The 72089-nt window shown below is 34.9% G+C and overlaps 2 protein-coding genes across 2 annotated transcripts; one reads left to right on the forward strand and one right to left on the reverse strand.

The window, feature by feature from the left end:
• The first annotated feature begins 6720 nt into the window (after positions 1–6720).
• LOC133038397 (uncharacterized) lies at positions 6721–9579 on the forward strand. Its single transcript, XM_061116532.1, has 7 exons — positions 6721–6904; positions 7180–7349; positions 7789–7887; positions 7972–7996; positions 8130–8888; positions 8979–9076; positions 9148–9579. The coding sequence occupies exons 1-7, from the start codon at positions 6721–6723 to the stop codon at positions 9577–9579; spliced, it is 1767 nt and encodes a 588-aa protein (XP_060972515.1).
• Positions 9580–43091: 33512 nt separating this feature from the next.
• Positions 43092–45434, reverse strand: LOC115704639 (uncharacterized). Its single transcript, XM_061116534.1, has one exon. The coding sequence runs from the start codon at positions 45432–45434 to the stop codon at positions 43092–43094; it is 2343 nt and encodes a 780-aa protein (XP_060972517.1).
• Between the last annotated feature and the right edge of the window lie 26655 nt (positions 45435–72089).

Here is a 72089-nt window from a genome sequence, read left to right on the forward strand (position 1 = left end):
ATGGATTTGAGCATGGCAACAGGACTAAAAGTTTCCTCATAGTCCACACCTTCTCTTTGGGTATAACCCTTGGCTACAAGTGTAGCTTTAAAAGTTTTGACTTCGCCTCCAGCTCCTCTTTTCTTCTTGTAAACCCACTTGCATCCTATCGGATGATAGTCGTCAGGTGCGTCTACATATTCCCAGACTATGTTCTTTTTCATGGAATCCATTTCTGAATCCATGCCGGCTGACCATCGTTTCCGTTGCAGACTATCCATTGCCTGTTTATAGGTTAATGGATCGTCATCAATACCGTCACCTACGAACATATTGATTTTACCATCCAAGCCATAATGAGCAGGTTTTGTTGAAACCCTCCCACTACGACGAGGTACGGTTGTCTTCTGAACAGAAACTTTAGTAGTAGATTTCTCAGTTTGTTCAATTGAGCGAGTGGGATTGTCTTCTTCACGAGTGGAAGAGGACGGAACATTGGAAGGACTTATATCTGACAGCATTTCCTCCAACACTACTTTACTTTGTGATTTGAAATTCTTAATATAGTCATCTTCAAGGAAAGTGGCATTTGTAGAAACAAACACTTTATCATCCTTACGACTATAAAATAGTCCACCCCTAGTCTCTTTAGAATTACCGACAAACATGCAAACTTCAGTACGTGACTCAAGTTTGTCATCTTTCTTTCTTAAGACATGAGCAGGGCACCCCCAGATTCTGTAATGGCGTAAACTAGGTGTACGACCATTCCAAAGTTCTAAAGGTGTCTTAGGGATTGATTTAGATGGAACAACATTTAAAATGTCAGTTGCCATCTGAATTGCATATCCCCAGAAGGACGTAGGTAGAGTTGAAAAACTAAGCATAGACCTAACCATTTCCAAAAGCGTGCGATTCCGTCTTTCTACAACTCCATTTTGCTGTGGAGTGCTAGGGGCGGTTAATTGGGATTCAATTCCAAGTTCAATTAAATGATCTTTGAACTGCATATCCATATATTCTCCACCCATATCAGTTCGCAAGATCTTTAATGATTTACCTAATTGGTTTTGGGCCAAAGCATGAAATTCTTGAAACTTTGCAAATGTTTCAGATTTCTTATGCATAAGGTAAATATGTCCATATCTAGAGTAATCGTCAATGAAAGTGACAAAGTACTCATAACCACCTCGGGCTTTGACATTCAAAGGTCCGCAGACATCGGAATGCACTAACCCTAGAGGGATTTTGGCACGCTCTCCCTTTGCAGAGAAAGAACGTTTAGTCATTTTTCCTTCCAGGCAGGACTCGCATACTGGCAATTCACCTAAGACGACATTTTTCAATGGACCGTCTTTGGTTAGCCTATTGAGTCTATCAAAGCCTATATGACCTAAACGTAAATGCCATAGATATGTTTCATTATCATCAACGGTCTTTTGCTTTTTGTGGTTTCTAGGTTTAGCTACTTTAAAAAGTTCGTTATGTAGGGCAAATGGTTTTTCTGGTCTAAGAACATAAAGCCCATGTTCCATGGATGCAACACAAATCTGAATGTCATTTCGAGAATGGTAGAACCAGAATCCGAAAAATCTAATTTGTATTGTTGCAATTGTAAGCATGAAACATAAACCAAGTTTCTACTGAAATTTGGAATGTATAAGACATTGTCTAATTCCAAAATTCTGTTTTGAAACTTGAGTTTGGCTTTTCCTCTAGCTCTAACTGAAACCATTTCGCCATTACCAACTTTAAGTTTCAACTCTCCGGATTTCAAATAATTCCAATTCTCAAGCAATTGCAATGAACAACTTACATGGTTTGTAGACCCAGAATCAAGAATCCAAATGGATTTATCATTCTCTAACACACATGATTCGAAGACTAAAGCATTACTGCTTATTCGTTTGTTAATTGTTGTTCTTGCTAGTTTATTTTGTTGTGAAGTATAACTTGAGGAAGTAGAATCACTTTCTCTTATCTTCTCAACTAAGCTTGAAGTAGTAGGATTTATGGAGTTATGAACTATTTGGTCTTCAGAGTGAACAATTCCCAGCTTACCTGCTTTCTGGAATTTAAAGTCCATCATGAGCATATGTGAAGTATTACTCTGACAAGGAGTTTATAACTTCAAGTTCAATTGCTAAGATATTAACTAGGAGTGGAATGAGAAGGGGATTATAGACACTACAACACATCAATAAAACAGAAGTAAGGTTTTGGTTCAAAATTCATACACAGGTTCAGAAAATAACAAGTAATGACATATGTTATAGAAATACTAAATCTAACATAGTTTATTTTCCAAGGTTTCCAACATAATGAAACACAGTGTCCCGGTAGGCGAGATTCAAAGATAACATTAGTTGAATAGAGTTGTCAGCTCATCAAAAATTAAACATTTTAGCAACCTTTTATTCGATCAAAATGAGAATCCAACGTTGTCCCGGTAGGCGAGAGTCAAGGTTATTCTCATTTTATGAGCTTCTACCATTGTTTCATGTTCTATGAGTTTATCTCTAAGTAGTCACCGTAGGGGAGAGTCTAAATAGAGACGAAAACTCACAAAACACTTATCAAATGAAATCTTACGGTGTTAAAAGTGTTCAACGAATAACCATCCATAGGGGGACGAAGTCTAGCGTCTCGAGGTTATATTGAAAAAGTTTAACTATTGTAAGACCAACAATGGAGATCGAATATCTTTTGATTAAAAGCTCATTATTTAAAAAATAAATATATGTATTTTGTATAATCATAATATTCGATATTATAATAATGAAAAATTACAAATTAAAGTTGGTTTAAATAAAAAATCAACTTTAATTAATTTTCAATTATTATTTAATTTGAAAAATAAATTCAAATAAATATCGAACTAGTACCATATTATAATAATGAAAGATTACAAATCAAAGTTGATAAAAAGTCAACTTTAATTAATTTTTAATTATTAATTAAATTCGAAAAATAAATTCGAATAATAAATGGAACAAGTTCCATAAAATAATAATGAAAAATTACAAATCAAAGTTGGTTTAAATAAAAAATCAACTTTAATTAATTTTCAATTATTATTTAAATTCGAAAAATAAATTCGAATATTTAAATGGAACAAATTTGAAAATATCTCGCTTAAGTTGTTTTAGAAGAATCTAAAAAAAATCAACTTAAATATCTTTCAAATCAGATTTAATTAAATTTAAAATTAAGTTGTAACCACTTAATTTGAAGATATTCCATTTTAAGTTAATATTTGAAAAGATATTAACCTAAAAAATATCTAGAATATTCCATTTTAAGTTAATATTCGAAAAGATATTAACTTAAAAAATATCTGAAGAATCTTAATAACCAATGCCTAAAATTCCTCAACTTAATTTTTGAAATTTTGAATCCAGAAGATATTCAGATTTAAGTTGGTTAGCTGTAGATAACTAAATATCAACTTAAATAGGAATATTTAATGAAAAATTTAAATTAAGCTTCAGAAAGAATCTAGGTGGTTATAATTCTATATTTAATTAAATGCAAGAAAATACATATAGTTTAGCTTAGAATAAAAAATTCTTTAAACTATAATTTTCTTAAATTAATTTCAAAATAAATGAAATTAATTATGTTGCTAATCAATTTTAATTAGGTTAAACTAGTGTAATTAACCTAGTACAGTCATTCAAATCAGGCAAATGGGCCTTCACAATTGGGGTGGTTCATGTGAGGGGGTGTTGGGTTCAGTATGTCGTACCCACTTCTATGGCTCCCAACTCTCACACAAGGCCCAAAAGAGAGGAATTTAACCTTAATAAGAACAACTGTTATTAATTGAATAGGCCCAAAAACTAAATGGGCCTAAATAAATTCTATCAAGAACTATGATAATTTATTTTAGCAATAACAACCTATATGCATCTATAATAAAATTAAACACATAGGCTCACACAGGCACACTTTAGATGGGTCCTATCATGTTGCTAGGTCATACACTGATGAAAGAAGATTGTAAATATACCTGTTACAAATTATTATCTTGACCAAGGGAGCCATCAGATCATTAGATCTAGCAAAAGGTAACCATGGCTATTTGCAATCAAGTAATAATAGGTTTTGAAAACTTACACATAAGCTAAAACATATACTCCTGCAACAAGGTTAGTTGGATAGTTGGATGTAGGATTTATTTAATTTAAAATTAAATAAATAATTTCGAAAATAATTAATTAAATAAAATAAATTTTTTGAAAATTTAAAAAAAATTTGAAAAATTAAAAAAAATTTCGAAATTTAATTAAATATTTAAATTTAAAATTAAACCTACAATTTTGAAAAATTAGGTTTCAACCAACCTAAATATCATTTCAAAAATTTACTAACTACTTTTAAATTTTAAATGTTATTTTATAAATAAAAATTAAATAAAAAATTAGAAAAGATAAATGAATATCTTTTTCAAATTTTAAATGTAATTTAAATAAATAAAATAACAAAATTTAAAAAATTAGCAAAATATCTTTTATCATTTAAAAATTACATGATTATAGTTATCTTATTTTAAATTTAAAATAAGATAAGATATATTCAAATTTTAAAATAAGATAGATTTTTAAGCAAAAAGATAGATACTAATTCTATTCAAATTCAAATTACACTAATATCTTGAATTAAATTTTAAAAATATTAAATTAATTCAAAATGATAATTAGAATTGAATTAGGAATAGTAATAGTATAACACCTTTTGTAATTTTGCAATTTTAACATCTTTTGTATCTGATTTTCTCAAAAATGCCAATTTCCTAATTCAACCATTTAAATGCCAATTCTAACTATTTAATAACTATAAATAATTATTAAATAATATTGTCATTTATCATATTTATTAATTGAACCATACAAAGTATCATAATTAACAAATATGCCCCTATTAACTCTTTCTTTACAATTTCGCCCTTACTTAGTGAAAATTTCACAAATAGACATAGTCTCATTTGTGAATTATAATTGATTAATCAAAACCAATTACATGAGTCTTACAAACAATATTATCTCAACTAGTTGGGGGACCATGGGTCTATATAACCGAGCTTTCAATAAGTAGATCAAGAATTTAGCATTAAAATTCACTAACTTATTAATTCTTCGTTGAATCCACGCATAGAACTTAGAATTGCACTCTCAGTATATAGAATATTCTATATGTTCCACCATATAGACACATCATTAGTTATCCATTGTTATAATCCTAATGTGATCAATGATCCTCTATATGAATGATCTACACTGTAAAGGGATTAAATTACCGTAACACCCTACTGTGTATTTTATCCTTAAGACACTTGACCCCGTATAAATGATATTTCAGCTTATGTGAAATGAGATCTCCACCATTTACTTTCGTTTGGTCAAGCTCGAAGGAGATCATCCTTTGCTTACTATTCGCCAGACAGAAGCTATAGATTCCATGTTTATGCTAGCGCTCCCACTCAATTGCACTACCGTGTTCCCAAAATGTACGTATCACCCTGACCTAAAAGTAGGCTTAACTAACAAATCAAAGAACACAAATAGCCTTTCAAGATTGAGCCTAATCATAACAGGATTAAGATCATTTGATCTAGGATCAACTTGGCGATATTGACTTGAATAGATTTTACGGTAAGTTTAATTAAATCTAAGTCAAAGTTCAATATCGGTCGCTTCCGATGCATACTCCATGCATCCAACCTGAGCTTTACTTTAACCAATGTTCTGGAAAGAACATAGTATTTCTCCAAATACAAGTAAACTCTTGTTGTAGATTATCATATCAGTAAAACCCTGTGTCTGATAAATCTAGGAAACTTTATTCACATAGTCATGTTTACTTTCCAATGTGATGACAGCACAATAAACATGATCAAGTATGTGAAAAGGGTTTAAGATGAATTTATAAATCAAATAGACAAGCAATTGATTAAGTGAACCAAAACATACACAAATGAATGAAAAATATTTCTGTTTCTTTATTGATGTTGAATAAAATAGATTACATTGAAATGGAGTTTTATTTAGGGAATAAAACCTAACAAGAACCACATAAGAGGATTGAGAATTCTTGGAGAAGGGCAAAGACAAGCGTAAGTCACCAGTGTTGCGGCCACGATCTTGCAATCCCCGAGGGAAAAGTTCCAGAGGTCGAAGCCCAAGAAGACGCAGTCCACGGAGACAGTGAAGTCCGAAATTGGCCAAGTCCCCTCCAAAGAAGGAATCCTCACCGAAAAGAAAATGTGGACCGCGCTTCGTGAACTATACTGAGCTCGCAGTACCACGAGACCATATCTACGCTATCGAAGAGAAGAATAGGGTCTTCAAGAAGCCACCCCCGATCAGGGGAAACCGCGATAAGAGAGACCCCAAAAAATTTTGTAAGTATCATAAAGATATTGGTCACACTACTTTGGAGTGTTGGGTTTTGCAGGACGAGATTGAAAAGCTGACCAGGAGGGAGAAGTTCAACAAATATAAAAGGAACGAGGAAAGTCATCCCCGGGCAGATGACAAAGAGGAAAATCAAAACACGAGTGGCTTGAGAATGCCTCGCAATATATTGACCATCATAGGCGGGCCTCATATCGTAGGTGACTCCAGATAGTCGCAGGAGCGATATTCAAAGGAAGCCAAGGAGAAGCCTCTCACCAACGTGAACAATCTCAGTGAGCGACCAGAGAAGTTGTTCAAAAGAGAATGCGATGACATCACGTTCATGGAAAGTGATGCGAGATGGGTCCATCACCCGCATTCTGGCGCATTGGTCATTGTCGCCAATATTGGCAGAGATAACGTCCACCGTATACTCGTGGACAACGGAAGTTCAGTGAATCTCTTGAACTTCCAAGCCTTTAAACAAATGGGGTTGCATGAGAAGGATCTGGGACCTGTTACGTCGAGTATATACGGTTTTACCGTCGACGTCATTGCATTGAAAGGGATGATCAAGCTCCCGATTACCTTGGGAACCGCCCTATAGTAGCCAAGTCGATGGCTGACTTCGCGGTAATCGACCAATATTCAGCATACAATGCCGTGATTGGTCGGCCAATTTTGAAAGAGATGAAGATCGTGACGTCGATCTATCATCTCACAATGAAGTTCCCTACTCCCGCTGGAGTAGGTTCTGTGCGAGGAGTCCAGTCAGGCTCGTGAGAATGCTACAATGCAGCAGTTAAGCTTGCAGAGAAGAAATCGGTTAATGTCATCTATCTGTTAGAGGCACCACTTCCTCGCCAGGAGGTCCTTAGGATAGAAGAAGTGCCGCATAAAGACGGACCCGATTTGGATCCTAGGATCCTCGATTATGCCGCAACCACCCAAGCCGCGAAAGAAACTATTAAGGTACCTATCGATCCCGTAGATAATAGTAAAGTTTTGAAAATCGGCTCTAAACTGACTTTTCAGCAGCGAGAAAAACTAACGACATTTCTCAAACAAAATCTTGATGTTTTCGCTTGGAAACATTCAAATATGGTCGGAATATCTCCACAAGTCATGTGTCATCGCTTGAACATTGACCCCGAAGTGCGAGGTGTCTGACAGAAGCGCCGCAAAATGGACCCTGCAAGGTACCGAGCGCTAAAAGAAGAAGTCGACCGCCTCCTAGCATGCGGTTTTATACGGGAGTCATTCTACCCCGATTGGTTAGCAAATCCCGTACTCGTGCCCAAGCCTAACGGCTCATGGCGCACATGCGTTGACTTTACAGATTTAAATAAAGCCTGTCCCAAAGACAGCTTCCCACTTCCTAGCATTGACCAACTTGTTGATGCCACTGCAGGTCATGAACTTCTCAGCTTCATGGACGCATACTTGGGATACAATCAAATCTCGATGTATGAACCAGATCAGGAACATACCTCGTTCATTACAGATTGAGGTATGTATTGTTATAAAGTAATGCCTTTTGGTTTGATAAACGTATGTGCGATGTATCAGAGATTGGTAAATATGATGTTCGCAGATTTGCTCAGGAATACGATGGAAGTGTATGTTGATTATATGCTCGTAAAATCTCGACAGGCAAAAGGCCATGTCAACCATTTATAAGCGATGTTTGAGATACTGAGACGATATAAAATGCGGCTAAATCCACTAAAGTGCGTTTCGGAGTCGGTTCAGGGAAATGCCTCAGATTCATGGTTAATCAGCGAGGAATAGAGGCAAATCCTGCGAAGATCAATGCATTAGTTGAAATGCGATCACCGACTAAGCCAAAAGAAGTCCAAAGTCTCACAGGTAAAGTCGCCGCTCTAAACCGTTTTATATCGCGATCCTCTGATAAATGCAAGGAGTTTTTTCAGATTCTAAAAGGCAATAAAAAGTTCCAATGGACCGAGAAATGTGAAGAGGCTTTTCAAGCATTAAAAACGCATTTGGGGCAGCCCCCAATCCTATCAAAACCCATGTCCGATGAAGTCTTATCCATTTACCTGGCGGTGTTAGAATATGCGATTAGTTCGGTATTAATCCTCGAAGATCAAGGACAGCAGTACCTGGTGTACTATGTCAGTAAACGCCTGTTGGACGCTGAGACCCGCTATCCTCAAATGGAAAAATTAGCGTTCGCCCTGGTATTATCGTCGAGAAAGCTGCGACCTAATTTTCAGGCCCATAGCATTGAAGTTTTAACAAACTACCCTTTGAGGCAAGTCTTAGCAAAACCAGAGACATCAGGGAGATTGTTGAAATGGTCGGTAGAGTTAAGCCAGTTCGACATCGAATACAAACCGAGAACTGCGATTAAGGGGCAAGCCTTGGCGGATTTCATTGTCGAGTTTCCAAGTACTAAAGTGGCACTCATAAATGACAAGATCGACACTGCTATACCAAATGGACAAGGATGGACGTTGTACGTCGATGGGGCTTCTAATAGCGAAGGTTCCAGCGGTGGAGTCATACTAATTAGTCCCAACAATTTTAAGGTACACGCTGCTTTACATTTTGAATTTTCTGCATCTAACAATGAAGCCGAGTATGAGGCTTTAATCGTAGGATTGAAGCTCGCTCTCGAGATGAGAATCGAATACTTACAGGCTTTCAGCGACTCCCAAATCGTCGTATGTCAGGTGAATGGAGAATATCTGGCCAGAGGCGGGTGCTTGGTTAAGTATCTCGCATAGTATGCGAGCTGTTGCAGAAATTCAAGAAAGTAGTTGTGTCCCGAGTACCGCGTGCTCATAACTCACACGCAGACGCATTGGCCTGCTTGGCCTCGACTGGAGAAGCTGAATTACTCGATGTAATTCGTGTTGACGTATTGGCTTACCCGACAGTAAGTCCAGAAGAAGTAATGGAAAAAGATATTGCCCAAGAAGTCACCTGGATGACTCCAATAATCGCCTATTTGGAGAAGAGTAACTTGCCCGATGACAAAATGGAAGCGAGAAAACTACGGCAGCGGGCTGCCCTATATGTCATCTATGATGGAAGATTATATCGTAGAAGCTTCAGTCAGCCGCTACTCAAATGTATTGACGGGGAAGATTGTGACTACATACTCCGTTTGGTGCACGGGGGTATCTGTGGGAATCATACTGGTGGTAATTCCCTTGCCCTAAAAATCATGTGACAGGGGTATTACTGGCCTACCATGCGACAAGAGGCTTTCAACTTCGCAAAGAAATGCGACAAATGTCAGCGAATAGCCACGTATGCCCATCAACCTCCGAGCCACTTGCATTCCATCACAAGCCCCTGCCCTTTGCAGTGTGGGGCATCGACTTGATAGGTGAACTACCAAGAGGAAAAGGCGGAGTCAAGTACGCTGTAGTCGCAGTCGACTATTTTACAAAGTGGCCCACTTGTTGAAACAATAGATGCCGTTGTGGAGACCTACATTCTTTATGTTATAGAAATAGCTAAACTCTTCCGTTGAGGGTGCCCTGTGCACATACTCCATATACATCGCGTAAAATCCTAAGGCTATGCGATAGCTATTAGGGGTTAATTGGAAAGGGGACACATCATACTGCTTGAGAATAGCGGAGATGAATGGATGGAAGGGGACTGACACTCCGCATCGGAGAATGGGGATAGAGACTACGACGTCTTCTGAGGGTATGATCGCAGGGTTGATAAAAGGAAGGTGTGGTATTTGAGTAGGACGAGGAGGCATGGTGCCGAGATGCAGTAAATTTAACCTCAAAAAAGTGGTCCGATAAGATTTCGTGACCCACGAGACTAAGTCTTCGCAGGAGAATGGCTCATTTAATTGCGTGTTGTCAACCGAATCGGACTCACTCCCTTCGGCATCTACATCTTCGTCAAATCCACGATCAGGAACCTCCCAATATTCACCCATCTCCTCGACTTCGACGTCAGGAGCATGCGTGGAGTGAATAAGATGGTCACGGACTGACACCGTAGACTCGCTGTCTCGAATCTCGATAGTTTCTGGTTCAGCGAGCTCCTGCACCATCCTCTCGATGTCTGCAGAGGACAACGGACCCAACTCTGTGTCTCCGGCAGTAGGGACCTCCTCTTCTAAGATCGAGGTCGGGATGAAGCTATCTTCCTGATCACCATCGAACGCGTTGCCTCCTGAGCCAAGCATTTGGCTATCCGATAGATCGCTCATCTAAAAGATAGAAGATCTTTTCAGCGTGGTGAATGTGCGAAAACAAAGTAAGTGACCTCACCCACATGTAAAATGTAAAATCGTCTTAGAAGGCTGATCCGAATTCTGGCGAAAACAAATCAGCCCACCGTGACATGAAATCGCAGGTGTGCGAATAGAAGGATATCTCAAAAAACGGCTGGGTGTATCCCAGTAACCTAAGCGACATGCCTTTTCAAGTATGACCCTGAAGTGACTAGGAAACACCCACCGTTTCGAGGATCCTGACCAATATGTGTCACGCATATCCAGCTAGCGATGTACCTCAAAAAACGGCTGGGGGTTTCCCAGTGACCCAAGGGGCATGCGTTTTCGAGCATGACCTTGAAGTTATTGGGAAACACCCACCGTTTCGAGCAAATCTACTAGCCAAAGAATACGCTTATATTGGAACACTGGCGTATGTCGCAAATGGCTGGGCGTATCGCAGTACCTCAAGGAACATACGATCGCACGTATGAGCATTGGAATATTGCGACACGCCCACCATTTGAAAGACTTAACCAATGTCCCCCATAACAAAATATACAGAGAATATAAAATCCTAGGTTCTAAACAATGACTAGAAGTGATAAAGTCTCTGGGAAACCTAAGGCAAGCAGGCATGCGAGTATTCGAAGTGTTCATTTGAATACCCGCGTGTATTCAAGAAATAAACAAATGGGAAAGGGGCGATTATTCAAACATTCTTCCTAAAGTTCACGGCTATGCAAATTTCAGGTCTATTTTCTTTTGGGATTACCCAGTTCTACACAGAAAAATATAGCCCTATGTATGTTTCTTACGAGCATGTATTTTCAAACCCCTCAAAATACAAAAACCCAGAAAATGCAGTTTTCCCTTTTAAGCAGAAACAAAAAATGCAAATAAATTCGAAACTAACCTTTACTTTTGATGATTTTCCCTGCGGTTGGTTTCGATCACTTCTGAAACTGAAGAGATTCAAGAGGAAGAAGTAGGAATCTGGACAAAGTATGGGAATTTCTTTGAATCTCAGTGAAAGAGGGAAAAGGGAGTTAAGAACAAGAGGGAAAATGAGGAAGTTATTTCGTATAAAACAGTTTAAATACTCACATCCCTCATAAATTGGGATTATGACACGTGGCAGCAAGAATGCCTAAGGTCGCCCTATCTAACGACCAGTCATGGCCAAGCCTACACAAAAACCGAAGGGTTTCGTGACGTGGCACCATAAAGTGATAAAGTAAAATGATTACAGCCGTCATTTCTTCGAAACCCTTGATGGGACAACCAAAGGTCACCTCCTCGTGACAACCTTTCACCTGTCTCTCGTGTATAGTTTCCCTCATGACCGCATCTGTCACATCGCAACACTAGGGGCACGTGTTCTAGTGAGATTTCTCTCACCTAGAAACTCGAGACCAGACTCCTGTTTGGAGGACACGTGTATTTAGTTTTCCAAGAAAAGCTGAGATATCCATGAGAGACTCCTCGAGTTTAAACCTCGCCTAAGCTAGAATCAGCGAGATGATGCGAATATAACCAAAGTCTAATCGTATTCGTGTGACTCGCATTATGTGGAACCAAAGAACAGATCTAACTCGCATGTACCAGGATATGTGCGTGTATCCTTTCCATCCTCTTGCGAGAACATAGAGATCGACTCTCTATAATGCGAGCTGGTCACGATGACCCAACAGCCTCGATAAACCAATATAGACTCGTGCGTCTAGGTTTTATCAGCTTGTTATACGATGTCCGTAAATGCGACTATCTAAGAACGCAGGCATCCTAGACTTAACTAAATGTTAGGTATATCCTAAGCCCGCGAGCTTACACTAGAATATGAACAGCCAACTCAAACAATAGAAGTCGCATACGTTGCTGTATTTAGTAAATAGAAACTGTTATTCATTTATTAATGTTTACGTTTTAGCTTAATTACTGTAAATCAATGTATAAACAGATTGACAATGAATGCAATCCTTGAGTAATTAACTGGACACTTGCTTTGTATATAAAGGAGTGATCCACCATGAAATGAGACCCTACGAAACTCTTGTAACAGTGGACTAAGCAGACCGTGATTTGACTGAACCACTATACACCTTTATCTTCTTGATATTTCCAGTTTTTACTAAGTACTTACGTTCCCAGTTCGAGTACTCGCCGTTTTAGGTCGAATACTCGCATCTGTTCTTCATATAATTTCTTCTTATTATTAGTATTATTATTCATTTTTGGTGTTGCAAATTTTGCTCGACAACAGAGTTGAACCGTTATAACTCCCAGACCAAACCTTTTCGACGAGAAAGGAGTCAAATCGCTATAACATCTTGATCAAACCTTTTTGACGAAGAAGGGATCAAACAACTATAATTATTCATTTAAAACCTATCTGGCAGGAGAGGAAAATCAAAAGTTATAACTCGTGTATAAAATTGAATACTAATGGTTCTCACGAGCTAGGAAAGTACTAAACGAGGCATCACGACGCCTTGATAAAAGTACTTGAACCTAGAAAATGAATAAATAATATAACTATTCATACGAGCAAATTAAAAATATAAAAAGTATTAAAATCATTAAAGTTTATTTAAGTTTTCTTAAAGCAGATTGTAATTCCTATAACGAGGCAGAATGGACAACTGCTCAAAAATCAAAAAGTTTAGTAGATTACTAACTACTTAAATAGGAAGATTACGAGTAATGAAAAAATCCAAAAGTATTGTACATTTGATCAAAATATGATTGTTTACATTGTGAATAAAAATACAAGCAAATGCAATTATATTAAGTTCGAATGAAAATAGTACAAGGCATTTAAGATAAGAAAAAAACCTAAGTCGGGTTACAAACTTGTCTTTACAAAAGTGCCACTAGGGGCAAACCATTAAGTCATCTTCCTAAACATGGATGCGAGAAGAAAGACCGACTACACATAGCTTGGAGAAAGACCGACTACATGTATTTTGAGAAAGACTGTCTGCACGTAGAGAGCCTTGATCTTTGCACAGACCTCATTCTCCTCATCATCAGAAGATCCCATTTCTTGAAGCCAAGACCTATTTCTTAGCTTTAGGAAACTCCTCTATACCAGAAAGAGGCTGGCACAAAGGTCCTCTGGTCCAGGCTTAGGGTTGGCTGGATTCTCTGATAGAAACCCACGCCAACTTATCTCTTGGGTCCATCCGAAACCATGCCAACCTTCTTCCAGGATTCCTCGTCAACCAGAGGAGGACCTCTAAGATCGCTCACAAGATCTATGTCTATTCCTGTGGAGACGAAGAAAAAAGATCAATGGAGCAAAAAAGAAAACATACAAAATGGTATGTATAAACAAACTTAAACCACCATTCACAAGGGATGATACTCACCTGCAAAGATCACTTGTGAAGATCTCCCATAGCGGGCTGTGGGATTCCCCTGATTTGGATTGTTCAGAAGCTCCTCAACCTTGGAATCCATTGTTTCCGGTTCCAATTGAGGCTTGAAGTCCTTGGGAATAAATGAAAAATGGTTGGTGCATCTTGGTATTATGAGTTTGGGGGGGTGAACTTCTGAACTCAGAAGGGACATTGTAGCAAGAAAGAGATGATCAAATCTCAAGATGGATCTCACCAGAGAGCCAGGAGTTTGTGAAAAATGACAAGCTTGAGCCACCCTTTTATACACAAAGTCCAGTGACAAGAAAGCTAAGGATTGAGAAATCCAACGGTTGGAATGAAAAATATGAAGGGACGATTCATAATGACCCTTGAAACTGTACAACCGCTAAAATCAAAGGATGTATTTTTTCCAAGAAGGGATTCTGATGAAAATGCCCTCTGTAATTATTAAAAAGTTCTTTTTACTAAAAAAGAACTTTTTAAGGGGCAATTGTTATATTCAAATTTCGACTGCCATCTCAGTGGAGGACACGTGACAAGATAAAGGGAATATGGATCGGTTCAATCGCTTTTTATGGAATACCTCATTAATTACGTAAGAATCAGAGTATATTTTTAATCAATAGACTGTAAGGTCTTAGGCAAGGAACTAATATACAAACTAGTACTTAGCATATAAGCGAGAAACCATATGTCGCTGAATGCGAATTGCGAGGCATCAAGGACAGTACACATTGGAAGACGAAAACAACATATATTAATTACGAAAGTCCTTAGTGTACAAACTAAGTGTTACAGATGGATCGACTCAAGACCAAGTAAGCAAGGTGCCCGTCTCGTTAGTGGAAGACCTCATGTAACTTCATCTCGTTAGCATTAGTGAGGCTCACAACCTTGGCAAGTCGAGAAGCTAACATTCAAATGAGCTTCGAAGAACTCTTTGTAAATAAGAACTGCGATTGACACAAGACATGCATCGTCGACCTCGGAAGGAAAAATGGCCCCAGCTCGCTATTGAGATCACTGGAACTAAGCTTCTGTCGAGACAACTCCTGAAATAATAATTAAAGACATGTTTAAAACACGATCATTTTGACCCAGTAAAAGAGGAAAAATCACAGCTATATGATTTTCAAATCATAAACCGCATTTAAATTACACGATATGCAATCCAATCCCATGATTTTAGGGATGATTGTTGTAAACATATTACAGTCAACTTTGTAATTAACTGTCCACTATGTAATTATAAATGGTGACAAAGAAGATCAAAAAAGGGACAAAAAAACTCATACAAGAGAGGCCCTAAAATAATCAAAAATCTGAATAAGATTGACTCGTGGACTATGCAGAATTTTAACTGTAAAACCACGTAAAAAATTCTGTGTTCATATTTTTATTTTTACAGCTTTTATATTTTCTCTGTGAAATCACTGCTGTGAGGCTCAAATTTAGTTAACGAAAGTCTGCGTTAACAACTAAGTTTTATTGCAGTGTCTATTGATATAATTAATTCCAGTGATTTGCCCTCTTTGTGTTGTTCGTAATTAGTTTTGGTCAAATTACCATTTTACCCTTATAATTACTTATATATCCTTTAGTACCGTTAATTCACTAGTAAAAGTATAATTTAGATCCAATCTAAATTTGTGCACAACTTTTCATTTCTAAAATTAAGTCTTAAATGGAACCAACATTCGATCTGTGAGGAAAGTTTAGATTCCATAATTGTTGATCATGTTCTCAGCCATCCATATTATTAAATTCTCAAAACAAAAATTGTAAGAATCATCTCTACTGGAAAAATATTAATGAGTGAATCAAATAAATTAATAACATGAATAGGAATTCATGATTACTCATGATTCAGACTGATCTACTATTGATCATCATTATGATATCAATTAGGTCTTTATAATAAACGACATGTTTGATAAAAGTAGCTTAAATACATATCGATCCATGTCATATTTAATCTCTATTATATATAGAACCTTCACTTAGATGTCATACTACATCAACAATCTAAATTGAGATTGCTTACACCAAATAACAGGCATAAGTGAACTATACTAGCAACAATTGATTAAAGATTCCATAACTTTAATATGTTGCTGCTATTTTATTCATGGCTAAGTGATCTTAATTCTTCTTACAATAAAGTCACAACCTCATTTATAAATAAGAATTTTTTTGATATTTATATGTAAATTATTTAATATTCAAGCATATATGTAAATGTTCAACTTATATTTATAAATAAAAATATCTTTACAAAATTTTCAAGGCATAAACCCTAATAATAGGTAGCTATGTTGGATGAATATGGCATCATTGATGCGAAATATATATTTTGTTGATAGAGACAAAACTCATTTATCAATGGGAGGAGACTTTCTTAAGAGGGACGTTCTATGGTCATGCCAACCACGCAAAGGTGTGAGTTGATAAATTCACAATTGAAGATATTAATACTACATAATTACTCACTGCGAGACTTTGTGTCTCAAATTGACCATGCCATCAGCACAATCTGGTACAATGAACATGCCAATGATTTCAAAAGTATGGATGTGTCTCATTAACTTATGACCAAACATTTGCTACCTTATTACAAAAAGGCTGCTCAATTTTTTACTATAAATATCTATTATAAGGTAGATGCTCAAATTGATGAACAACAACCATATTTAATATCTAATTGAGAGGATCATGCCACTCAATGCATTTACTCTTTAATAATATTCGAACATGGTCCATCAAGACGTAGAATTCAACACACAAAATAGACCAATGAGTTTAATTATTCGTGTTTGTTGTGTTGAGAGTAAAGGTATACCATGTAAGCATATATGGTGTGTAATTCAAAATCTGGACGAAAAAAATATACCCGAATCTCTCACTCTTAATCAGTGGCGAAAGGATGTCAAGACTTCTGCCACAGTAGAATCCCTAACACAACAACTGGACGACAAAAGCTAACCCTAAAATTAAGGTGATCAAATTTTATGTGACACTATTTTTATTTTCATATAATAACATTATTATATGTCTTTATAATCTTACATGGATTGATGAATGGTGGTTGGTAATTAATAGTTTTAAGATAGGAACAATTATATATAGCTAACTAATCTAAATGTTTTGTGTACTACATAATGATAATTGAGTAACACGTATAGTGCACTTAGCTCGTATTCAAACTTTAATTAATGAGCTATTATGCATCACACAATGTAGATGCTTTCAAAATGGAAAAGAGTTAGATTCCTAGGTCGGTAAGCATATTCAAAGAGAAATAAGAAATCGTTGAAGGTGAACAGACTTGCACAAAGAAAGCATCAAGGACTCATCATGACAATCCTTATATTATACAAGATCCAATTAAGGTGCAAATAAAAGGATCCAGTACACCAATCAAATTAAAAAAAAAGCATCAAAAGGAAGAGGACCTATTTCAAATGATATGCTACAACCAAGTGGGCGATGCACAGTGTGTGGTGTGAAGAAATGAAGGTGACATGGATGCTAAGTTGCCTATGATTTGGCAATCCTTCTGCTCCAATATACTGGGAAAATATCCCTGAAAGGATATTCACTAAAGTACAAATTCTGTTATACCTTTTTGTATATTGTTAGCATTGTTTTCAGCAATATTCCTTTTATGTAATCTGCTGCCATCTGTCCTTATATCCAATGGCTATCATTTGTGAAAAACCTTAAATAGCAATGAATTTGCTCATGCTCATTGAGCGGAGATTTATCATTTACATCCTCTGTATTTACTCTTGTTTTCTCACTTGGTATCAGAGCAAGGTTGAGCTTGCGTCATGGCTACTGATAAATCTCACACTCCAGGAAAGACACCGGGACAAGCCTCACAAGTCAATCCAGGATTTGTGTCTGCAGGATCGTTCTCTGCAAGTTCTGCATCAATAGCTACTCCTTTTAGCAACAATCTAAGTCAGCCATTCACCATGAAGATCGACAGAAGTAATTTTCCTTTGTGGAAAACAATGGTTCTAACCATTCTTAGAGGGTATCGTCTGGAGGGTTTTCTCAATGGTTTGAAACCATAAACCCCTGAGTTTATTCCTTCGAAAAAAACCGAAGTAGAAACCCCGGTTCCAAATCCAGAGTATGAACTTTGGATAACACATGATCAACTCTTAATGGGTTGGCTCTTTGGATAAATGACAGAAGGCATTGCCTCAGAAGTCATTGGCTGCAGATCTGCAGCAAGTCTCTGGACAACTCTTGAAGATCTTTATGGAGCTCATTCAAGAGCAAATATGGAGGATCTGAGAACCAAACTTCCAACAGTGAGAAAAGGGTCTCAATCCATGACAGACTATTTGAAACAAAAAAGGCTTTGGGCTGATACTTTAGCTCTTGCAGGGGAGCCTTATCTAGATAATCTCCTTAGAGGTAATGTTCTATCTGGTCTTGGTGCTGAGTATCTAACAATTGTTGTTCCTCTTGAAGCTAGGTCTACTCTCTCGTGGCAAGAACTTTCCAGCACCCTTTTCAGTTTCGACAGCAAAATGGAAAGGCTTACATCTCTCTCCACCAACTCTAAGCAGCTGGAAAATCCTACTGCTAACATGGCACAAAAGCCATATGCTCTAGGTTTCAATTTGAACCATGGTCGAGGGAGATTTGGGAGTAACCTAAATCATGGTCGAGGGAACCATCAACCCTCTGGTGCATCAAGAGGAAGTGGCTCAAGAGGTAGAGGAAGAGGAAGCAGGCACAATAACTCCAAACCCACATGTCAAGTATGTGGAAAATATAGGCACTCTGCTGTTATGTGCTACAATAGATATGATGAGAATTACACTGGCCAGCCACCTAACAGTGACACTTCTCATGACAAACAACAGCAGTATGCTATGATTGCTACTCCAGAAACACTACACGATGAAGGATGGTATGCTGACAGTGGTGCCAGCAACCATCTAACATCAGAAGCAGGGAAGATGAGCAGCAAGAGTGACTATGGTGGTAAGGAGAAAGTGACCATAGGTGATGGAAGCAAACTGTCTATTTCTAAAATTGGTCATAGCACACTCAAAACTCTCACTGATTCACCTTTGATTCTTAAAGATGTTTTACATGTGCCTTCTATTGCTAAAAATCTGCTAAGTGTCTCAAGATTAACAGATGACAATAATGTTTCAATTGAATTCTTTGCGGGTTTTTGTGTTGTGAAGGATCAAGCCGGGAAGGTGATCCTGTGAGGAGCTCTTAAGGATGGTCTCTACAGTTTGGGAACAATCACTACTCCACCTAGTTACTGCCCCAGTCAACTCTATCCTTGTTCTTTTTCTGTTCAAGTTCAGTCACCTAGGAATGTTGCCTCAGCTTCCCTAAAGGATACCTGGCACAGGAGGCTAGGTCATCCATCTTTACCTGTTTTAAATTAAGTTTTAAAGATGTCTAATGTAATGAATTTTGTCCATGAAAATCTTTGTTTCTGTGATGCCTGCCAACTTGGTAAATCCCATGCATTACCTTTCAATATCTCTCACAGTAGAGCCAAAACCATGCTTGAAATTATACATACTGACCTCTGGGGTCCAATATCATTAGCATCACACACAAACTACAAATATTACATTCACTTCATAGATGATCATAGTAGGTTCACATGGTTGTTTCCTTTAAAGCAAAAGTCTGATGCCCTTGCTGCATTTATTCAGTTTAAAGCCCTTGTTGGAAACAAATTTGAAAGAAAAATCAAAATGCTTAGGTGTGATTGGGGAGGAGAATATGATGCATTCTCTGACCTAGTCATCAAAAATAGGATTGAGTTTCAACACTCTTGTCCTAGAACATCAGCTCAAAATGGTAGGGTTGAGAGAAAACATAGGCATATAGTTGAAATGGGATTGACACTCTTGGCTCAAACACATATGCCTTTGAAATACTGGTCTGATGCATTTCAAACTTCGGTTTTCCTCATTAACAGGCTGCCAACTGCTGTTTTGAATGGCAAATCACCTTATGAGCTGGTAAACTCTAAAACACCAGATTACAAACTCTTGAAAATATTTGGAGCAGCCTGTTTTCCTTGTATTCGACCGTACCAGCAACATAAGTTTCAATTCCACTCCATTAAGTGTGTCAATTTAGGCTATAGTGAGGTCTTCAAAGGCTACAAATGCCTTAGTCCACATGGGAGAATTTATATCTCTAGGCATGTGATTTTTAATGAGAGTGAATTTCCATTTGAACAGGGCTTCTTGAATAATCATAAACCAGAAAACATAATCACCCTGAACACACCACACTCTTGGTTCACCTTGCCATCCATGATTCAGAACACACCTCTCAGCCCCCAAAGAACTCAAACTAAACACCATGCTGAAGATCTTATCACAGAATCTCCTATCCTGCCATTTGTTAACAACCAGGTTAGTAATGATTTTAATTCAGATGCTACACCTGCTGTTACTTCTACTGGTGCAAATGTGAGTGCAGGGAATGATTTGTCTCTGTCACAAGATCCTGGACAAATAGTTGAACAACAAGTTGCACCAGTTGTTCATCCTATGGTGACTAGAGCCAGAGCAGGTATCTTCAAGCAAAAGATTTACTTTGGTCAGGCCAACTTCGATCAATCCATCCATGAGCCCTTGACACTTGAAGCTGCCCTGCAACATAAAGGATGGAATAAAGCTATGAAGGATGAGATCTGGGCTTTGGAGAAAAAAAAGACATGGGTGCTTGTTCCTTTTTCAAACCTGTACAACATTGTGGGCTGCAAATGGGTTCATAAAATTAAACTCAATGCAGATGGCTCCCTACAAAGGCTGAAATCTAGACTTGTTGCCAAAGGTTTTCATCAAAGGCCAGGTGTAGACTTTAATGAGACTTTCAGCCCTGTGGTGAAAGCACCAACAGTTAGAGTTGTCTTAACTCTAGCTGTAACTAAAGATTAGGAAATTAGGCAGCTTGACATAAATAATGCCTTCCTCAATGGTACACTTGAGGAGGATGTTTACATGATGCAACCACCTGGTTTTGAATCACCACAACATCCAACTCATGTCTGCAAACTAAACAAGGCAATATACGGCTTGAAACAAGCACCAAGGGCTTGGTTTGATCGTTTCAAAAATACTCTACTGTAGTGGCATTTTGAAAACTCAAAGGTTGACACTTCCTTCTTTATTCTAAAGAAGCCACATTATGTCATCATGTTACTGATCTATGTGGATGATATAATCATCACAGGTAACAATTCCAAAGAACTCAATCTGTTTATTGACAAGCTGAATCAAGTTTTCTCTCTCAAAGACCTTGGATCTCTCAATTACTTTCTTGGGATTGAAATGTTTAGAGACACGACTGGAATTTACCTTTCCCAGGGTAAATATATAGCTAAACTGCTACATAAGGCTGAAATGATTAATGTCAAACCAAGTCCTACTCTCATGGTAACAGGAAAACCTCTGTCCTTGACTGATGGAGAAATCCTCAACTCACCTACAGCCTACAGAAGCATAATTGGGGCCCTACAATATCTCAGCCATACTAGACCAGATGTCTCCTTCGCTGTGAACAAGTTATGCCAGTTTCTCAAGGCCCCAACCACAGCTCATTGGAATGCTAAAAAAAGGTCCTTAGATACTTGAAAGGAACCATGCATCATGGCATTCACATTATTCCAGGGACTCACTTAAACCTGACTGGTTTCTCTGATGCCGATTGGGCTTGTTGGCCAAATGACAGAAAATCGATTGGAGGGTACTGTGTGTTTATGGGAGAAACCTTGATATCTTGGTCCTCTAAGAAACAACATGTGGTTGCACAGTCAAGTACAGAGTCAGAGTATAGAGCTCTTGCTAAGCTAGCATCAGAATTGTCTTGGCTGCAGGAATTGCTCAAAGAAATGAAAGTTCTTCTCACTGCTTCACCAGTAATCTGGTGTGACAATATGAGTGTAAGTGCACTAGCCTCTAATCCTGTGTACCATGCAAGAACCAAACACATAGAGTTGGATGTTCACTTCATCAGAGACAAGGTGATGAACAGGAAGCTAGAAATTCGTTATATACCTTCTCATAACCAGGTAGCAAATTGTCTAACCAAGGGATTGTCACCTTCCAGATTTCAGTTTCTGATTGACAAACTCCAAGTGAAAGAGTCACCCTGTCGTTTGAGGGGTGGTATGAAGAAATGAAGGTGACATGGATGCTGAGTTGGCCTATGATTTGGCAATCCTTCTGCTCCAATATACTTGAAAAATCTCCCTGAAAGGATATTCACTAAAGTACAAATTCTTTTATACCTTTTTGTATATTGTTAGCATTGTTTTCAACAATATTCCTTTTATGTAATCTGCTGCCATCTGTCCTTATATCCAATGGTTGTAATCATTTGTAAGAACCTTAAATAGCAATGAATTTACTCATGCTAATTGAGCTGAGATTTATCATTTACATCCTCTGTATTTACTCTTGTTTTCTAACTTGTGGAGGACGAGATCATAATAAGCGTAATTGTGTCGGAAGGGCATCAATGTCACCAACACACAAGGCTAGGGCATCGTCCTGAATAAATGAGAATGCATATACTCCAACTCCTTCAAGTTCAAACTACTTCAATTTAAATATCGATTCTATGCAACACTCATTCCATTCCGATTCATAGGCCTATAATTTTTCATAGATATTTTAGGCTCATTAATTAGAGTTCATTTTATGCTACACTGATGTTAAGCTAATGAACACATCAACATTTATTCTTTTACGTGAGTTGTGCAATTTGTTGCTTTTAAATCAACTTCTACGCAACTTAACTATTTGGTTAATCATATTTAAATCTTATATGAGCAATTAGGGTAAATACTATTTTGGATCCTCTGTTTTACAAAAGTTACCAATTGGACCCTGTGTTTTGTTAAATGACAAAATGGATCCTGTATTTTTTAAAATAGTACAAATAGGACCCTGAATTGATTTTTTGTCAAAATAAAGTTTAATTATAATCCGATCTAAAAGTGCTATGACAAAACTGTTTACATTTTTTGTATCTGTTCGTATTAAGCATTGTCTTCAAATTGGTTGTATTAAAAAAAAAAGTTGTCAAAAATTAAGCTCAGGGTCCTATTTTTACTATTTTAGAAAATACAGGGTCCATTTTGTCATTTAACAAAATACAGGGTCCAATCTGTAACTTTTGCAAAACACAGGGTCCAAAATGGTATTTACCCGAGCAATTATGGTATATATTTCTTACTGAAAACTTTTTGTACTGAGTGATCATTATAGTTAGGTCACACCATCCTAGTGGAATAAAATATAGAATCTCTAAAAATATTTTTTATTTATTTTATAATTAATATTGTAAATATTTTTCTTATTATGATTTATTTATAATAAGGAAAACGAAAAAAAAAAAAAAGAATTTCAAAAAGTATATTTAACTTAACATTCCGTCAAGTAGTGTGCATATATATATTTATTGTGTGAACACTTATTGCTCTTGGTAATCATTTTTTACATAAAAATAGTTAAAATTACTCATAATAGCTTTGTACGAAAAAATTTATTCACCCATAAAATGTTATATTATAGTCATACTCCTACAAAAAAATAATATTAAATGACTAAGTTTGGGCATCATTTTATCCCGTCAGCAAAAACTGGCTAGAGAGGGTAACATTTTGCTTGCCACACCAAATCTGTACCACTTTTAAGAAATTAAAACTTATATTTTACAAAACTGGCTCCACTCCCATAATATTAGTTAAAAATATTTATGATGAAAAGTAGGTACATAGTAGGCAACCTATCGAATAATGGAAAGAAGAAATTGTGTTCATTGTTTGATGAAAGTGAGTTTGAATAATTCAAAGATATAGCAAGAGTTCTCTATCTCTATCATCAGCATTAATATTATTATAGGGAATGATTTGGTAATTAAGCATCCATATTCAACTAATGACTGAGCCAAGTACTTCTTCTAGAAACCCAGAGACAGTCTCTCTTACTATTGAATTTAAATACTTCAAAAATCACCCCCTTAATTAAATACAGCTACCTGATCCTAATAATAAATAAATGCATTTTTTGAAAACTAACATGGATGAATATTATTTTAATATTTTTCAATTTTTGTATGTAAAGATAGTCCAACACCTTCATTTGCATGAGGATCACCACACCCAAAACTCTAATTAGTGACATTTTTAAAATGTCACTGTTATTAATATTTTTAGTGACATTTTATATTTTAGTAGCATTTTTATAAAATGTAAGCTATGGTAATGTGACTAAAAATTCAAATGTCACTAATTAGTTTTCTAGTCACATTTGAAAATGTCACCTAAATATGAATTGTGGCAATTTCAAATGTCACCATAATATTTATTATTTACATATTTAATGTTTAAAAAATAATATAGTGACATTTTGAAAATGTAAAAAATTATACTAGTGACATTTTTCTAAAAGGCCACTAAAAATTATATATAATGTATTAGTTATTTTTAAGGGAAAAAATCATAAAAATACAAAAAAGAAAAAAAAAATTACAAAAATACTATAGGCCCGCCCATTAAACATTTATACAGTCCACCTACAAATATTTACAAAAATACCACATGCACTAAGCCTTCAACTGCACAGAGCGAACGTTGAAGATGAACATACCTCGATCGTTTCAAAACCGCAAAACAACCAAAATGAAACCAAAACAAGGAAAATACAACCATTAATTTTGACGAAATCAACTGGAAAAGAAGACCTGCAATAATCTAAATAGAAAATGACGAAAAAAAATCAGAAAAACTGTGAAGAAACTGAAATTACACATTTGTTTTCTGTTTTATTCGATCAAAACAACTCCCCCTAATATCGAAATCCAAATTCATGAAATGTAGATCTGTAACAAACAGATTTGGAGCTCCCATCAAATCCAAAACAATGTATGATGTGAAAAATTTTAAAAAAAATCTCATGAATAATACATCTACGTTATATACAGTTGCATTTTAATTGATTACTAGTTTCCAATATAAAAATATTTTTTAAAAAACACAATAAGAAGAGTAAAATCGAATTAAGGTGCAACCAGTTACGTATAAGTCTGTTTATTTTTTGTTTTTGTTACCTTATAGCTGAATTATCGTTTTATGATAGTTTATATATTATGCAGGAATTTAATTTGACGGGGACTAAGAAATAGTAGTTATACATAGTAAGTTTTGTGCAAATAGTGCATAGTAGTTTTATAATGAAATAACATATGCAAGTAGCAAAACTATAATAAAACTACAAAACAACTGTATACAAACTAAAATACAGGAAAAATTCTTTGAACATAAATATCCATGATAAATCTCATTGTTACCCATTGATGATATAAAAATGGACAGGAAACAACTAGATAAAAAACATATTAAAAAAAATACATACAGAAGGTGCTTACACTATTACAAAACTATAAAAAAAACTATTAAAAAAATGAGAAATCAATAAACACAAAACCCACAAAAGTTGAATTTGAAAAAATTTCAACAATGGGGGAAAACCAAAAAGAAACCGAAAACAAACCTGAGATAAAAGACCACCATCAACTTGATTATTTTTTTGAGCATCATCTTGAGAAATTTTTTCCTGGGCAGCCACCTTCGATTTCTTCTTTGGAGGAGCTCGCCCACGTTTCGACAATGGAGGAGCAAAATCAGAGTCATCCTCCTGATCAACAACAGGTCGTTTACCCTTGTTTCTATTAGCTAAAGATTTCAACCCAATTTTAGAGCTTTTCTTTTGAACAAGGGAAGGAGTTGATGAAGAACAAGTTACAGCCATATTTATATATGGATTAAGAGAAAAATAAAAAGAGAGAAAACGGTTATGGAATTCGGTTAATGGGAGTTGAAAAAAAATTTGAAGAACAAAAAAAAAAATGAAAAACAGAGTTGGGATTGTGGAGGGGGAAGTGTTCAACTATGGAGGTTGATATTTTTTAAAAAAAAAAATTGAAAAGAAATATAAAATAATAGGAAAAAGAAGAGAAAAAAGAGGGAAATGATGTATAGAGTGATTGATGTAATGATATGTGTCACTCACGTGTCAAAAAGCATGATATGTGTGTACATCTGGTAAAAATGTAAAAAACTTAAGCAAAAGTGTATAAAAGTTACTTTTACCGTGTTGTAGTACATATGTAATAAAGTTAGCCTTTTGTATTTTTAGTGTAAAAATTTCTATTTTTAATTAAAATAATAGGAAAAAATAATTTTCTTTATATATAAATCATCGTAATTTTCTAATTTTTACTTATATTTTTATTCCTTATTTAATTTATATATGTATTAAAAAAAAAACTCTAAACATAAAAGTCAATAATATATAAAAAAACTCTAAACATAAATGGAGAATAGATATAATTTTATATTAACATTCTTATACTAAAATAAGTTTGTTACATAAATATTTCAACAATATAAAAATATAATACATAATAATTTTGTATTCTTACAACAAACATGAACAATAATAACAAAAATTGTATACAAACTATCTATACAACATCAATAAAAATAAAGAAATATTTACAATTGAATCTATTTTTCTATGTTAGTAAAGTCACATCATTGAATCAGGAAGTTGTTTATCTGATTTTCGTGAAATCTGGATAATTTTTAGCACAATAAATAACAAATAAATAATCATCCATACACATATATAATGAAAACTTTGAAATTGTATTTAATTGTTACCAGAAATGTTATTGGCCATGCAATAGATGCTCCAACAACTTCACCAATTGTCTTGCATTGTCCATATGGTCTAATTAATTCCTCGTCGGGGTTGATACAAACTTGAACAACAACTTCAGAATAATGATCTCTGAGCTCTTTTCCTCCAACTTCTTTTGATGAATCTTTACTAACAACTAGACCAATAGCAATTGTTTCAGGATCAGCAGTAACACTCTTAAGATTAACCATTTCACCAACCTACATAATAAATTATGACATAAAAATACACAAAAATTAATAAATTCATTAATAAAAAACATTAATATTTAAGTAACAACTAAACTATATAATAATATTAATATTTACCTCAACAATTGGAATCTCATATGCTGAAGATGAAAACCACAACTAACGTCGAGATTCCTTGTTATGTGACATACAAGGCTTTTTGGCCTACATATATAACAACATATCGGTAACATAATTTATTGGTTAATAATTTTTTTGAATCATTTAAAAAATTAAAACGTAACCAGTTGTGAAGAAGTGGCATTGTCATTGTAATTAAGAGCCTGCACATAATATGTTCAGTTTTAAGTACTGAAAAATATGGAATAATAATAAAAACTAAAGAGATTTTATTAAAAAAAAAATAGAGAGATTAAAGCTCTAACCATGTCAGGTATACTAGATGTGTCATTTGTATTGTAATTTTGCTTGTTGGCTTGAACTTGAGATGTTAATTCTTTCAATTCAGCTTCTAGAGTCTGTATATACTTCTTTTAGTTTTTTTTCTTGGTGGATTTGTTTTCCCATACGTCAGATGGGCAAACACCAAAACCGTACATAAGGACTGATACGTATTTTTCTTTACCCATTACTTCAGAGAAAGTGTCATTCATACCCTTTTCCTAATTTGATACATCTTCATTCAACTCTTGTTTCTCTTGTAATTGTACCTATCATTAATATAAATTAAGAAGTAATAAAAAACATGCTAGGCATAAATTAAAAAATATTCGATCATACCATTACTTCTTTCATTGTATCAGTTACACTCTTATCTTTTTTGTATAGTAGACGTTAAACATAGCAGCACGTGTTGGTGTACTTCCACCATTCTCTTTCTACAAATGAATATTTAGTTGTAGTTAAATATTAATCAAAGTATGCATACTTACGAAGCAATGTTCAATCTATATGCTAAAATAATTTTTTAGTTTACCTGCACTGCTCTAATTTGTGCAAAACTTTTTGTGCCAGTTGTATGGTTGTATTTCTTTTGACTACGACTAGCTTTGTTTGTAGTACTTATTTTCTAAAACAATATATAAAATTGCATTTAATAAATATTAAATTAGTGAAATATGAAAAAAATAATATACTTAATTAAATATTAAAAGAGAAAATACCTTTGCATCGTCTGTTGCCCAATATTTTATTAGTTCCTCCCATTGCCCAGCATATACTCTTTTGTCCTTATATTTTTTTTGCTCCTCAAAAGATAAAGTTTCCGAATAATAAGTTCTCTTAAGATAAGCTTTCCAATTTTTAAGTTCCTTACCACAAGACCGCATAGTCCAATTTTCTGCCAGAGGAGGAATATCAAATTTTTCCTAGAAGTTTTAAAGCATGCATTAGCAATCTTAAATATACTAAATAGAAATTTCAAAATTAATTAATTCAACTACTGATCTAAAATGCTAAAAAAATTATTTGAAAAACAATAATTTTTTACCTGTATGATTTTCCACATTCTATCTTTGTATTTGTCAGGTACCTTATGCCAACTTTTGTAGTTAATTGGAGCATTTTTTCCATCTCGTACTAATGTCCCAATAAAATTTGTAAGCTTACTTGCGTATTTATCATGTGGTTGCCTAAATTCATTAGATGTGATTTGCATCTTTGTACCATCATGATTACCCCAAATGTCACGCATTTGTGTTGGACCTCTACCATTCTTTTTACCATTATTATTTGTCAACAAATCTGTAAATGAATCTACACAATTTTCATCTTGTTCAGCCAATCTATATTGCATATATCTATCCATACCTGCAGACATTTGTAACAATAATAAAAAAAAGGGTAGAATAGTTATAAATCTTTCATAATTATTCAAATAAACAATAAAATTCTATCTACTACTTTTAAAATCATAAAATTCTTTAGTGTTCACTAAAATGAAAAAAATAAAAGTCTTCCAGAACAAAATCATAAAAAAAGTAATTACAGGATGCCAAACAAAAATTACTTAAAACTTCCCTCATAAAAAATATGAATTTATATTACTTTTAACTTGATAATTAACTCATCACAAGGAATTAAAGTTGTGTTTTTATAAAATTAAAGACTCAACAAAATAAACATAAAAATAATGAATATATGTTAAATAAATGACTTTAATCCATAAACAAAGATAGTGAGCCACACTATACAGTCTATAATAAAAAATTGCTATTAGCAAATAAAAAAAATATGAAAACATAGAAATGTGGCTTAACTACAGTTGATTTCAAGAAAGAGTTCTTCTGTGCAAATCAAAACGAAACAAGTTTTTATTTTGCTTTTCCTTGTTCATATCATATCTTACATATATTAAAAGAGCCAATAATTACTACTATTCATAAAATGGTCAACCAAAACAATTGGTTTCTTCCATGCACACATATATATTAATAAAATTATTCAACAATACAAAATTTACTGCCACACTTTCCACACTTATATACCCCATCCATTCCACATTTTATCACCTTTTTCTTTCTTTTTTTTTTTCTTTTAACTTAATTATAAATCTACATTGTTGAAGAAATGCATATTAGCTTTCTTTTTAAATGTATTTTGCAATTTAATAATAAAAAACCATAATAAATTTCTTCAAATAAAAATAATCTTACTCTAAATAGCAAAATAAATTTATAAATAATTACAAAAAAAATAATGATAATATTTGTATGAATACCAAAAATACTATTTTTAGTGATATTTTCACTAATAGTCCAAACAAAATTACTTGTTACTAAAAAATAATATTTAAATACAAATTATTATTAATTTAATTTTACTCACAATATATTATTAATAAATTATAATTTACGTGACTAATAACTTTAGTCACAGATTTTTTAGAAATAAGAGCATCGACAATAGGAACAATTTTTAGTGTTGTCTAAGTGAACCCATTATTAGCTCTACCTAATCAAATTTTTGTGGGATTATTTCACAAATACACAAAAACAACAAAAAAAATTACAAAAATATGGTTTCATGGAATTTTAATATTTTAATGATTTTTTGATTTTATTTACAGAAAATATAGTCTTTTTATGTTCTACTCTTGTTAATTTGTTGTTAATTTTTTGTTATCCGTATGTTATTTTTTGTTGTTGTTTTGATGTTATTTTGATGTTGCTTTTATGTAGTTTTTTTGTTGTTTTCATGTTGTTTCTATAAAAATACTATAAAAATGAAAAAAAAAAAAAATCCAATCTTTAAATGTAAAAATGTATTTTTTTAAAAAAAAAATGTATATGGTAATTTAATAATTAGAGACCATAAGTGATTTTTTTTTAATAACATTATTTTATTTCCAAGAACAAAGTGAATTATAAATAATTACGATATATATTAGCATAGATCTGCATATTTTATTATGAAAAAAATACATATTTTAATTAATATTTATACCTTTCTTTCATAATATATCATACTATTTATTATTGTTTATATTTCATGTGCCTTTAATTTAATAATTATTTTAAATTATAGTAATAAACTTCAAATAACTAATACAATTATATATATTAGCTCAATATGTAATTTTAATTTATCTTTATTAATTATGTTTTTTAAATCTAATATATTTGCTATACATTAATATATGCTTATGTGAATTTAATATAATATTTATTAAAACAATATTAATATATTTTAAATTAATTGATACTTTAAAATTTCTTTATAATATAAAAAAATTTCGAATAGGATCATACATATAATGGTAATGATGGTAAGCCCTTTTAATGGTTGTTATTTAGTAAATATTTTATGTTTTATTTTTTTATTTAGAAAAACTTTGTATTCTACGATATTTAATTTTAAGTGAAAGAACTTTTTATTATTATATCAATTTTTATGTATGTGTAATTTTTAATTTTTTTTTAAAGTTTAGTATCAAATGTATTATTTTTTTAATTTTTTGAACAAATTAAATGTATTATTTTATTAAAATTCTTTATTATTGTGCCATTTTCTAATTATATGTATTTTTTTTATTTTATTTCAATGTGTTTTAATACATATTGTATTAGAATTATATGTTCCATATATATTTAACATAAAATATCATCAATAATAATTGTAATAACTATTTAAGAATTTTATTATTAAACATATTTATGATACAAATTATTTATATCGATAATTATACTTTCAACTAACTTTATGATAATATATATATATTTTTTATATATTCTTTTAAATAATTTATCTTTATAATAATAACATATAATTTTTTTTATATTTTTTTTAAATAAAATTACAGACAATCTTTAACTATATTTATTATACGTGCAACGCACGTCCCAAAACTAGTAATAAATAAAAAGTCTAAAAAAGAAAAAGGAAAAATTGTAAACAAAGAATGTTTGTTAGCCATAAATGAGAAGCAAACTAATAAATAACTTAAAGCTATGGATGCCTCTTTCACTGTAATCGTTTTTTCTTTGGGAATAAAAATAAAAATAAGAAGTGGCCATATATATAACAAATAACATTAGTCCGAGTTCGTATTCTTCCGTTTTCGATTTTGTGGATTTTTCTGATTTTTCGTAGTGTCTTATGGGATTTTTATAGAAGAGATATAGAGAAAGTACTTTATAGCTTTTAAGGACCAATATCAAGAGTTAGTGAAGGAAATGAGATGGATTAAGAATTAATTTTAACTTTAAACTTTTCATTCTGATTTTATAATTAAACATAGAGAAGAAAATCTCTCAAAAAAAATATAGAGAAGAAAATATTTTACCACAGATAAAATTATGTATATATACATATGTATTCCCAGTAGTAATCTTATAAAAGGAATATTATTAATAAAGTAATAACTATAAAAGAGTCTAAACCTTTCTTTTTGGATTTTCTGTATTGAGTTTGATATCAAATTCATAGTTACCCACAAGACCCACAATTGCAAACCAAAAGCAAAATCAGCGATGTTCAGCTTCAAAAGCTAGAAAAAAGAAAATTCAAATCAAATTGTTAGATTTCAAATGTGAAGTCCAACATGTTGAAGCCAAGGCTAAATTGCTGGAAGCCAGGTTAGAAGCTCAAGCAAACTCGGGGGACCTAAGGAAAAGTGAGGAAGAGAAAAAGGCTATGGTGGATTTTAGCCATAAGGAGAAGTTGTTGCATAGTTTTTTGCTTCAAAGGAGTAAAGCCAACTGGTTAAAGAAGGGAGATGACAATACAGCTTATTTCTATGCCAGCATCAAGAAAAGGAGAGAGGAGAATAGAATTGTTCATTTCATAAATGAGAGAGGTGAACTTATTGAAGGTTACTCTGAAGTTGTTAAACACTTCGTTAATCATTTTAGGAGATATATGGGGAGTGATCATTTAGCTTCTAAGAATGTTAATTTTTCTAACTTGAAGGGTAATAAACTCTCTCTTGATATGCAAGTGTCTCTCTTAAAACCATTTACCAGGAAGGAGATCAAGATGGCTTTATTCAGCATTCCTAGTTCAAAAAGTCCAGGGCCTGATGGATTTAACTCTGAGTTCTTCAAGTCAATGTGGCCTGAGATAGGGGAAGAATTCTGTTTGGCCATTTTGAGCGTCTTTGAATCAGGAAATATTCCAAAGGAGTTTAACGAAACAGCTATCTCCCTGATTCCAAAGACAGATAATCCATTGAAAGCAATAGACTATTGACCAATTGCGTGTTGCTCCACGGTGTACAAATGTATCTCGAAGCTCATATGCTTAAGACTAGCTAAGGTCCTTCCCTTTGTCATCAACCAAAATCAAGGAGCCTTCATTCAGAACAGGTCGATTGCTCGTAATATCCTCATCTTTCAGGACTTAATAAAGAACTATGGGAGGAAAAACACCTCGGCTAGGTGTGCTATTAAGATTGACCTAAGTAAGGCGTATGACACGGTCAATTGGAATTTTCTTAAAAGCTGGTTGAACTTCCTTTGCTTTCCTTCCCGTTTTGTCAAGTGGATAATGTTGTGCATCAGGGGTACTTCCTATAATCTAATGCTGAATGGGAGATTGCAAGGAAGCTTTGAAGGGAAGAAGGGCTTGAGACAAGGGGATCCTATGTCTCCTTTGTTATTTGTTTTGGTAATGGAGTTTCTAACAAGGAGGCTGCATAAAGAAACTGAAATGGAGACATTCAGGTACAACCCTCTTTGTAAAAAGCTGAATCTTGTCAATTTGAGCTATGCAGATGATCTCTTACTGTTTAGCAAAGGTTTTCAGGCAACAGTCAATCACCTCAAGATTGCTCTTGATGACTTTTGCAACCAAATAGATCTTAGTGTGAATCTGGCCAAATCCCAGATCTTCTTTGGTGGAGTGCAAGCGGATGAGAGAAAAGAGATTGCTCAGATTATAGGGCTTGAAGAAGGAAAGTTTCCCCTAAAGTACTTAGGAGTGACATTGAGGCCTACTAAGTGGAAAATGGAGGACTGTGGTGTTATTTTGGACAAGATTAAAAAACATTTGCACAACTGGGCTTCGAGACACCTCTCCTATGCTGGTAGAATGCAATTGATTCAAACGGTTCTTCTGGGGCTCAGGAACTATTGGATGAACATATTCATTCTTCCTCAAAGCATAGTTAAGGAAGTGGAAAAGCTTTGCAGATTTTTCTTATGGGGGCACAATGGCAAAAGAAGCAAGATACATATTGCTTCTTGGGACAAGGTTTGTCTTCCAAAAAGTTTTGGTGGGTTAGGTTTCAGGATTGGAGCGATATGGTACCGAGCAAGCTTAGCCAAATTCATTTGGGCAGTCATGCAAAAACATGATGTTTTATGGGTCAAGCGGGTTAACATAGTGTACTTGAAAGGAGTGGATATTTGGGCATACAAACTTCCTACTGATACCAGCTGGTACTGGAGGAAACTCTGCAACCTAAGATTAGTTTTTAGCCCTGAGAAGCTACAGGCAGCAAGCATTTCAGGTAAACTTAAGGCTGCTCGTTTGTATAATAGCATGCTTAAGTCTGATGTTTGCTTGAACACAAATGCTGTTTGGTGCAAACTTTCTTTGCCCAAACACAGGTTCCTTCTCTGGCAGGTTGTAAATGTTGGAATTATTTTACCAGGATCTTAGATCTACTCACAAGTATGTTGATTTAACAACCTAAACATGAACTTCTAAAACGATATAAAATTAAACACATAAAAGTATGAGAAATCTTACATTGGGTGCAGTGGAATATATGTCTCCTCCCACTCAGATCTCTAACCCTTGATTCCTTTCTGTCGTAGAGTATAATCAAGATCTGAGCCCGAATGTCCTTCTTTGTTGACTTTGAATTCTACACAGCCTTCCTCACTATGATTGAGGTATTACTTGATGTGTGTGGGCACTACTCTATCACTAAGAGGGTTTTGAAAAACAGAGAAGGTAGAGAGAGAGAGAGAGTGGCGGCTTCAAGATGATTTTTCACTGAAAGAAAATAATGTCAAAGTGTGTTAAAAACCTGAAGCCTTTACCTTCTATTTATAGAAGACCACATAAGGTAATGGTTGAATTACTTGGCATTAAAAAATGAAAAATAAATGGGAAAAGAGAAGCAAAGGTTGCCGGGCATAGCAATGTGGAAACAAGCCTTCCACTTTTCCAACTTTCCTTTTCCATCATTCTTAGTTTCCATTTTGTCAAAAACTGCCAATTCTCTTATTCAACCCCATAAATGTCAAATTTAATTATTTAACAATTATAATTAATTATCAAATAATATATTGTCATTTATTTATTAATAATAAAACTAATCAAAGTTTCCCAATTAATAAATATACGCTTTAAACTCTCTATTTACTGTTTTACCCTTAATAAGTGATAAATTCTCAAATAGACATAGTCTAACTTTGAGAATTATAATTGATTAATTAACATTAATTAAATGAGTCTTACAAGTAATATTGTCTCAACTAGTGTGGGGACCATGGGTCTATATAACCGAGCTTCCAATAAGCAGATCAAGAATTTACAACTTAAATTCACTGACTTATTAATTCTTCGTTGAATCCACGCATAGAACTTAGAATTGCACTCTCAGTTATATAGAACGCTCTATATGCTCCACCGTATAGACACGTCATTAATTATCCATTGTTATAATCCTAATTTGATCAATGATCCTCTATATGGATGATTTACACTGTAAAAGGATTTAATTACCGTAACACCCTACAATGTATTTTATCCTTAAAACACTTAACCCCGTATAAATGATATTTCAACTAAGTGAAATGAGTACTCCATCATTTATTTTCGTTTGGTTAAGCTCGAATGAAATTATCCTTTACTTTCTATTCGCCAGATAAAAGCTATAGGTTCCATATTTATGTTAGCGCTCCCACTCAATTGCACTACCGTGTTCCCAAAATGTACGTATCACCCTGACCCAAAAGTAGGCTTAACTAACAAATCAAAGAACACGAATAATACTCTTGAGATTGAACCTAATCATATCAGGATTTAGATCATTTGATCTAGGATCAACTAAGTGATATTGAATTGAATAGATATTACGGTAAGTTTAATAAATCTATATCAAAGTTCAATATCGGTCCATTCCAATGCATACTCCATGCATCCAACCCAAGCTTTACTTTAACCGATGTTCTGGAAAGAACATAGCATTTCTCCAAATGCAAGTAAACTCTGTTGTAGATTGTCATATCAGTAAAACCCAGTGTTCTGATAAATCTAGGAATCTTTATTCACATACTCATGTTTACTTTCCACTGTGTTGACAACACAATAAACATGATCAAGTATGTGAAAAGGGTTTGAATGAATTTATAAATCGAAAAGACAAACAATTGATAAGATGAACCAAAACATACACAAATGAATGAAAAATACTTCTGTTACTTTATTGATATTGAATAATCTGAATTACATCGAAATAGAGTTTTATTTAGGGCATAAAACCCAACAGTAAACTGTTAGTTGCTTAGTAGAGATCAGCTCCCAAGATTTAATATCTTCATAGCTGACTCTAGCTGTCCTGTCTGTGGGTTGCAGCTAGAGAGCCACAAGCATCTGTTTTTTGATTGCTGTTACTCTAGGAAAACTATTGCTGCAGTATTCAGTTGGCTTGGTTTCAAGGGTTGGTCCAGCGAGTTTGAAGATTGGCGAAGTTGGTTGAAGATAAGAACAGGTAGAGTGAAGGAGAACATTCTTTATGCAACCCTGGCAGCTACTGTGTATAGCTTGTGGAACAACAGAAATCATTGCGTGTTTAAGGACTATTGTTTGTCTTTGGCAGCAATAGTAAAGGACATTCAATATATTGTTAAGCATAGGTTGTATAGTCCCAAATATAGGAAATTGAAAGGATGTAATTATAGATTACTATACAAAATTCAAAACTGAAGCTTCTCTGTGATTGTAGCAGTAGCTTGCTGTTGTAATTGTTTGCTCTTGTGATTAATGAATTCATTTCTTTGATCCAAAAAAAAAAAATGTGAATCTTCGAAAAATAATGAAAACAAAAATCAAATCAAAGATTAACACCTATGATGAGAGGAGCCAGATTGTGTGTGAGAGAGAGACAGTTCTCAAATTTATGAGAATGATAGTTTTGGTGAAAAAGAAAAATTAAAATATTTGGGCAGGTAGAATCCCACTTCTTTTCCATTTTCATTCTGGTTTTTTATTTTTTTTTAAAAAAAAAAATTATGGTTTTTGAACGCTTCCTATTCCTATTTTTATGCTATTATTAGATTTTTTTTTTATATTTGGTATTTTATTTTAAATACATATATACTTATTTAATAAAATTAAACATATCAATTTTTAAAAGTATGTGATATTTTAAAATTTAAATCTTATAAAGGTTTTTTTTAAAAAAGTGATGAATTTAATTTACAATTTAATAAGATATTTTACTTTTAAAAAATATTTTTTTAAAAAAAAAAAATCAAACGTGAAAAGTATATATATATATACTAGTTAAAAAATGGGTAAAAGTTATTGAGTTGTTTACGCCCCTGACTCCTTCGATTTGTGCAAGATATATAATTCTACAGCTCCAGGAGGTGACGACAAGAATGTTATTGAGCTTATGCTCCTGATACCTATTACCTTGGATGTTGTGCAAGGCATTTCTTGAATTATTCATCTTTAATGTAATTTCCCAAGTAGTATTTTGTTATCCCAATCCCTCCTTTTGTAATTTAAGAATATCTCTAATAAAGTCTTGAAGTCTTGAAATAGTGATGCAATTAAGAACTTGAGAGATAATAGAATTATCTCGGGCATTGGGTTTAACTGGTGTGAGGCTTAGACTTTTACCAATACAGTAGTTTGCTTTTTTATTTTATCTATTTATAATATACTTAAGGATATGATAATTTAATTTGTCTCTCTGAATATCTGTGATACTCGCACCCAGGCATGTATGACGTTCTTAAATAGTGATTTTTTTTATAGAATATTCCAAAGTGATTGAATGACTACTACTAAAGGGAAAAACATTTAAAAGCAACGTGGAGAGAAGTCATATCTTACCTTTTACAAAGGTGGCATTATTTCTTCCAAATAAACAAATTGTACAACGCTAAAATACTATATTGCTCCCCACCATCATCCACATCAGGTTTAATCTCTTTTTTTTTATTAGTTTAATGATTTTGGGTTTTATTTACTCTAAATTCTTTAAAATCTTATTTTTGATTTTTTTTTATTGAATTAGTTGAGACCAATAGTTATTTAATAGTGCAAATTTACAAAATTAATTTACCAAGCTAATAAACATTTTTTTTTATTAATTTTTTTAATTTAAGCTAAAATTTTCATTGACTTCCACATTGTAACTTTCCAAAATCACAAATAGGAGCTGGTAATTGATATTTTAAGTACATTTACAAGTCTGAGCTACTAATTAAGATATTTACAAATCTGAGCTACTAATTGATATTTTTAGTACATTTAGCTCAATTTGTTAACTAATCCAAAAAATAGAGTAATGAAGAGTGATCTTACATATTAGGCAACAATGTTGATTATGAAAATTCGGGATAGATGCTTAACAGTTAATACTCTAAAGTGTATTTAATATTGACTTTTTCAAAAAAAACTTGCCCATAATAATTATTAAAAGGAATAAGTAAGTATTATCTGTATTGAAATTTCTAATAATTATATTGGAAAATATTGTAAGTGAATGGGTTTAAGTTACTATGAATAAGTATTCAAAGGGTAAATTACTTGATTTTTTTATTCTTTTCAAAATACTTATGTATTTTCTTTTTATATTTTATATTAAATATTTTTTTTTATTTTTAAAAATATTATTTATTTAATTAAATTACCTATAACCTTAACTTTAATTGCAATTAAAAACCCTAACCTTTCACTTAAACGAATACACAAAATTAAAGATATCTACCGCATATCTTTGACCTAGTATATATACATATGTTTGTTTTTTATTTTTCCAAACGAACTAATTTTTTAGATTTTAAATAGGTATTGATAAAAAATTTCAAAAGCTAAGGTTATGGATAAGAGTTGGATGAAGCAATCTAGATTGAGTGATTCATATCAACAAGGAGTTAATTTATTTCTTGATTTCGCATTTGAAAATAGAAGCCATGAAAGAAAAATTGTATGTCCTTGTGTTAAGTGTTGCCTTATTAGTCCTGTCACTCGATCAATTGTATTTGATCATCTGATATGCAATGGATTTATGGAGGGGTACACTAAATGGATATTACACGGTGAAACTTCTTCACATGCTCCACAGAACATTGAGAGTACTGTTAGTGATACTCCTACTATTGATATGCAAGGAGTTATACATGATGTTTTTTGGACAAAATAGTGGAGATGATGAATGTGAAATTGAAAATGATGATAATCTTCAAGGTGAGGAAGATGAACCAAATACGAAGGCAAAAGAATTTTATGATTTGATAAAAGATGTAGAGACAGAACTTTACCCAGGTTGTACAAGTTTTACAAAGCTCTCATTCGTCATTGAATTATTTCATATTAAGTGTATGTGTGGATGGAGTGATAATTCATTTGGCAAGGTACTTGAATTATTTAAAAGAGCACTACTAAAAGGTGACACCTTACCCGATTCTTTTTATGAGACAAAAAAGTTATTCAACGCACTTGGACTTAATTATGAAAAAATTGATGCATGTAAAAATGATTGCATGTTGTATAGAAAGGAGCATGTAAATGACACAGAATGTCAAGTATGCTCTACACCAAGGTACGCTATCAATTATAACACTTTTTTCTTCTGTTTTTTTTAGTTCAGATATGCTGTTTAGATTAATATAATATTACCTTTTTTTTTTTTCTTTTTAATAAAAATAGGAGTGAAGCAAAAGTCTTGCACCACTTTCCATTAATACCAAGATTAGAAAGATTATTTATGTCATCAAAAACATCTGATTTTATGACTTGGCATCATTAAAAAGATTATGTGAATGATGGTTGTATGAGACATCCAAGAGATTCTCCAGCATGAATGACTTTTGATCACAAATATAAGGATTTTGCGGTAGATCCTCAAAATGTTAGAATTGGGTTAGCTTCTGATGGAATGGCCAGTTATTATGATACCATATAATCTTCCTCCATTGTTGTGTATGAAACAACCTAACTTTATTTTGTCCTTGCTCATACCTGCTCCAGAAGCACCTGGAAATAATATTGATATATATTTGGAGCCACTGATTGAAGAATTAAAAATTTTATGGGAAGTTGGAGTTGAAACTTTTGATGCGTCTACAAGAAAGAACTTTATGTTACGAGCATCACTATTATGGACTATTAGTGATTTTCTAGCATATGCAAACTTATCGGGATGGAGCACTAAAGGAAAATATGCATGCCCGTCTTGTCATCAATATACTTATTCTTTGTGGTTGAAGCATAGCAAAAAGCATTGTTATATGTGTCATCGTCGTTGGTTAGAAAATAACAACTCATTTAGAAATGATGAAAAGTCTTTCGATGGTACAAAAGAGAAAACATTAGCTCCAATACCATTAAGTGGTTCAATGATACTAGATAAGTTAGAAGGCTACCAAATTAAATTTCGAAAGACAGTTGTTAATCCTCAGTTGCCATATAGTTGGAAGAAAAGGAGTATATTTTTTGAATTGCCTTACTGGAAGGATAACTTATTACGACACAATCTCGATTTGATGCATATTGAAAAAAAAAATGTATGTGAAAGTTTAGTTGGAACATTATTGAGTTTAGATACAAAAAATAAAGACAATTTGAATTCACGTCTTGATTTAAAGTTTATGGGTATCAGATCTGAACTTCATCCATAGGAGAGCGAATCTAAGAGAACTATCATACCACCTGCTTGTTTTACATTAACCAAAAAAGAAAAAACTATCTTTTGTCGATTTCTAAAGACAATTAATGTTCCAGATGGATATGCTGCCAATATTTCAAGATGTGTTGATGTAAATCAATGAAAAATTCATGGGCTCAAGAGTCATGATTTTCATATTATTATGACTCAATTATTACCGTTAGCATTGAGGGGAATGTCAAGTCTCATGTTCATCAACATATAACTACTTTAAGCAACTATTTTCGAATGATGTATTCAAAAGTTGCTCGACCACAAGATTTTATGCAACTTGAACAGAAAATATCAATTACTCTTTGTAATCTTGAAAAATTGTTTCCCCCATCATTTTTTGATATTATGGTTCATTTGATGATACACTTAGCATATGAGGCGAGAATTGCTGGACCATCAGTTTATCGTTGCATGTACCTTGTTGAAAGGTAATATATATTGATTTTTATTTTATTTAATTGTGAAAAGTTTCAATATTGCTTTTAATGTTCATATGAATAATTGTAGGTACTTATCTAAGTTGAAGTCATACGTTCGAAATAAAAGTAAGCCAGAAGGTTGTATAGCTGAAGGATATTTAGCTAATGAATGCTTGACATTTTGCTCAAGATATATGGAAGGTGTAGAGACAAAAATTAATCGTAAGCCTAGAAATTACAGTAATCCAAATCCAAATAGAGAAAGGCTGCCTATTTTCCAAACGACAGGTCGAAATTTGGGAAAAAATAGTTTCTGAGACTTTAGACGAGGATACCAAAACTAAGGCACATCGATATGTATTATTTAATTGTAATGTCGTAGACTCATTTATTGAGTAAGTATTATTTCTTATATCTCTAATATTAAAAAAATATTGAAACATTAAGTAAGCATGTCTAATGCTTATTAATTTTGTAGGGATCATCGCAATATCATTGCACAACAAAATCCTCGTCAAAGAGTAATGACCTTAGATCGGATTCATAGCCAGACATTTTCTTCTTGGTTTGCACAAAAGGTAAGCTTATTTTCAATTCTTAATTTTTTGTATTAACTTAAGGAGTTCACAAACATATTGAGTGTAGTAATTTATTTATTACATTTTTTTTTTGTCAAATTAGGCAGAAGAATTATATGATAATCAAGATAATCGACTTTCTGAAGATCTATATTATCTGGCTAAAGGACCAAATAATATTTTCAAACGATTTAAAAGATATTTAATAAATGGCTTTCTGTTTCATATAAAAAAATCGAAGAGAAATTAAAAACTCAAAATAGTGGCTTTATTGTGACTGCCAAGACTCAAAGTTTTTCAAGTAGTAGGGATCCAAATCCTATTTTTGGAGATGTTACATTTTTCGGGATATTAACAGATATTATCGAACTAGATTATTGTTCAGGGAATCGTGTTGTGTTATTTAAATGTGATTGGATTTCGAGTAGTGGTATTAAAAAAGAGAAAGATTGCACAAGAGTCAACCTTTCAAAATTAATGCGTGAAGATGAGCCATTTATACTAGCTTCTCAAGCAGAATAAGTAATGTATGTGGAAGATCTCAAACACGAAGGATGGCATGTTGCTTTAAAAATAAATCCTAAAGATTATTATAATATGAGCGTGCAATCACATAACGAGAATGTGGAGTCTTATTTGCAAATTGAAGTTTGCGGTGCATCTCTCGATGTTGACAGTGAAGATATTAGTTTGGTTAGGAAAGATATGCCAGATATAACTGTTGAAACATCAATGTCATTTGATGCAAATGATATGGATGAAGAAGCTTAGCGATGTAGGTATTTTATTATAATTATTAGTATTAGTATTAGTATTATTATTATTATGACTACTTTATTTATAAATTTTATTTATCTTAATTCTTTTGTTATGTAGATCAATTTTATTTATTTAAAAACTTTTATTATGATACAACATTTATATTTATTAAGTTATTTTTTATTTACGTCTACAAAATTAATTAAATTTAAACTTTTTTCTTTATAAATTTGTATAATAATATAACTTCAAAAAATAAATTAAAAAATTAAAAATTCCACTAATTTTTTTTACTAGTAAGACTTTTGAAATGTCACTAAAAGTACTTAATTAGATGGCACTTCAAAATGTTACTAAATCTAATAAAAGTCTTCTCCTTATTTTATTAGTTGTAACTTTGCTTTTATTAGTAGATCTTGTAACTTTGCCGCTCACAATGTGGCTCGTTGGGCGTTTGCTCATCAGGTGTTTGGGTCTATCCCTGTTTCGGTTGTACCTAACAATATATTGTGTAACGACCGCGAGGTCTAACTATTTGATTTTATAATTTAAACGCTTTTTCTCAAAAAAAAAAAAGGTGTCATTTTTATAAATGCCACTATTAATTTATTCTTGTTACATTTTTAAAAATGTTACACTAAATTTAAATATTGACAATTAATGACACTTTTTACAAAATGTCACTAAAATATATCAATAGTTACACTTTAAAAAAAATGTCACTAATTAAAATGTCATTTATTCTCATTATAGTTAAATTTTTTAACAAATGTCATTAAAATATCATTATTGTGACAATTTTTTTAAAAAATGCCACTAATAAAAATGTCACCAAATCTGATTTTTGGTGTAGTGGGAATGAAATAATTTGAATATATAGTATATGTTTAATGGTGTCTCTTGGGATTTTCCATCACGAAATTTCAAAATTGGATACATTATTAAATGAATATAGATTTAACTTCAAAAGTGTTCAAAAAGATGTATATAATCTACAGTATCTACTCTAGCTTTTTTTTTTTTGAAGGAACAAAAGTTCATTAACTAACAATTAAAAGTGGGAACCACAGGGGGGTTTCCCTCCCCTTGACAAAAATCGGCATCTAGGCTAGACATTCTAGCACTTCTTGCCAAATCATCCACTGCAGATAAAAGTTCACGCTTAACAAACCAGAAATTACAAGAACCAAACATTTTAACAATATCTAAAATTGCAAAAGAAAGATGAGTGGTGCGCCAATCCGGGATGCAAACATTCTTTGCAAATGCTGTAATCGCCACTTGACAATCCGAGAACAGGGCAATGTCTTTCCATTTCAGCTTGGAAGCCCATGATAAGCCGTAGAGAATGGCTTGGGATTCAGCATCAAGAGCCGAAGGCGATGACACACATTGAGATGTGTAAAACCAGGTATGATCTTCATGATTGACTAAGATAACAGCAAACCCCGCCTTACCATTGCACCACGAGGCATCAGTAAACACTGAAAATCTTGAGGAGATAAGGCTAGTGCAGGGTATGATCTTTTTGGAGGAAGGAATTCTGGTACAAGGCATGTTTGAATCTATATATTCCTTTAACATAGCACTAACTCGAGAGGAAGAAATAAGCCCATCAGGATTTGTAAGTTTGATCCTTGAATTATTCCTTTGGCTCCAAATTTCCCACGAAACACAACCGAAGTACAGCAGGGTAACATGAGGCTTTTGGTTAGGGAAATTAGACACTAAATTTTCAATAAATTGAGTGATAGAATTACCAGCTATCAAGTCTATTCGGATCGGAAATTCCCCCAAAAGCCAAACAGCCTTAGCAAACAGCCAATCTCTGAGGATGTGAAGACAAGACTCTTCATTTTCTCCACAGATGCAGCAAGATTTATCCGAAATGAAAGGAAGTTTGCCTTTGAAAGGAAAAGCCTCATTCAAAACTCTCCACAGCCAGGTAGCAATGCGAGGATGTATACTGGGGTGCCAAATCCATTTCCACAACCTACACACAGGCTGAAATCGATCTAGTTGATCAACAATGTACGCATTTTTGACAGAGAATTTACCATTTTGCTTGTTCTTCCAAATAATCTGATCTTCATGTGCCTGCGGAAGTCTAGGAATCGAGATTATTTTCTTGCCCATCTCTTCACCAAATATTTGCAGAATGGTTTGATGATTCCACTCACTACCTTCAGACACATCTGCCACTGTTTTTGCAGTATACCCCTTTCCTTTAATGCTCCTCATGAGATCTTTAAATTCATTATAATTTAACCAGGGAATCCAAGGAAGGTGCCAAAAATCCACAGAACACCCAGTACCCAAAAGTGTAGTAACTCCTTTCAATATCGTGCTTCTTGCCTGGACAATACTTTTCCAAATAGCCGAATCACAATCCTTTGATTGACCTGTCCAAAAGTTTTGGGACCTACAATACTTCTTCGTGAGACACTCAACCCAAAGTTTGTTTTCCTTAGTTGCAATACCCCATGCCAGCTTGGATAAAAGAGCATTGTTTATGTCTTCAAATCTCCGCAGACCAAGGCCCCCACTCTCCTTTGGTTGACAAATTTGATCCCAAGACTTAAGCACCATGAATCGATCCTTCTCCTTATTCCCACACCACCAAAACTTTCTGACCATAGAATCCATTTCTCTACACGTTGTCGCTGGGACCTTGGATGTCGACATCGAATAGATAGGAATTGAAGCAGCAATGGATTTGATCAAAACCAATCTACCCGAGTATGAAAGAAATTTTGTCTTCCATCCTTCTAATCTTCGCATGAGACTCTCTTTCAACCTTGAATAATCATCTTTCCTTCTTCTTTTAAAAATGAAAGGATTTCCCAAATATCTTTCATCCCCACTAGCTTGATTGATATCTAAGCAATTTAGGATGGCTTGTTTCTTGTGGCTGTCTAAGTTTCTGGAGAAAAAAACATTAGATTTCGGTTTGCTACAGACTTGGCCAGACCAAGATTCGTACCTTGCCAGACAGTTTAACATTTCCTTAGCCTCTCCTTCATTTGCTCGACAGAAGAGAATGGTATCGTCAGCGAACATCAAATGAGATATCGGGGGGGCATTTCTTGAGATCTTGATCCCATGAAACTTCCCTCTGTTTTCCTCCCTATGAAGAATCTTTGAAAGAACTTCTTGACATAGAAGGAAAATAAATGGGGACAATGGATCGCCTTGGCGGAGACCACATTGAGGAGAGAACTTTTTAAGCGGACTTCCGTTGAGGAGAACATAGTAGGAAACTCCACATATGAAACTCAAGATTAACCTACAACATTTCTCATCAAAACCATTTCCCTCAAGAACTCTCTTAATGAAAGACCATTCCATCTTGTCATATGCCTTGTGCATATCTAATTTGATCGCCATCAAACCCCCCTACCAGTCTTGTGTCGGATTTTGTGGATGATTTCTTGTGTAAGGATGGAGGATTCTGCAATCCACCTTCCCGGGATGAAGGCCGACTGAACCGGTGAAATGAGCTCTTCCATGAAAGGTCTGAGTCGATTAGATATAATTTTGGCAGCGATCTTGTATGTAAAGTTACATAAACTAATCGGACGGAAATTTTCAATTCTATCCGGATTAGCAATTTTGGGAATTAGACAAATGTGAGTATAATTCAACTTTGGGTCTAGAGACCCAGTATTGAATATCTCTTGAATCCCAGAGCACACACTATTTCCCACTTGCTCCCAATAATGCTGGAAAAATACCCCTGAGAACCCATCGGGTCCAGGGGCCTTCAGTGGATGAAAACCAAAAACTGTCTGTTTAATCTCTTCCAGGGATGGAGTACACGACATTAAACTGTTAGCTGCATCATCAATTTTCTTTACAAAAAGAGAGTCAAATTCTTCAGGAATTGTTGGGGACCCAGTGGAGAAAAGGTCAACAAAATAATTGTTAATTATTTGTTGAATGTGCTTCTTATCCTCCCAAACTCGCCCGTGATGGTCCTTCAAATTCCAGATATGATTTCTTTGTTTCCGAATCATAGTGGCCGCATGAAAGAAACGGGAACTTCTGTCTCCAAGTTTCAGCCAAATTTCTCTAGATCGTTGACGCCATTGACTCTCTTGTTGGCTCCAGGCTATTTTAAGAAGCTCATGAGTTTCAGCGTCTTCCTTACATCTTAGGTCGTTTATATCTTGGTTCTGAAGCCACCTTAATTTACTTTCCAGTTTCCGAATTGACTCCTCACAATCTTCTAAGGCATTCTTTTTCCAAGCTTGCAAAATTCTTTTGGTATTATCCACATTACGTATTAAGTGAGTGATTCCAGGGTCAGAATGATGCCAAACTCGATTCACCACTTCTTCGCAAGATTTATGAGAGGTCCAAGCTTCATAGAATTTGAAAGGAATGAATTCTTTCCTTCTGTACATAACAGTGTCGAGTAAAATTGGCGCGTGATCAGAAACTGTGATTGGGAGATTGAGAACTCCTGCATTCAGAAGAGTCACCACCCATTTAGGCGAACCAATAGCACGATCGAGCCTTTCTCTGACTAGCCCTCCAGAGAATCTGTTGTTGTGCCAAGTAAAATTGCCTCCTTTATATCTCAAGTCAATACCTCCATTAGCAAATAAAAATTCATTAAGCCATCTATAGTCTGTGCCTCTTGTCCTGCGGCCTCCCAGTTTCTCCATCGGATCACTGATGCAATTTAGATCACCAATGAGAACCCAGGGCTCATCACATCTTTTAATGATAGCATCAAGATTACCCCAGAACTCCTCTTTTAGATCACTATATGGAGTTCCATAAGCTGCAAAAATATTCCAGGGACTCAAGGATTATTAATCATGAACTATAGCTTGGAATATATCATCTCCAACCCACTTAACTTGAAGATTAATGTCCCTATTCCATAATAAACAAAAGCCACCTGCAATACCAATAGCAGGAATACACGCATACCCTGTAAAGCCAAGACTTCTAGCCACATCCACCATTCAATCCTTTTGAACTTTGGTCTCCATGAGAAAGATACACTCCGGCCTATATCTTCTCAGCCAGCCCGGAGGGCTTGAACTGTCGATTCCTTTGCAAGGCCCCGACAGTTCCAAGATAGAATCCTCATTGATCGGGTGGGGGCTTGATAAGGGCCACCTCCTCGCCCGTGTGAAAATCCTAAGCCAATTCAATCCTCACCTCCACCAGTTGTTCCATGTCCATGGCCAAATTCTTGGCAACACTAGTATCCACCAGAGGTGTTGTTGTATCATCATCGTCTTTCCTCTTTTCAATTGTCGCCCTTACGGACTTCCTCCTCCTCTTACTTTCTTTCTTTTTGGATGAACTAGCCGCACCTCCACTCCCCATTTTGAAGGAGGAAGATGGTTCAGGGGAGAATCCCTTAGTCGATGGAATCATTTCTTCAAAATCACGAACCGTTTCAGGAGTTCTTTGCACATACGGTATGAGCGTAAGTCCTGCCTTTCTTTTCCTAGCTTGGGGACAATGGTGAATCAAATTGGAAACATCTTCAGGGTCATGGAAAATTACAGGAGTGGGCTCATATTTGTCCACTGGGGCCGGCCCCATAAGTTCTTCTGTGAGCCTAATTTCACTTGCATAAGTGGGCCAAGGAAATGGGGTTGACTCCGGGTGCTTATGGGCCTGGCGAGACACACACACTTGGGCATGTGGGGCCTCCACCATTTGTTCATAAGTGGGCCCAGTTCGGGCCATGATAGTAGTAATTATTCCAGCATCACGTTCAGAGGGAATAGGGCGGGATGAAAATTTTTGAATTATCTCATTTTCTCGATTAAGAGGAGGCTTACCCGATTGATGATTTCGGTGTCCCCCAAGTGAAACTGACTTCGTCCTCCTAGTCCATTTTGAGAGTCTCTCTTCCAGAGGTAATGATCTGGAGCTTTCAAGCGGGCCACGATGGGTTTGATTGGGTGCTGCATTCACAACCTTCAATTTTTTCCTGAACAGAGTCCCCGAAGTGTTGCTATGGGTCCTGACAACTTTCTTTTTTGGTCTAGGGACCGGATCAATTGTAGCCTCCGAAGCAGGGGAGTTATTGACCAGTGGTTCTTTTCCTTTGACTGAGCTTGCTTTCGCCGGAGAGATAGTCTTTTTCGGTGCCGAGGCAAGGTTTGTTGGGTTGAACCATTGCAGTTGATTACGGGTGTTGAAACAGCTGAAAAAAGTTGTCTCTGCCTTCATCCATGGACCATAAGCAGGGACAGCTTTCCCTTCAGGTGGAAAGGCATACTCCATGCTTCTCACACAAAAATTTTTATCATGCCCAAGGTATCCACAGTTGTAGCAAAGCTTCGGAAGCTTGTAGTATCGAAATTGAATCCATTCCTTCCTTCCTCTGTAAATGTCCAGATAAAAACTCGGGGTAAGGCGATGTCGGGTATCAAGTTCGACTTGAAATTTTAAGAACCCACGCCTAACAATCGTCTTCCTGTCCGCCATATCATTGTTGGGTTTTATGCCCTAAATAAAACTCTTTACAATCTGATTAGTTATCAACATAAGAAATCTGAAGTGATTGATGTTTGCATGAATTTTACATGCTAATGGTTCAATATGTTTGATATGTTTATTACATTCATACACACAAAATCAGTTAAATCCAGATCATATGTTTATTCACAATTACAGTATCGTCAACACAGTGGAATGTGATTGTGATCATATGAATCAAAAGACTTGGTCCGTGTTTCATCAGTGTTATTGGATTTACACTAATGTGATAATCAGCGATGATGTATACTTACACTTGGAGTAAGTGTTATGTTCTTTCCACGACATTAGTAAAGTATACTAGTTTCAAATGTATGGAGTATACATTGGACTGGACCGATATTGCAACTAAGTTAAGATATTACAAACTTACCGTTATACATATCTTTCCAAGTCAATATCAGTAGTTGATCTTAAGATTAAAAGAATCTAAATCCTGATATGCTTAGGCTCAACTCAGGAGTACTATTCATGTTCTTAGATTTATTAGTTAAGCCTACTTTTGGGTCAGGGTGATACGTATATTTTGGGAACATGATAGTCTGATTGAGTGGGAGTGCTGAACATAAATATGGAATCTATAGCTTCTACTAGTGTATAGAAGTCAAGTGATGATTCCCTTCGAGCTTAGCAAATAGAAGTAAATGGATGAGCTCTTGTTTAACTGACTAATTATTAGATCACTAAACACCATTTACAGGTACCTAAGTGTTTTAAGGGGCAAAATACATTGAGGGGTGATAACGGTAAAGAAATCCCATCTCGATGTAGATCATCTATATAGAGGATCTTTAAATCACAATAAGATTATAACAATGGTTAAATGAGATAGCATATTGATATTGTGGAACATATAATATGCTCTATATAAGTCTGAGAGTGCAATTCTAAGTTCTAAGAGTGGATTCAACGAAGAATTAATAAGTATGAATTTACTTGGTAAGTTTGGTTCACTTATTGGAAGCTCAATATATAGATCCATAGTCCCCATTCTAGTTGAGAACATTCTGCTTGTAAGACTCATTAATTGATTCGTGATTGATCAATTATAATTCTAAAGTTAGACTATGTCTAATTTTATGAATTTTCACTAAGCAGGGGTGAAATTGTAAAGAAAAGAGTTTCTAGGTTTATTTATTTATTAATGGACTTTATATGTCTAATTAATAATTAAATTAAATGACAATATTATTTAATAATCTATTTTAGTTATTAAATAATTAGTTTTGGCATTTAAAAGGTTAGAATTGGAAAATTGGGGTTTTTGAGAAAATAGAGATAAAATTTGATAAAACTGCAAAATCAAGTGAAGCCCACTATAACACCATGGCCGGCCACTTATTAAGGGTTTTTCAAATTAATATTTTCATTATTTTAATGCCAAATAATTCCTAACCTAAACCTAGTAGTTGCCTATAAATAGAAAGTGATGGCTCAGTCACATAACATGCTTTCACAAGTTTTCACAAGCCAATCTGACAGAAATTTCTCTCTTTAGAAAAACTGAGCCTTCCCCACTTTCTATACCTGGCCGAAATCATCCTTCTCTTTTCCCTTCATCAATTTCGTGACCCTAGTGAAAGAGTAAGTGCCCACACACAGCAAGCAGTAACTCAATCATAGATTGGAAGACTGTGAAGGATCAAACTTGAAGAAGAAGGACATTCGGGCTCAGATCTTGATTATACTCTGCTACAGAAAGGATACAAGGGTTAGAGATCTGAGTGGAATGAGACATTAATTCCGCTGCATCAATGTAAGGTTTTCTTAATTTTATATGTGTTTAATTTATCGTTTTAGAAAGTTCATATTTAGGGTGTTTAAACAACATACTTGTGAGTAGATCTAAGATCCTGGTAAAATAAATTTCCAAAAGTCATAACCTTTATATCTTCCCGCTTTGGCTGCAATAGTAGGGGTATTGACCGCATTAAGGTAGGGGGTAGGAAGCCCCAAAGCTTGAACCCAGAAAATTGCTTTGAATGTATCTACGTAACTCCAATGGCCCTCCTCTGGCCATTCATGAATAATAAACAGTTTGCCGTTAATAAGCCAGGGTCTATTTTCAAGGACCAACACACAGTCTTCTTCCAAGTCGAAAAAGATACCCCAAACACCTGGTTTAAGGGTCTTAAATCTCCAGTTGCATTTGAGTTTGCCCTTGGTCTTCCGAATTTGAGTAAGAATCTCCTTGAGTCTGGATCTAGAAACTCCTTTGCCATCGAAGAAATTTGCCACCACACCTGTTCTCGTGACCTCCTCATTAAGCTCTATATCTCGTTCAAGTTCCAGTGTCATAGACTCAAAAAACTCCTTTCATAAATTTTCCACAGCATCAGACCCCTGCTCATCAGAGGGAATGAGGTCATTAATACCAGAGTCATTTATACCATTGTTTGAGCTGTGCATATCGACATCATTAATGTTTATTCCATCCTCCTGGCCTCTCACACCGTCAGTAGATTCGCCCAGCCCATGTTGATCATTAATGTCTCCCATAATTGATACAGCTTCGACACCAACCAAAAGAGTGGACTTAAAGACAGACAGAGCCACACACAGGCCCCACTTGAAAAGTAAAAACGAAAACCAGGAAAGAAAAAGGAGAGTGCAATGTAAAAGACACGATACACTGATAAAGGGGAATAAGAAGTTGTTTCTTTTCCTCAACAGTCAAGTGGAAGAGCCACCAAAACAAATACGTTGAGTTGGAATTCCAACACTCTCAGACCCGAGAGAAAAAAAAATTCCTACACTAGCTTGAAACTTGCAATATATTAAAACAATCGTGTATCTAGTACAAACTTCCAATAGCTTCAAATATTTGAGCTATACATCCAGTAATCATATATAACTAATAATCAAGTTGTATTGGAAAACACTATACACATATTATATTATCACACTATAAACTTTTTGCTCAAAGCTTCTCAAAAGAAAAATTCATCGCTAATTTGAACCTTCTATTGATGTTGAAAAATAAACGGTAGTTTTATTAATGTTGCCTCAATTTATATTATAACTTTCTCTATTCTCTATATATTTTTTTTCTTTTATGTTTATTAAAAAATATATATAACTTTACGTTATGTTATAATCACAACATATTATAAAACTAGTAAACATTCCGCGTTTCGCAGCAAATGTATAAAATATTTTAAATTATATATTTTAATTAATAATAATTACTTAATAAAATTATATTAAAATTTTAACTTTATTATTAAAAAATTTGTGATATAAATACTTAAAATATCGAATTTGTTGCTATAAATACCAAAATTCGAAAAATAGCAGCATCAATCTTCAAATTTCTAAACTTAACAATTTTATAATTTTATTGGTACTCAATATAATGGTCTTGAACGGAGACCAAATCAAAGAATAAAAAGAAGACAGATTTGAGTTTGGATTTGATTCATTTATGGTGTAATTTTTATTCTGATATGTGTGTTAAGTTCTAGGTTCGAATTTTATTGTGTGTTTTTAATGTTTGAATTTTAGTGTTTTATTGATATTCTACTGTTTGAGTTTGTGTTTATGAGATCTATTTTTTTAATTTATTTATTTTCATAAATTTTGAGAACTTAAAATTTGATGTTGTTTCTATTGATTATTGGGATTATTTAATTTTTCATATGGGAATTAAAGTTTGCCTTTTCGTTTCATTGATTAAAAAATATTAGTAGAAAGTTTATGAAATTACAATTTTGAATATATGAAAGTAGAATTGAAAAATAGCATTTGAATCCAGAATCAAAGTGTTATCCCAATTTTTGCACTCTGACGTGGCATCGCATAATGGTGACACGTGGAATCCACTTGGAGTATCTGCTCGGAGGGGACAGTCCGAGCAGGATGCCTCGCTGGCATGCCCAGAGCAAAGCAATTAGCAATCCGCGCAGGGCAACCAACACTTAGCGAATTCAGCTTTCGCATTATGAGTCATCAACGAAATCCCTAAAACTTGGGGATCAGATTACAGGGATATGGTATACACACGATCCCACAATCATTGTATTCTGCATCAATCCCGCGATCTTTGTACTCAGCATTAATCCCACGATCTTTCTGTTTATATCCATTATAACGAGAGGGGAAAGACTTCCTCTCCAAGCATATAACCCTATAAATAGTGATGCATGTTCACTGGGTAAAAAAACGCAAACAGTTCAGTCGAGACTATACCCTAAAGAAATTATCTAAGAATACATATTTAGAGATACTGTTATAAGAGCTATAAGAAAAGAAATCTTTCTCCTTGTTCTTAAGTCAATACAAATAACGAGGATTAGGCTATTACCGAACTGCTCGGGGCTGAACCTCTATAAAATTCTCGTGTCTTTTATTGCTTTATTATATACCGATTGCTATAAATCACTTATCGCTTACTAAATCAGACTCGTTGTCATTGGCTAAAAGCGAGGTCAATATTTTGGTGCTTTCATTGAGAGCAGAATCAAGAATTGCTCTTAATTCAAAATCTAACCGCAAATACGATGTTGCAGACTCGTAGAGCCAGACTGATCCAGCAAATTCACAGACGGTGGATCCTGCATTGCAGAACCCAGGAAATACAAGGTTCCGCCAGCTGTTAATCTTGGAACGTCGGCAAACGTGGGGAATGGTGTAACAACTCCTATAGATGAAATCGCGCCTGGTGTGCAAGAGACTGGGAATAACAGTTCTGCACCCAACCAGAGCATTCATAACACAACTGTTCTGCCTGGAACCAACACCCAGACGACCATCGGAGATGCTACTGATTTACAAAATCTCCGCGACGCTCTTGGACTCATGCAGGGTCATAACAATACCCTACATCATGATCAAGATGAACTTCGCACTGCAGTAAATCTCGTGTTCGAAGAACAAAGGCGTATGTTTACTGAGTGGAGAGATAGAGAGATGGAGGCGTTAAGGGCTCACCATGTAGACATTGAAAATCGTAGTCGGCAAGCTACTGTGGTGATCGAAAAGCCTACCAAACTGTAGGTCAGCAACCACCGAATGTCATTCCCCTGGGTGAGACGGACGAAGATCCAGCGATGAATACTTCCCAGACTGCAAATGGTCAGCCGCCCAATCCCCGGTCACGAGTTCCACTCGTGGGCCTAGCGGTAGGGGGCAGACCTTGTCTAGTAATTCATCAGGAGAAGTCATACCTGATGGTTCCAACCAGATCAATGGTGCCATTCCACCCGTCAACCAAGCAAATCAATCACTGAGGCAGCCAGGCGCTTCTGTATTCGAAAGGTTGGGGGCGACCCATGACCTAAGGAATGATCTGAACAGAAGGAGGGGAGTAGACGATCAAAATTTCACGACTATCGTGCAGCCCGGAGCCCGTGCTCAAATTCTCACTCAAAAAGATGCTGACATAATTCAAATTGACCAGAATGCCGAGCAGGTTAGCCCAGCCGTGCAGGCACAACTAGACTAACTGAAAAATATGTTTCACGACATGGCTTGATAAAGAAACAATGATCTTGAGCTGGACCGAGCACGCGGAACTCCTTTCTCACCCGAGATCAATCTCCTGGCGTTGCCCCACAAGTTTAAAATGCCAACATGGAAAATGTACACAGGGAGAGAAGATCCCCTTTCCCATCTTAAGTACTTCGAAATGCAAATGGATTTCCAAGGGGTATGAGGAAATGTATGCTGCAGAATTTTCCCTGCTACCCTGTCGGAAGCCGCTCAGCAATGGTATTTCAAGTTGGCTCCTGGAAAGTTAGTTCATGGAAAACCTTCTCTTCGTAATTCCATGCACAATTCTCCTCCTCACGCCAACTTCCATTGCATCTAGGAGACTTGGTCGAAGTTAAGCAAAGACCAGGCGAGCCTCTCCAGGCATATATCAGTAGATTCATGACGGAGGCGACCAAAGTTTCACGGGTAATGGAAGATGGAAAGTTATCCATGATACTGGGGGGCATTGAAGTCCTCGACAAACTTTGGAAGGATATAGGGAAGAACAGGCTGGTAGACTCAATGAGTGATTTCCTTGACCGTGCCGAAGGCTTCATCAAGCTCGAAGAAGCCATTTCAATGAGCGGAAGGTGAGCAAAAGCCTGGCAAGTCAAAGGCTCCTTCTACTGGAACATCCACCCAACTTCCCCATTACCCGAATAATTCAAGTTCAAGTGGTAAACGTTCCAACAACAACCACAAGCAAGGGAATGGGAAAAAGGGAAAGTTCACCGGCAAATCCGAACAAGCTCCCCGGGAGAATCATGCCAAGTACACTGCATTCACTATTCTGACTGAAGATATAGAAAGTGTTTACATGGAAACTCAGTCGCTGGCCCCATATAAGAAGCCCGGGCCCATGAAGAAAGATGCCATCAAGCGAGACATCACAAAGTTTTGTCGATTCCACGGAGACTACGGCCACGACACTAATGAATGCAACAACTTGAAGCGGGAAATTGAATTTTTGATAAGGGAAAACAACCCATACATGCAGAAGTATGTCGAGACCGATCAGGGTCAGAGGAACGACAATGACAAGGATTTACTACCTCCACCAATAGATGGGCATCTGCAAGTTATTGTTGGAGGCCCGCACATTGCTGGAGATTCGGGCAAAGCTCAGGAGAGGTATGCCCGAACAGCACAGCACGAGCAAGAAGAAGTTATCCTGGCCGTGGAAGAAAGAAGGCCCAAAATTCCACGAGCAGGAGAACCGACCATAACCTTCAACGATGAAGACATTGTCAAAATTAAATTTCCGCACAATGACCCGCTGGTCGTGGAAGTCCAAATAGCCAACAAAATGGTGGCCAGAACCATGATCGATAATGGAGCCTCTTCCAACATCTTGTTCAAAACTACTTATGAAAAGATGGGACTCCAACTCAAGGATCTAACCCCATGCCTCTAGCCTGTTTATGGTTTCTCCAGTCAAGGAGTCGCACCTCCAGGAAAAATTCGTCTACACCTCACTGTTGAACAAGCTCCGACGAGCATGACTATCATGGCACAGTTCCTGATATTAGATGTTCCTTCAGCTTTTAACGTAATGCTAGGTCGGCCGGCCTTGTATGACTTAAAGGTTGTCACATCAATATTTCACTCGTGCCTGAAGTTTCCAACAAAGAATGGGGTAGGGTGTCTAAGAGGAAACCAGCAGTCTGCTCGGGAATGTTACAACCTTGCAGTGGCCAAGGCTAAGAAGGAAATATCCTCCAGCCAGAGCACAGACAAGGGAAAAAACATTTCCATGTAGGGAACTTCCCAAGGTGGGGATGAAGATGTGGATCCTCGACTTGGGGACCCAAGCAGCAATGTTTGACCTATAGAAGAGTTAGAAAAGATCGAGATCGATCCAGATATCCCGACCAGAAAGCGAAAGATCGGAAAGGGTTTGTTGCTCGAAGTAAAATCAGAATTGATAAAATTTCTACGAGCAAACCTAGACCATTTTCCTTGTCACATGCGGATATGGTTGGAATTGATCCTTCTATTATTTCACATTTTCTGAATATCGATCCCAACTTCCGGCCAGTTCAACAAAAACGAAGGTTGCTGGATAAAGAACGAGCAGTAGCCTTGAAGGAAGAAGTTGAAAAGCTACGCAACAACAACTTTATAATTGAAGCTTTCTACCCAGCTTGGGTCGCGAATCCCGTATTAGTGCCAAGCCGAACAAGAAATGGTGAGTCTGTATTGATTTCACAGAACTCAACAAAGCATGCCCTAAAGACTGTTTTCCACTACCAAGGATCGATCAGCTCGTAGATGCAACAACAGGGCAGGAAATATTAAGCTTCATGGACGCTTACTAAGGGTACAATCAAATCAAAATGCATCCACAAGACCAAGAACATACAAGTTTCCAAACAGATATGGGTCTATATTGCTACAAAGTAATGCCGTTTGGTCTAAAAAACGCTGGAGCTACATACCAAAGATTGGTAAACAAAATGTTTAAAGACCAGATCGGGGAAAATATGGAAGTGTACGTGGATGATACGCTCGTCAAAATCCAGAAAGGCTGGTGGGCACATAGATGACCTAGACGAATGCTTCAAAGTCCTTAGAAAGTACAATATGAAACTAAATCCCTTAAAGTGTCCCTTTGGAGTCAGCTCGGGAAAGTTTCTAGGCTTCATCGTCAATACTCGAGGAATTGAAGCTAATCCAGAGAAGATTCAAGCGCTCCTGGATATGAACTCGCCAACAAAAACCAAAGAAGTGTAAAGCTTGATTGGTCGGATCGCCGCGCTCAGTAGATTTGTTTCAAAATCAATAGATAAGTGTGTCCCATTCTTCAACATCCTGCGAGAAAACAAGCAGTTCGAGTGGATGGAGGAATGTGAAAAAGCTTTCCAAGAGCTAAAAGCACAACTTGCAAAACCTTCCGTACTCTCAAAACCTCTAGACGGAGAAGAACTGGGAATATACTTAGCTGTCACGGGACATGTCGTGAGTGCCGTGCTAATCAGAGAAGAGAACAGCATACAGAACCCAGTCTTTTACATCAGTAAAAGGCTCATTGAGGCCGAGGGCCGATACCCGTTGATAGAAAAACTCGCTTACTGCCTTATTCTAGAAACAAGAAAGTTAAGGCCTTATTTCCAAACTCATCTTGTTCGGGTATACACTGACCAGCCACTATCCCAAATACTACAAAAACCAGATGCTTCTGGACGGGTACTCAAGTGGGCGGTAGAGTTGGGCCAGTATGAAATCACTTTCCAACCCCGAATAGCAATCAAAGGCCAAGCCTTAGCAGACTTTGTGGTAGAATGCACAGGCAAGAAAGAAAGCATACCAGAAAGCAACCCCGAGCCGGTACAAACACCTCAGCCAAATAACAATGAAGATAAGCCGACCTGGAAACTACATGTAGATGGATCAGCTACTGTTCAGCTATCTGGTGCAGGAATTGCCCTTATCACGCCTGTGAGCAAAACCTGCACGCTGCAGTCAAGTTCGAATTCAAAGCATCTAACAACGAAGTCGAGTACGAAGCTCTAATTGCTGGGCTGAGACTAGCCCAGGAGATGAAGGCCAAACACATTGAAATCTGTAGTGATTCACAGCTGGTGGTAAATCATGTATCCGGAGAATACGAAGCTCGGGGAGAAAAGATGATAGCGTATCTGAGCAAAATGCATGATCTGCTCGCACAATTCAAAAGCTACGGTCTCAGACAAATTCCAAGGGAAGAAAATACAACTGCAGACGCGTTAGCTCAATTGGCAAGCAGCAATGTAAGTGACAAGGCAAACTTGGTTCCTATCTAGTTCCTCAAAGAGCCTAGCATCACGGGCACGGAAGAAATCGAAATGATTGATACTTTCCCAAACTGGATGACACCACTAGTAGCCTACCTCGACTCTGGGAAACTCCCAGATAATCGGAATGAAGCTCAGAAAATGAGAAGGAAAGTTGCACGATATATCATAGTAGAGGGAATTATGTACAAAAGAGGATTCTCGATGCCGTTGGTCAGATGTGTTACTCAACAAGAAGCTGCCCGGCTCCTATCTAAAGTGCACGACGGATTCTGTGGAAATCATGCCGCCAAGCAAAGCTTATCTAAGAAAATTCTAAGGCAAGGTTACTTCTGGCCAACAATGATTGAAGATTCAAAAGTCTATGTTAAGAAATGTGACAAATGCCAGAGATTTTCAAAGATACCACGAGCTCCACTTAACGAGTTAACACAGATGCAAAGTCCATGGCCCTTTGCCATTTGGGGGATTAACCTGATCGGACAATTACCCAAAGGTAAAGGAGGAGTGCAGTATGCAGTGGTAGCGGTTAATTACTTTACTAAGTGGAGTGAAGCTGAACCACTCGCAACCATAACATCAAAAAAAGTTCAAGACTTTATTGTGAAGAACATAATCTGGCAGTTTGGACTACCGCACAAGATAGTTTCAGATAATGGCAAGCAGTTCGACAACCAATCCTTCACTGATTTTTGTGCGAACCATGGTATCATCAAAAGTTTCTCCGCAGTGGCGCATCCTCAAGCAAATGGTCCAGTTGAAGCAGTCAACAAGACCTTGAAGGATACACTGAAGAAAAACTCAAAGATGCCAAAGGAAACTGGCCAAAAGAGCTTCCTGAAGTTCTATGGTCATATCGCACAACTGAGAAAACGGCAACTGGACTGACACCATTCGCAATGGCGTACGGATATGAAGTTATGCTGCCTGTAGAACTCGAGCCACCTTCCCACAGAAGATTGATGTACAATCAAGACACCAATCACATACTCCTAGCCGAATCACTTGATGAAATCAAAGAGAAACGAGCCACTGGAAACTTGAAGTTGATGGCCCATCAACAAAAAGTAGCTCGATATTTTAACAAACAAGTGAAGACTCAAAAATTTTTTGTGGGATATATGGTCCTGAGAAGGGTATTCCTAAACACCAAAGACAGTACCGCAGGTGTACTTGGACCTAACTGGGAAGGACCATATCAAGTGGTCGAAGTTCTCGACTCTGGAGCATACAAATTAAGTATGACGAAAAAATGCAACTCGTTCTAGTACCACGGTATTGGAATGGAGAACATTTAAGAAAATACTACCAATAAAGTACCAGGTCGGATGACCACATTAAGTACTGAATGAACATTTACTTTTAAGTGAATGGCCTGCTGGGCGAACTACGCTCAAAGGTTTCGATAAAAGAAACAAAGTACTCAGGTCAGGTGACCACCATCTAAAGTACAGTTTCTTATTTCTGCAATTTGTTTTATCTCATGTTAAGCTAAAAGATCAGATTGGATCAAATAGCTCTGATGTAAGTTACTACGGTAACAAATACACTTTTCGATCAATAAATGAATAAAGATAGTTATTTCAAAATTAAAATTGAGTCGAAATTATCAGCATGTCTCTAATTTACCATCCAGTGCGCACAAAAGGTTTGGTCAAACCCAAAGTACCGAACAGATAAACAATATACTTGTAAAAGGCAAGTGACCAAGAGTCATACGTCTGCTCGGTCACTTGGGGGGCACCTATACCTGTACAAAGCATTTGGTAAAATAAAACAATCACAATTGTACGATGATTATAAACAGAGAATGAAATTCATTAAAGATAACAAAAGCATATAATACCGGGATTAAAAGCTGTCTGGTCAGCCTGTTGTCTGAAAATTGAAAAATAATTCCAAGTTTAAAGACCGCTTGGTCGGTCATGATGTCTTAGAAAAAGCCTTATGGCTGAATAAGATATATAAAAAACAAAAAGATAAAAGGAGAAGTGTTTAAACAGTTGGAGTCCCAGGCTCTTGGTTCGGATCTTCTGGGCCAGTGGAAGCTTGAGGATCTATTGTTTGAACAGGAGGTACATCAGCAGTTTGGCTGGAGGTAGAAGCAGCCACCTCAGGTTCACCATAGGCTACTTGGAAAGCACAGAACTCGAGGTACATGTCCTTAGCATCACACAAGTAGTCAAAGTTGGCCTGAGGATTAGCCTTCCAAAAGTCAAAGAAGAGCTCAAGATTGGCTGTCTCTAAAGCATTAACCTTCTCTTTCAGCTTCGTCACCTCGGCCGAAAGCTCCTCCTCCTTAGACTTCTTCTCCTCTTCCACCCAACGAAGAACTGCTCGAAGAGAAGTCCTCTCATCCTGAAGACTGTTCACTTCAGTAGATAAGGTCTCGATGGTCTCCTCAAGACGGGCAGAAACCTCGAGATCCTTAGTCAACTCAGCTATCTTCCTCTGGGCGATAAACAGCTTCTTGTTGGCTTCACCCAGCTCCATCCGAACAGCTCCAAGTTCTGCCCTGGCGTCGTTAGCATCCATCTTGGCCAAGTCCACCTCCGCCCTCATGGTGTTGGACAGAGCCGTGTTCCTGGAAGCAGCAGACTTAGCCGGGGAGTAAGTGTAGGCTAACTTCAGACCAGCCTGCATAGAGAAAAAACTTTAGCATTTGAGCTAAGTAAAGAAAATTAAAGGAAAGTGTCAAGAAAGACATACCCTGGTGAATTCCTTCAAGACTCCGCCCATCAGCAGCTCCAAAGAAGAGTCATTGTCAGCACCAGCCAATTGCTCACTAACCTCAAGAATCAGTCGGTTCATATAGTGGGCAAGCATCTCTTTGCCCTTCTTGGCCTCTGGAAGCACCGACAAAGGTGGAGTAGGAGCCCGCACCTATTCGGGTTCACTTCTGACCAGCTCAGACCCCCTCTTTAATGGTTCAAACCTGTCCGAGCTTCCTCCCCGAGACTCCTTGGACTTAGCAGCTTTTGGGGTAGAGGGGTTTGCAGCCGTTAGCTCCTCGGAAAGATCAATGACCTCCCCAACAGGCCTCTTTTCCTTAGAAGAAGACCCCTCACCGCCTTTAGACTTCTTGGCCGGAGGAGAGGCGCTAGAGCTTCCGCCCATTCTCTTCTTCAGAGCGTCAAGCATCTGCTGAGACATGTCCGTACGGAACACAAAACAACATGGTTAGAGAAAACAGACATCAAAAACATGAGGCATAGTAGTCAAGAAGCTTAAAAACTAGACAAAGTGGCATGCAAAGTGATGGGATCCCTTTTCCAAGCACGGGAGGGGACGGCCGAGCAGGTTAGATGGGCTCCCTTATGCGAATTGCATGTTCAACAAGCCTGGGCGGGGCCGAAAGTTTCTTCCTCCTCTTGAGCGGAGTCACCTGCTCTTCAGGATTCAAGGGCTCCTGAGCATATTGCTTGGCCCTTACACCTCCCTTCAACTTAGCCTCGCACTTTAATTAAATCAACTCATCCTCCTGATGAGCTTGTTCAACCCGTCCAGCATCAGATTTCCTCTTCCTCCCCTTCACTAGTTTGGGAACGAAGTCCTTGGGATAGAGCCCGTACTTCATAAAGTTATCCTCGGAGGTTAACTGGATAATATTCCGGTCTTCCCCCGACAGTCGAGGAAGCCTTTGGGCCCTATCCCGAAGAGCAAGAGTGAGGGGAGGGTAGTGATATGTCGAAATCTGCAGAAATTGAGTGCGAGTGATGCCCGTGCCGTCCACCATGAAGTACTCATCAGCAAAATGCCCAATTTCGCTGATGGCCGAATCATCAGTGCCTGTCAACCACTTGAAATCTGGTTGAGAGAAATAGAAGTACCCTGACCTCCCTTGCTTATGGGTGGACTTCAAATCAAAAAAACAAGCTGACTTCGTGAGGAGAAGGCATACCCCACTTCTGGGAAGCGTAGAGGACAAAGAGGGCAGACAAATATTTAATGCCCTTAGGAGTGAACTGGGCTGGGCAAAGGCCGAAGAAGTCTGCCACATTCTTGAAGTATTGATGCAAAGGCATCAACGCCCCTTGCTGGGCATGGGCACCTGACCAGGCACACATCCCCCTTTCAGGGTTGGTGGCCCGATTATTGTGGGCGGAAATGTAGCAATCCAATTAGCCCAGGTATCTGCCCTGGTCGAGAGTCCGAAGGCGCGCCTCAGTAACCCTGGACGGAGGGCTTACCCACCTGACGCCCAAGGCACCTTGCCTTCTATGAGGAACCTCAGCAATAAGTTCCTCATTGGCGTAGTCCACGCCCTCAATCAGAACGTCTCCGCCAGCATCGACTGGCTCCCCAGCTTCATTGTACTCCCCGTAGTTTAGGGGTTCAACCTCTGCCTCCTCCTCTGTCTCGGAGGAAGTGCTAGGATGAACATCGTCCTCTCCTCAGTCTGCTGGACTTCAGCGTCCCCTTCATGATCCACCTCCACCTGGACGGCCGGATCCTGTTCGGCGCTGGGCAAAGTGGCGTGCCGAGCCACTTAAGGATCAGATGCGTCAGCCAGACGCGTTGTTTTCTTTGTATGAGCCATCATTCTATGGCTGGGTATAAGATTTGGAGAATGTCCCTCACTAGAAAAAGGTGGGCTAGAACGAAGACGAGGATGATCCTCGTGCAAAAGTTGAAGCAGGTCCTGGTCGATCTGATGTTCTCTCTCCCAAAACTCACCTGGATTCATCTACAAAAGACAACACACAAGATGAGTGTTTGGTGGGAATATCGAGCGATAAATAAGCAAATATGCCGACCAGGAGTACTCAACAGATTCAAGAACAAGAATGTTTAAAGAAAAGTCAAAACTCAAGAAGTTTGAAATTTTCTCGAGTTAGGGCAAAAAATTTCATGAAGCTTAGAATAAGCAAGATGAAAGATAGACGTTACACAGTTCAAAAAACAAGCATTATGGACTGTCAAATCACATGAAGCTATGACAAAGAAGAATCGCAAAGTTTCTGAACCTTGGGTTTCCTAAATATTTTCTACAGCAAAGTCGAAGGTGCATTCGAAATGTAAACATGCAAAAATGAGCATAAAGGAAATCGAAAACTTACTCAAGAGTTAGATATCTGGGTTCGAGCAACGTCAATCCAATGAGTAGTTTCAATAAAGGCACTTTAGCAAACTTGAAGCCAAGAACCTCTCTTTTCACTCTAAACTCACTTAGCAAGGAAGGATGGTGAAAATGAGTTTATGTGCCAATGCTGGTTGATATTTATAGGCAAGTCACGAAAAGAGGTAATCATTTCAAAAGGAACCTCAGACGCCTCAGTTTTCCTCCTTAAAAGCAAATATGGGAAATAAAAAATAATCAAGTGCAGCCGTCAGCCGTGGTGAGAGAAAATCAGATTTTGAAATATTAATTGTCAGAGCATTTATAAGGCGAAAATAGAAAGGAAGCCCAGTCAGACTCACATTGAGTCTCAGATAGTCGCGCTTGACACGTGTCCCCATCCAAAGGCGAAAGCAGCTCGGATGAAGTCTACACGCAACTTCAGAAGTCCCGTACAAACATGGGGGGAAAATGTTACCCCAATCTTTGCACTCTGACGTGGCATCACATAATGGTGACACGTGGAATCCACTTGGAGTATCTGCTCGGAGGGGACAGTCCGAGCAGGATGCCTCGCTGGCATGCCCAAAGCAAAGCAATCAGCAATCCGCGTAGGGCAACCAACACTTAGCGAATTCAGCTTTCGCATTATGAGTCATCAACGAAATCCATATAACTTGGGGATCAGATTACAGGGATATGGCATACACATGATCCCAAAATCAGTGTATCCTGCATCAATCCCACGATCTTTGTACTCAGCATTAATCCCATGATCTTTCTGTTTATATCAATTATAACGAGAGGGAAAAGACTTCCTCTCCAAGCATATAACCCTATAAATAGTGATGCATGTTCACTGGGCAAAAGGACGCAAACAGTTCAGTCGAGATTATACCCTAAAGAAATTATCTAAGAATGCATATTCAGAGATACTATTGTAAGAGCTATAAGAAAAGGAATCTTTCTCCTTGTTCTTAAGTCAATATAAATAACAAGGATTAGGCTATTACCGAACTGCTCGGGACTGAACCTCTATAAAATTCTCGTGTATTTATATTGCTTTATTATATATCGATTGCTATAAATCACTTATCGCTTACTAAATCAGACTCGTTGTCGTTGGCTAAAAGCGAGGTCAACACAAAGTTTATTGTTAATCTCCTAAAAAAAAAAGTGTATTGTTAATCTGTAAAAATAATATAGCTGGAAAAAGATGAAAAATAATAAATAATTGATTTTTATTTCGTTTATTGTGTATATAATATTTTTTTCGTTTTTGAATAATATGAATTTATTTTAATTCATTTTTATTTTTTAAAATTATTTTTTCTAAAAGGATCATTAGTTTGGCCAATACTATATTTACATGTGGCACTTTATTGATCAACTAAGAGAACGTAAAATTGAGTGTTAAGTTTAAAATTTTAAGGATATCAATATCAATTATATAATGATGGCATCAACTTTATATGATCGGGGTATAAAAATAGTACATTATGAAAAAGTTTGAATTATAATCTCACACATGTTTCTTCTACATAATCTCTTACCTGCTTTTTTTGTTCAATTCATACTGTTTGATTCATAATATATTCCTTCTATAAAACAAAAAAAGCACTCTTCTTATATTCTGCAAAGTAAAAAAAAAAAAAAAATCTTCACATATATATATAATTATGAATACGTATATATAAATAATTTAATAATTATTTAATTTAATATTAATATACAATTATGTTATAATAAAATACTAAAAATAAGAGAATTAAGGAGAAAAAAGAAAAATAGCTTTGGAGAGATTTTAGACCGCCACATCACCACCTCATTCTTCTCTTTTATATATATACTAGGCTTTCGACCTCATAAGGTGTTTTTGCAACTGCTTTACTTGCTATTCTATTCAAAATGTAAGCTGTTGTCTTTAATGCTTCTCCCAGAGGGACCATATCTATATTAGCACCTAATCTCTTATTTTTGGTCTGTTTTCCCTTGATACAATCTACACAGACATTGAAATCTATGAAAGTCAAGAGACTCTAAAATGTCATCAGATACAAGACGCTCAATTCTACCTCTTGAGATATGACCTAAGCGTTTATGCCATAATGACGTTGAATTTTCTTTATTTAATTTGCGTTTAGTACCTCGTGCTTCCACATGCAAGGTTTCATTATAGGATGCAATTATTTCTAGTAAATAAAGATTGTCATAAGTATTCAAATAACCAGTTCCAATAATATATGAATTTAAAGACAAAGTAAACTGATTGTTTCGAAATGAACAAGAATATCCAAATTTGTCCAACAAAGAAACAGAAACTAAATTCCGTCTAAAAGACGTCACAACAAAAGTGTCTTTCAAATCCAAATAAAAACCAGTTCTCAATACCAATCTAAAATGCCCAATTGCTTCCACTTCTACCGATTGTCCATCGCCCACAAAGATGTATCTTTCACCATCAGTTGGCTTTCGGTAGCTCAGGCAACCCTGCATAGAAACACTTACATGAGTAGTAGCACCAGAATCTATCCACCAAGTGTTTCTAGGTACTGAAACTAAATTAACCTCAGAACAGATCAAAGTAAGATTAATACCTTTCTTTACACGCCATGTGTGATATTTGGCACAATCTTTCTTCATATGCCCAGGTTGGTTACAAAAGAAACAACCCTTAGAATCATGTTGTTGTTTCTTTTGAACTGGACCCTTAGCAGCTTCATTCTCAAATTTCCTTTTCTTGCCCTTATCCTTAGGGGTAGTTGCCAAATGAGCACTTTTGGAATTGTCCTTTTTCAACCTTTCTTCCTCTTGCACACAATGGGAAATAAGCTCGTTGAGAGTCCATTTCTCCTTTTGACAGTTGTAACTAATTTTAAATTGGTTAAAGTGTGGAGGAAGCGTTAACAAAACCATGAGTACAAGTACATCATCCGAAAGCTCAATCTTGAGTGTCCTTAATCTTGAGACGATATGATGCATTTCCATAATGTACTCCCTTACATTTTCTTGACCCTTATACTTCATGTTCATTAAAGAACCAAGAAGTGTTGTCATTTCAACCTTATCGTTTTTACCAAAACGTTCCTCAATTTGTTCAAGGAAATTCTTAGCCATAGTAACCCCTTTGGATTCTGTGATCCAAAAGGCTTCTGGAATGCTGTGCTTCATAATCATTAGACTCATGCGATTTGAACGATCCCACCTCTAAAATTCTCTTTTTTTCATCATGGGAACTTTCCTTAGTGAGAGGTGCAGGTTGTTCATTCCTTAGTGCATGGTCTAAATCCATACATTTCAGAACTATAAGTAAGTTTCTTTTCCAATCCTTAAAATTGGTCTCATTAAGCATAGGAATAGAATAAATATTAGCAGATATTGAGGCAGCAGAAGATGAACTAGCTAAATATAGAACAAATAAAACAAGCTCACATTAATATACTTAATTAAACAATAAATTCAAAAATTGGTTAATCCCATCTCAAGATACCAAACACACATTAATATCAAGTCTTTGGACAGTAATATTAACTGTAAGCGGTACTCTTGGTGTAGCAATCAAATATTGACAATAAAATTGTGCCAAACAATAGGTCAATCTTTGGACTAACGTATTGCTCACACAAAATACATTATAATTGTCACACATTTATCGTCACAGTTATGTTTGAAATTTAGCAAAATATTCACTTACCTTTGGGTTAGTCAATATATGCATCAATTATAAACACACAACCATCCTAATATTTAAATAAATTAATCTACACAAAAGATGTCACTTTGACGACATATTATTTCAATTAATTTATACAAAATATTAGACATAAATCAACACCAAAATTTGAATTAAATTATTTGAACTAAAATATATAAAATATAAATTGTTTATGAGCCATATGCATAATTGGGGCAGCCCCAAATAATTATTCTCATATATATATATGGGTGTGCTCTTAATGGGTATTTAAATATTGACCATTGGATTTTAATCAAATGGATGATATTTATAGTTATTAATTATTTTTCAAAAATTAATATTTTTTATTTTAACCTATTACCTGATGACATGACAGTTATTTTATTTTTCAAACCCATTTTTTTTTATGTGTGAACCCCATTCTTTGTATTCCTAAATGAATGAAATAACTAAAAAAATTAATTTCTAAATTAATTTGTAATGTTGAAGATCTTGAAAGGGCAGGAGAATTTTCATCTTCATCGTTCTTGACTATGTCAAGTGTATTTTTTTCACAGCATCAACATATTCAATCTTCTTCTTCTTTCTTTTTTCACAACATCAGCCCTAGATTGGGCCATTTGTTCATACTACAAGAATGAATCAATACTTTTCTAGACACATTTCGCATTAATTAAAAGGCGCGAAAATATAGAGGTTTTCTAAAAGTTTATTTTACTTATTTTTTTGCTAAATATTTTTAAGAAATACTAAAATTTAGGTTTATGTGATTTTATTTTCCTTTTCCTTTTCATTTTTCATGAATCCCCAATCACCTAACCCTTTCGATTCGTCAAAAATGAAGCTCCCTCATTGATCGATGTTGTATTCTCCTCCATCGACAACAATGGATTTCAAGCTAAAGCCATGATCAACCACAAGCTTTGTCGACAACAGTTTTGATATTTAATATATTTAATTATGGTAACAAATAAAATTTCTATTTAATACTTCAATATACATTATAGAATACAATAAATATCGGCTTTTCATTTAATACTTAAATATATATTATAAAATACAATAAATAATAAATGAAGAATAATGTTATTGGGGGCTGGAATGGTGATTTATTGTTTCATGTGTGGTAAGGAACGAAATTTCTCTTTTTAATTTTTCAATCTTTTATTAGTTATTTTATAATCACATATAATTAATTAATTGACACTATAATCTTACCATATATTACAAATTTATTTTTATCCTATTTTCAAAGGTTCTAGTAATAATTATGAGTGATAAATTAGGTAATTATTCAAAGTTAGTCAATTTTTATTTAAATTTGTTCCCACATTTATTAATATTAATGTAATAGTCTTATATTTTTCTTAAATAACTTTTAATTCTGATCATGTTTTTACAAAGAACGTGTTTTTTAATAATTTTTTTTTTTAATTTTTTGAAAAGAAAATATAATTTTTTTTTTCAAAAGATATATATTATAAATAATTCTGCTAAAGTATTTAATTTCTTTATTTTCATATTAAAGATGTTACATATTAAAATTGGTAACAATCTTTCCCGTAAATTTCGCGTGAGTGGTTACATTCAATTTTATTGTCAACACTGCACAACGCTCTTGACAAAAAAAAAAAAATACCATTGTCAACATTGCGAAAGCTTCAACAAAGTCCACCACCAAGTAAAGATCAACTATTGCAATCGAAAAATAAATAGGAAACTATTATCACACTACAACATACCCTTTGAAAAAGTTTCTACCACCTATAATATTGATCAACATAGATTCCAACAATCATCGTAGATTTCTACTAGGAACTCAATCCGGCAACATAAAGTCTAAAGCAGGATTAATAATACGATCAACAACCAATAAAATAAATATTAAAATAATACTAAAAGGTCATCAAATTAAATAAAACAAAAACATAAAAAGAAAAAAAAAAGTAACTAACAAGAGCTCACATATTGCAACTCTAACACAACAAAGAAAAAAAAAATCAAACACTAACACAAAAAGTAAATTATACATATAGACATGTTTCAATTACACTAATTATCCTGATTAATTTTTTAATTTAAAGTTATCTCTTATGCGAAGTAAATAAAAAACTCATGAGTATTTTTTTTTATTTTAAAATTAACTCAAGGAAATAAGAAATTCATTAGTAACTTTTAATTTAAAAAACTAGCAACTAAATAAGAAACTAAATAGTAACTTTTCATTTGAAATTTAACTCGCATACCATTTGATCCATTAGATAAGAAACGTAATAAAAGTACTAAAGTGGAGTACTGATGAAATGACACCACTATTTTAGTATACCAAATTCAAAACTTCATGTATTATTAAATCTGAATGTATATCAAATTTAATAGCCTAAATAAAAAACATTGAAAAACTACATCGTTAATAATTAAAGAGATAAAATATTATTTTTCAAAAAAAAAAAAAGTTAAAACAGTAGCTAGTGTGTGGGCTTATATTCTAAGCTCCACACGCTCACCTAAGTAAATGACGTGATGTTGTTGTTTTAGTATGAAAAAAGCGGTATCATATTAATAATCCACGTTTTATAATAATAGCAAAATTGATATTAATGTAAACAAAAGTAAAATTGTAATAAAAAATAAATAAAAAATTGTAAGAATGAATTTCTCTTTTTATAAATATTTTTTAATGAACATTATAGCCCATCAAGAAAAATGAACATACCTTTCAAAAAAAAAACAAAAAGAATATGCGAATGTATTGTTCCTCCCAACAAAAAAATCTTTCATATTTAATACATTTTTATATTTAGTGTAAAGATAATATAGTTATTTAAGTAAAGTAAATTTATTTCTAAAAATAATTTTTAATTAGTTAGAATTATCATAATTAAGAAAATAAATATAATTTTTTTTTCAAAAAAAAAATCTTGTTGGTGACCTGCTATAGCAGGTCACTAAATCGCCACCTCATTAATTTTTTTATTACCTATGAATGGGTATTACCCATTAAGAAATCATCCATATATATATATACTAGCAAAAACTACGTGCGAGGCACGTATACTAAATTTTATGCTAGTTTTTTTCTATGTTATTTGAAAGTGATACAATAAAAAATTAAAGAAAAAACATTATTAGTTATTATGTGAGATTATTTGAATAAAGAACAATAAATAATCACGTAAAAATCAAAAATAATTATTTGAATAAAAAATTCAATATACACACTTATATATATATGAATCTCATTAATCAAAAAGAATTATTAAATATAAGAACAATAATTTGTTACGCTATATGTTTCCCAATAAAGAAATCCACCTCCTCATAGTCAAAAATAAACAATACATGTAATACAGATCTTTGTAATAAAGTACCTAAAAGAAACAAAACTTCAGTTAGCATAATCGGAAAAGGTTTAAGTGAACTAAATAATAACTAAGAAGATCTAAATTACAAAATGAAAATAACATGTCTATATGAGTATGATTCTATTGCTATATGAGCATAATTGATCTAAGAGAAAATAGATAAACTTATAAACATATAAACATACTTAATATTAATTTTGACAAAAAAACAATTCAATTATAAACAATTCTAAATATCAGCTTGACAATTTCAACACACTAATTACTCATTAAATAACCATAATGTATACATCATGATAATTTTATTTTATTTGATATCAAATGATAGAGATTATTGAGGTTTTCAGCCATGGAAAACACACTATGATCAAAAAGTAATGCTCATTAATTGTATATTTTCAAAGAAACCCTAATTTCCATGAATGTCCCTAATAATATATAAATAATAAAGTTGTAAATTAAAAAAAAAAAGTAGCAAAATTTCATTTAATATAAGAAATAGAACAAATTGAAGATTTATACAATACTGGAATTTGAACTCTTAGAAGCCATTAGCGAAGGGGCGAAACTCGTTAGATCTCGTAGTTGAACACTACCTTAAAAAAATTAAATGATATGGAGGTTTTTTTATGTGTTTCTGTTTCGATATGTTCTTTTAAAACACCATAAATTGTAAAACAAGCCTAACAGTTGCTTAATGTTTCCTTAGCTTTAACGTGGCACCCACTTCTTAGATTGGCTTTTTTATCTTGTATATTTATGTATCTTTGAGATTTAATGGAAAAGGCTGTATTGCCTTGAGATTTAAACCACGTTTGATTTTCTTATTATTTACAGGGCCGACATGCTTTGGTCTATGATATAAATACAGCAAATGAGACTTGGGAGTGGGTTGACCTTAAGGAGGTAACAATTGTGTTTTAAAATCTTGGTTCCTGAAGAATGTTTCAAGATACAAGTATGATGGGTTTTTTATATTATAGACGATTTGTTCCAAAACATAATAGAACTAACCAATTTAGGTTAATGATCTGGCTTCTGATACGTCCATATTAAAGATGATTGGGGGTGTGCGGTTCTGTAAATGCTATGAAATAATTTTGTAGTTAGTCTGTGAATATTGCAATGAAAGTGTTGGTTTGACTTGGCAATTTTGTGGTTACAACTTACAAGATTCTTGACAAGGTTGTTGAATAGTAAACCAATATAAAACTTGTTTTACTCTGTTGAATAATATGAAAGATAATTCATTTTTTCACCATGTTTAAAAATAAATACAAATTTGATGAGCATATTACTTTTTTTTTTTAATTGAGAGTCTCAGAGTATCAAATCCCGGGTTGTTTTTTTTTTAAATGTGTTGTGATTGTCGAATATTTAGCATCAAATATCAGTTCAAATATTAATGGAATTTGTTTTATTATTATTTTATTATATAAATAATATTTTATTATTTTATTAAATAAAAATTAAAAGTCACCCAAATATCAGTTTAAATATTAATAGGATTTATTTTATTATTATTTTATTATATATAAATAATATCTTATTATTTTATTAAATAAAAATTAAAAGTCACCCATAAATTTTTCAAAAACCAAAAATTTAAGTATATAGGTACACTTTATATAGAATAGATAGCCGATTATATGTCTAAGAGCAATTGTTCTCTTTTTTCTGTTGGGATGCGTTTTGTCTTTTCAGTTTGTGGCTTTCAATATATATATTATTATATATCTAAATAATTGTATATATGCGTTTTTTCTGTTGATTACTGTATATATGTTTTACATATATAAATAATTGAATGTGTTGTTTTGGTTTCCTTCTTAGTGTCAGGTATACATACATATATATTGACTACAATTTAGTAAGGCAATTACATTTTTTTTTTTATTGCTTCTCAAGATTATAATATATTTATATATACTAGCAAAAAGCTACGTGCGAGGCACGTATACTAAATTTTATGCTAAGTTTTTTCTATGTTATTTGAAAATAAGATTATTATTGAATACTGAATGCAATATATTAGTGTTTAAGAAAACTTAATGATTTAAATATGCTCTTAAGTTAATCTAAAAATAAACTAAAAATTGATGTTCCAATACTTAAAGATAGCATTAGTCTAAAAATTGTAGGTAAGAAAACTAATGATAGTCA

Source organism: Cannabis sativa, chromosome 5 (assembly GCF_029168945.1).
Source record: "Cannabis sativa cultivar Pink pepper isolate KNU-18-1 chromosome 5, ASM2916894v1, whole genome shotgun sequence".
Taxonomy (NCBI): Eukaryota; Viridiplantae; Streptophyta; class Magnoliopsida; order Rosales; family Cannabaceae; genus Cannabis; species Cannabis sativa.

Coding starts and splice junctions, on each gene's coding strand:
- LOC133038397 (XM_061116532.1), top strand. CDS start 6,721: ATGGAAAGTGATGCGAGATGGGTCCATCACCCGCATTCTGGCGCATTG. Junction 7,888..7,971: donor CTCGTTCATTACAGATTGAG/GTATGTATTGTT, acceptor TGATGTTCGCAG/ATTTGCTCAGGAATACGATG. Junction 7,997..8,129: donor CTCAGGAATACGATGGAAGT/GTATGTTGATTA, acceptor GAGTCGGTTCAG/GGAAATGCCTCAGATTCATG.
- LOC115704639 (XM_061116534.1), bottom strand. CDS start 45,434: ATGGCGATCAAATTAGATATGCACAAGGCATATGACAAGATGGAATGG.